General features: G+C 43.5%; 2 protein-coding genes across 2 annotated transcripts; one reads left to right on the top strand and one right to left on the bottom strand.

Moving 5' to 3' along the window:
* Positions 1–11,054: 11,054 nt before the first annotated feature.
* On the bottom strand, positions 11,055–22,418 carry CLRN2 (clarin 2; the record flags this gene model as incomplete). Its single annotated transcript, XM_079708340.1, has 3 exons — positions 11,055–11,320; positions 13,590–13,769; positions 22,166–22,418. 3 exons carry the CDS (start codon positions 22,416–22,418, stop codon positions 11,055–11,057), a joined length of 699 nt encoding a protein of 232 aa, XP_079564466.1.
* A 2,073-nt stretch (positions 22,419–24,491) lies between these two features.
* QDPR (quinoid dihydropteridine reductase) lies at positions 24,492–41,809 on the top strand (the record flags this gene model as incomplete). The annotated part of the gene is made up of 7 exons (XM_079709710.1): positions 24,492–24,590; positions 26,852–26,944; positions 30,431–30,527; positions 33,262–33,402; positions 37,408–37,516; positions 38,546–38,629; positions 41,130–41,809. 7 exons carry the CDS (start codon positions 24,492–24,494, stop codon positions 41,233–41,235), a joined length of 729 nt encoding a protein of 242 aa, XP_079565836.1. The 3' UTR covers positions 41,236–41,809.
* Between the last annotated feature and the right edge of the window lie 19,139 nt (positions 41,810–60,948).

Here is a 60,948-nt window from a genome sequence, read left to right as displayed (position 1 = left end):
TGCCTCCATGAGCTAAGAGTAAAGAAGATTAATCCTTTTCTCTTATTCTCATATCTATCAGGTCTGAGATCTTCCTTCAGTAACCCCATAACTTTATCTTCTTGGAGAATAATCTTCCTTTGTAATATAAGTGACAGTCCTGTGAGATGCTGTAAGGTGCATTTTGTTTGTTTGTTTGTTTTTACTGTGAGGGTCTTTAGTGAATAAGAACTCTCATTTCTTTGTTCAACAGTTTGTTCATCTTTATACACTTCCAGAGACAAACTGTTCTGAGTAGTTTCAAATAAACTTTTTTCTTTAAAGTGTCATAGATTTAAATGTATTATTAGAGTTGTCAACGTGTCAGCTGTATGCCTTTCACAATTGTTCTTATTGCAAAATGATTTTTTTGAAAAGTAGTTTAATTCCAATTTGGTTTCCACAAGTTGGGCTAATTAAATTTAAGTTCTTAACCATTCAGATGCTCTCTATTTTCCATGGCATCACCCACATGTGGACTCTAAAGTGTCAACTGGGGAACTCAGAACAAACATGCACACACACACACACACAGACACACACACACACTCAGGGATCCACTGTCCTATTCTTTTCCCTTTCCAACAATAAATTCTGATTTAGTTTTTAAAAGCTCACTAGGTAATTTTGACTATCAGCTAGCTTTGGAAACTATTGAGATGGTTTCTTGTGTATCTATCTCTCTATCTCTCTCTATCTATCCATCCAATATCCTCCTTTCCTTATTCTAAAAAAGATTTAAGGTACTGTCTTAATTAATATAGTCACATAGGAAAGTAACCATTTAAGAAAATAGATAAAAAGATCAATAATAGTTTAATCTTTATCTACTTTCTCATAGTTTTATGTTTTCCAAATTTTCTTGCCATGTATTATTATAGGGATAATAACTTTAAAAAAGACTGAATTTTTTATGGATTAAAAAATTGATCCAGTTACTTATCAGGGTTGCCCTGCTTGTGTACTATTTTATGCTTAGTGAGTTGTCAGTTAACCAAGTATTTTAATTTTTAGGACTGTCTGTTCCCCAAAGGACTAGAAAGGAAAACTTACAGATTCCTGGTAAGGTAGAAGACCTCTGAAGTTCTAACATTTTCTGTTCTTTAGGGTTGTGCAACACCCCTGGAGGAAGGATGCATATTATCCTCAGCCAGCAATGTTATATAAAACATTGGAATTTGAAATTGTAATCTAGCATATTAGAATCTGTGTTGGAAGAACCATTTAAGGCTCCCTGCCCAACCAGTAGTAACACCCCAAGGGCACAATTTACTTATTTCAGTGGATTGCTTCCCTCTAGTGGTGAAAGGTGTTCATACCACTTCAATTTTAGTGTTAAAGTTTTTAGTCTCACATAGTTTATAAATTATTTTACATCATGGATTTCTTTGATGACAATGATTGCAATCTATGCTTTAGTGATAATATCACATAATATCTATGCTAAAACCATTAGCTCATGATTTTAACAACCAAAGCAACAACATCTAAGAAGTCGTAGCCTGTTTGCTAATTTCTTTCTGACTCACTAATTGTTTCAAATGAAACAACTTATCTCTGATTTATAATACTCTTACTATTAAGAAATCTTACATAAATGCATGTAATTGCTCTAAGTCAGCCCTTATAACTAGACAGCATTATAAGTCAGTATGATTAAGTTTCTAGAAACACAAATTGCCATCATGTGGTTATAGCCTTTGGTGACAAACAGAACAAAACAAAAGAAGGATTGTGACAGTTTACTACCAGATCCAGGATTTGATAAACAATTCATGCCTAGAAAACACTTTGTCATTTTGAGACAAATTGCTCTTAAGAAACTCAATGAACTTAGTGAGGTTTCTAAATCATCCTTTGATGTCCTTTTCTTTTTTTTTTTTTTTTTTAACATCTTTATTGGAGTATAATTGCTTTACAGTAGTGTGTGTTAGTTTCTGCTTTATAACAAAGTGAATCAGTTATACATGTACATATGTTCCCATATCTCTTCCCTCTTGCGTCTCCCTCCCACCCTCCCTATCCCACCCCTCTAGGTGGTCACAAAGCACCGAGCTGATCTCCCTGTGCTATGTGGCTGATTCCCACTGGCTATCTATTTTACACTTGGTAGTGTATATATGTCCCTGCCACTCTCTCACTTTGTGCCAGCTTACCCTGCCCCCTCCCTGTGTCCTCAAGTCCATTCTCTACATCTGCGTCTTGATTCCTGTCTTGCCCCTAGGTTCTTCAGAACCTTTTTCTTTTTTTTTTAGATTCCATATATATGTGTTAGCATATGGTGATGTCTTTTTCATCTGAACTCTCAACAACTCTTCAACGTAGAAGGGAAGGTATTATTATCCTACCTTATTTTTTTTAATGGTTGAGGAAACTGAGGCTCAGAGAGCACACAACAAAACAGTCTCAGAAATGGGACAAGAATAAGAACCATGGTTGTCCCACTCTTTGTGAGATGCTTCAGACTCAGCATTCAGTGTTCAGCTGTGCATTTTTATTTGGACATGCTCTCAGATGTAACTCAGCCTGAGCAGCTCCTTCTCCAGGATCTCTGTCACACTGAGTGACCTTGCCTCCACTAATCTCATCAAACGAGAAGTCTGGCAGGCCTCCTGGCCTTCTTCCTCTTCCGTCCCCACTTGCGATCAACAAGTCTTGCTGAGTTTCGTGACCCTTGTCCACAACCTGTTTTACCTTCATGTTACTGTCCTAGAGCTGCCATAGTGAAGTTCCACAGACTGGGTGGCTTAGACACCAGAAATCTATTTCTTGCAGTTCTAGAGGCTGGAAGTCTGAGATTGAGGTGTCAGCAGGGTTGGTTTCTTCTCCTTGGCTTGTGGACGGCCATCTTCTCACTGTTTCTCCACGTGGTCTTCCCTCCATAGGTGTTTGCGTCCTAGTCTCCTCCTCTTTTTTCTTTTCTTTCTTTTTGTGGTACGCGGGCCTCTCACTGTTGTGGCCTCTCCCGTTGCGGAGCACAGGCTCCGGACGTGCAGGCTCAGCGGCCATGGCTCACGGGCCCAGCCACTCCGTGGCATGTGGGATCCTCCCGGACCGGGGCACGAACCCCTGTCCCCTGCATCAGCAGGTGGACTCTCAACCACTGAGCCACCAGGGAAGCCCTAATCTCCTCTTCTTAAAAGGACATCAGGCATATTGGATTAGGGACCACCCTAATGACCTCATTTTAACTTAATTACCTCCTTAAAGACCCATCTCCACGTATGGTCACATACTGAGGGTCAGGACTGCACCATAAGAAATTGGGGGAGGGGTGCAACTCAGCCCCTGACGACGCTGTTACAGCTCTGGACTGGCTGAGGGATGCCTCCCTTCATCCCTGCACTATGCAACATATTCCCACCTGGATCCTCTGCCCCAATTCACTGTCCACAGGGATCAATCCAATATACGGGTCTGATCGTGCAAGTTCCCCTGCTTCTAATCCGTCAACCGAGCCCCATTCTTTCACAGGACAAGAGAAGACCTCTTGGACCTGGCCCTGCCTTTCTCACCTGCCTCTTTTCTCTCCACACCTCTTGTCTCACACTCGACCTCCACTGATGCTAAAATGCTTCGTGACCAGGCCATGCTGCTTCATGCCTCAACGCCTTGGCTTATATTTATGCCCTCACCCTAAGACGTTTTTCTTCACCTGCCTGCCTCTTCCTCATTCTTCAAAATGGACAGAAAATGGGAGCCTCTTCTGGTTCCTTCAGGCCGATTAAAGCTCTGGCCCCCAGAGCAACCTGTGGGCGTGAGTGCACCTTGGTGCATTATGAGTGACTGAATAGGGGACGATCAATATCACTGATTGTTGGATCAGTTTGTTAAGGAAATGATGACCCAGGTCTGACACTGGGAACTCACTGCCCCAAAGAGCTGTCCCCCTCACTTCTGGAGGTGACAGCTGCTCTGGATCAGGTGGCTTGTATGAGTCCCTGGGCAAGTGAGGCTTCTTCATGGTTTCACCTAGATGCCTCCGTTTCTTCCCATTTATGGCTGGCTACATATGTATTTCTATTTTATATACATTTTAACTTAGACTCATACCTGTGAGGTTGGTACTCATTTGTGGCGATATTAATTTATATTTCCTTTTCCCCAACCCTTTCTCTTTGCCCTTTCGAGCCGATCGCGAGCCCCAGATCTCCTGGCTTCAGGGGAGGATCGTGACAACATGGAACACAGGAGGGTTATCAGGGTGAATTTCCAGTCCGGGGGTTTTCCAGGCTGTGAATCATGTCCAAGCATTCAGTCAGAGAAATGGCTCTGCCTTCACATTTTAACCAACTCCTACCTCATTGTAGTAGCTCCTTTAACCCCGTATAACCTTTAAAATAATATCATGTAAGCACTTCCATACCAGCAACTTTATCGGAAATGTTACCTCCTCTCCGGCATGTGATTACTATTAATGATTTTATTTACAAACCCCACTACCACCCGCGTGAAGCTGTGTCAGGAACCAACTTTGTCCATCCCCCAGCCTCGTGCTGTAATTAAATGGAATATTTGTGTTTCGTGTTCCTGGTGTGTAAACTGCCCAGACAATGTCCTATTCATCTTTGTGTCCTCAGGACCCAGCGCTGGACACAGAGTAATGTTCCCCAAATATCTACTGCAAATAAAGTTAACATAACCAGAACTATGGGAGAACAGGGGTGTCCAAGTAAATATTTCCAAGGAATTTTAGTGAGAAGCTTTTGGTAAAGGAGATGGGGAGTGGAGGTGAAGGTACAAATCGAACAAGGTTAGTTAGGAATTGATCATCATTGATGCTGGGTAATGGGACTGCATTATAGTAGTCTCTCTGCTTTTGAATATATTTGAAATTTTCCCTAAAAAAAAAAAAAACCAGAAAAAAAAAACCACCCAAGAAAGACTTGTTTGTTTATAAATAAGCATGAGAAAGAAAGCTGTGTTATAGACAGTGTTGGAAATTTGTCTAAAACAGGCACAGGGACCTCTCTGAGTGGCTGTGTCCCTCTCCAGCATTGTATCCTGAAATTGCTTTTCACTTTTGTGATTCTCTGTGTCTTGCCTAGCCTCCTTCTACCCACTTACGATCTCCAAATATATACCTGGCATAATATATAACTTTTGAAATTCAGGTAGGTGATATAGGTAAACACTCCACTCCCAGCAAGAATTTTCTACATTGTAGTGCCTATCTATTAGTAATGATTAATAATACAATATTTTGTTCTTTTATTTTATATTAAACATTATATTTTCAGGAATATTGTTAGAACAAGAAACACTGAATTTGAGAAACACTGCTGTGATAGGTGGAAAAATGCCCCCCAAAAGATGTCCTGGATTATCTGGGTGGGCCCAATGGAATCACAAAGATCCTTTTGAGAGGGAGACAGGAGGGTCGCAGTTATCAGAATCATCACCATATGACTGAAGCAGAGGGTGGAGAGATGAGATTGCTGGGAAAGGGCCAGGAGCCAAGGAATGCAGGCAGCCTCTAGAAGCTGGAAAAGCAAGGAAACAAATTCTCCCTTAGAGCCTCCAGAAGGAACAAAGACTTGCCCACAGATTTATTTACCCCAGTGGCACATTTTGGACTTCTGACCTCCAAAACTCTTAAGATAATAAATTCTTGTTGTTTTTAACTATCAAGTTTGTGTAATTTGCTACAGTCAGAAGAGGAAATGTATCCAATTGTCATTAGGATTATGTTGTAGACTTTTGTTAAAGCAACCATTAGCCCTGTTCATTTATCACCTACTGCAAAGTGACCTTATGATTTAGAAAATGAATTTTGTTTAGAATGGAAGACCTAGTATTTTTTATTACATGCTTTTGGAAGTACAAAAAATTGTTTAATTAAATTTTCATAGTGTTTCATATTTTTCTCAAAAGAGAAAGAAGCATATTGTAATATGTCTACTCTGATTCGATATGGAAGGGGTCTGATTTGATATGGAAGGGTTCTTGCTATCCCAAGAATTAATATCCCTATATTAATTGTATATTTTATTGGTATATTTTTATTAATGAAAATGTGATGTAAATTGGGAGATTGGGATTGACATATATGCACTAATATGTATAAAATAGATACCTAGTAAGAACCTGCTGTATAGCACAGGGAACTCCACTTCTCTGTACAGTAGAAACTAATACAACATTGTAAAACAACTATATCCCAATGTGATGTGGACTGTTTGTATCCCCCCAAAACTTAACCCCTAATGTGATGGTATTAAGGGGTGAGGCCTATAAGAGGCTAGGTCATGAGGGTGGCATCCTCATGAATGGGATTAGTGCCCTTAGAAAAGAGACATGAGAGCTTGCTCTAGCTCTCTGCTCTCTGCCTTGTGAGGATACCATGAGAAGGTGGCTGTCTACAAGCCAGGAAGAGGGTCTTCACCAGACATGGGATCTGCTGGCACATTGATTACAGATTTCTAATATCCAGAACTGTGAGAAATAAATTCCTGTTGTTTAAGCCACTCAGTCTATGGTGATTTGTTAGAGCTGCCTAAATGGGCTGAGACATCACATATTACTCAGATTTCACAGAGTGAACATAGAGTAGGACTTCATCTCATGGATAACTAATTACTTCTCTGAATTACAGTTTAAGTTTCCTTGGCTTTGGTCCCTACAGTTAGTGTTAGTAATAATCTGACAATGTATGCATATGATAGTTACCTTTAAGGGACATATGGAAATTAATCATCATTATCACAGGCTGATAAACAATGTCATAAAATAATATTATGATTAACAGTTTGATTTTACATGGACTGGGATGAGGCACGGTGAGCCCACCAGACACCTTGGTGAGCATGAGGAAAGGCACCCTCTCTGGGTGGAAGCACCTGGAGGGTTCAGGCCATGAGAAGCCAGGGGAGGATGAGCTAGATTTGAGTTGTTATCCATCCCTTGGGTGAGGTGCAACCTGCACAGCCATCTGCCAGAGCCCTGGGAAGGCGCCTTAGAAGTCCTGCAAGAAGCACAATCCTGTAGTGGGAAAATGGTGACCTTGACATTACATAGATGGGAGCTGACTCCTTTCTCCATTGCTTATTAGTAATGTGGCCTGAGCAAGTTACTTATGTTCTCTGAACCTAAAACAGCCCATCTGTAAGATACAGACAGTAATATGTATCTTGAATAATTGTGTTCAAAATTAGGGACAAGGTATGTCAAATGCCTGACTCACACTAGATGGTGGTCATTATCATGCAGTATAAGTTTCTCATTTAAAAAATGAGGAAATAGAAACCTCGAAAGGGCCAGGCTCACCTAAGGCATATTAAGAGGTTTTCCGTGTTTGACCTGCAGCCATTGTTGAGACTCCGTGAAGCATTAAGTGAGTTTGGTGAATTTTTTTTCTAAGTGTGGGAAAAATATAACCATCTCAATGGGCTCTGAGTCTGAGTTTTTACTTTATACCAATTATATACTTACAGCTCTTTCTGGTGATTTTAAAAAACAAAGACTTAATTTTTGTGTGTGTGTTTATTCTTTTTTATTTCTTTATTTTACTTCTTATTTATTAAAATGTTCAAACATGAAGAAAAATAGAATAATATAATGAACATCCATCATCTGAGTTTAACAATTGTTAAGATTTTGCAGAGACTTAATTTTTTGAATAAAATTTATTTCATATTTAGACTAAGCCACATTAGCAGCAATGAACCTCTCAAGTCTGCAATTTTGGGGGAAATAAGAGCCTATAAATCACATTAGTTACTTTGTGGGAGTGAATGGAGAGGTGTCTCCAGGACCCCCGGGGCAGGATGCTATGTTGACACCAGGTGAGGCTCCTAGGCTGCCAAAGCAGGTGGGCAGCTCTGCAGTGAAGCCTGGGTGTGGATCAGAGGACAGGTGAGCTGGAGGGAGGACTTCGTGGTCACTCGGGGGTCTGCAGCTGGTAGGATCCAAGATGAGGACAAGTCTTCCAGGCAGTGATCGGGCTCTGACCAGTTGAAAGAACATTTCATAAATTATTCCACCCTCAGGCTGCCCTGGGAAGGCTGGCAGGGCAAGCAGCAGCCAGGGGGACAGAAGCCTAATGAGCCCAGCCAGTGCACCCTCCCCCCAAGAACCATCAGGATACCAGGGGATGCTTCCCAGAGATCGGGAGTATATGTGTGCCTACCTTCCTCTCCCATAACCCCAGGACCTTCAGGAGAGAGGCAGGGGCAGAGAGCTTATCTGAGGAGCCAGCCATTTTATCCCAGAGAAGGTCAGCATTATCCCTAAGTATAAACAATCAGATCGGGTTAAATTTAAACTGAATCAGGCATTTATTATTAGTTTTTCTTTATTCATAAAATGACCAGATTAACTATAGTCAAAATAAATGAGCTACAATTTCTCCATATCTTTGAGTATCATGCGAGTGCATTGTGACCCAGATATGTATTCTCCCTCCTTCCTTCATCCGTTCACGCCTAAGAAAACTCACGAAATTCCATATAGGAATCTCTTCTACAGTATCCCTGAGAGATGACTTTCAGACGGAACCTGATTATCTCCAGCAAGGTGAAGGTTGCTACCTGATGGATCAGGATTTGAAATTTTTAAGGTGTTACAGACGCTTCTGAAACATTTTGTAAAGCTATAGACTCTGTCACTGGAAAAATACACACTCATACAAAAGCTTGCACTTTGACACCATGGAACATATGCAGTTTGATCAAGGTTACCACCTTGATAAGGTAATTCCATTATTAGAAGCAAAACCAGTTCACTCTGCCGCCACACCACCTGATGGCCTGCACAGATCTGAGGCAGTGATCAGGATGAGGGCTACGGCTGGGCTGCGATAACATTTTTAGTAGCTCACATGCTGTCTCAGTATGAATCCCCTCTTCCCCCCCAGCTGCTCGGAGAATGAAATCTCTGCAGAGCAGGAATTTTTGTCTGTTCATTCACTGCTCGACTTCCAGAAGTTTCAATACTTGTTGAATGAATGAATAAATGTACTAAGACCCTCAGATGTTTATCATATAAACTGTTGCCAGAGTCTTGTGTTTATATTATTGATTTTAAAGAAAAACTGTCAGCAGGACTTTATCTTAAACTTGATAGAACGTTGACCTTTCCACTTGTTTTCAAGACAGCACTGCACTGTGTCGTTACCTTTTGGACCCATCTCCTATCATGTTAACTCTCCCTTTCAGCCATGTGCCATCTGCATATTTGATGAGTGACATCAGTCTGCTAAGTAAGACTGCAGCTGTGTCTGGGGTGGGGATAGAGGGCTGCAAGGGGCAGAAGAACACAGCAGGGAAGCAGAAGCAGTTAGAACAGAAGAGATTCCATGGAAACTTTCTGAAACTCAGTGTTAAGCAAAGTAGAGTGAGTCCGAATCAAGTGTCATTTTAGATGAAGCTAATCTGGGGGGATTAGATAACTTTTACTTGGCATGAAGACAGGAGAGCTGGGAAAGGATTCACCCCAGCTGACATGGTGGGAAAATGAATTAAGAGAGTTGTGGACTTGCATGAGTGAGGGTTCTCCAAAGAAATAGAACAAATAGGAATGTGTGTGTGTCTCTGTGTGTGTGTTTGTGTGTGTGTCTGTGTGTATGAGAGAGAGAGAGAGAGATTTATTATAAGGAACTGGCTCACTTGATTGTGGAGACTGGCAAATCCAAAATCTGCAGGGTAGGTGGGCAGTCTGGAGATCCAGGGAAGAGTTGCAGTTTGAGTCCAGTGGAAGTTTGCTGGCAGAATTCCCTCTCCCTTGGGGGAGGTCAGTCTTTTTCTTAAGGCCTTCAACTGATTGGATGAGACCCTCCCATACTATGGACGGCAATCTGCTTTACTGAAAATCTACTGATAAACCCCGTCCAAAAAAATACCTTCACAAAAACATCTAGTATATTGTTTGACCAATATCTGGGTACCATGGCCTAACCAAGTTGACACATAAAATTAACTGTCACAGTACCACTCAGGAAAACCTAACACAAAACATCTGGGTTTATCCAACAGCTGCATTAGAGCAATATTCTAACCCCACTGGGTATTCACATACTTCCATGCCCCCTTTGTAAATTCATACCTTGTGCTTCCTCCTCATTACTGACTTATCCTGGAATGCCCTTCTCCAGCCTTGCTTCCTTTACCACTGGAAAAACTCTCCTCATCTTTCAAAGTTCAGATCAACTGTCAACTCTGAGATACTTTCTTTAATACCGCATCCCATCCTGAAGCATTAATTCCTTCTCAGGTCCTTTCTCCATGTGCTGTTATAACACTGATCACATTGCCTTGCAGTTGCTCGTACACCAAACATCAGGTCAGCAAAGGGGTTAAAAATGTAAACTCTGGCTCCAGACTTCCCTCCATTTAATTCCTGACCTCAGCAAGTTATCCAACTGCTTTATGCCTTAGTTTCTTCATCTATGAAATGGGACTAAAGTAGTACTATGCCAACAAAGTTGTAGTGAGGACCTAATGACTTACTATATGTAAAACTTTTAGAACTGCATGTAGTAACCACTCCAAAGAATGGCAGTTATTTTCATTCTTACTGTTATTGTTGCTCTCTGATTCCTGTGTCGTGTGGAAAGACTAGGTGTTTCTGGAGGCCAGGGACATTATCATATTCCTCTTTGCATTCCTCCTAATATTGTGCGGGGTATACCAAGGGTCTATAGACATTTCTTGGAGTGTACAGTACCTTATACGTGTAGGGTGCTCCACAATATACAAAGGCTGGCAAAGTTACTGCCCATTTAAACCTCATTACAACCTTGCGAGGTCATTAATATCCCCATTTTACAGATGAAGAAACTGAGAAGTAGATAGTAAATGAATTGTCCAGTGTCACACAGGGCTGGCAAGTGGCAGAGTCTCTAACTCCAAGGTCAGTGAGAAAAAAGTTCAGGGATGCCAGAAATTTGGAAAGTTTTCTTTTCTGGCCCAGGTAACTACCCTTCCCCCTTCCACTTCCTTCTTCTTACTGAGAAAACATAGACATTCAGGACTGTGCAAGCTGGAAAAAAGAAAAAGGAGGTTTCCATTCTCCGAAGAACTGATTTCAGGAGAAGGTTATTAATACAAGATATCCTCGGCCGTGACCGTGACCTCTTCTATCTTGGTCTTAATCTCCGGGAGGGGAATCTGACTGATGGCCACCACAACCAGGTTAGTGGCGTGGGCTGAGGCGCTGGCCACGCAGATCCAGAACGACTCTTCATACTCTTCCTCCACCACCACAAAGCGGAAGAGTTTCTCCTGGAAGTTGGCGATACGTTCTGTCAGGTCGTGAAATTTTACCGCGGCCATGAAGCTGGCGATGGCCAAGACCACGACTCCGCCTGAAACCCAGAAAGGACACCCTCATGCACAGCTCTTTTCCTTGAAATTCAACCACTAGATGTGAGGTGGCTTTTCTGTGGCACAGGCAACAAGCTTGTGGTGTAAAACACGCTTAGGGCAACACAAATTTTAAAATGCTTTTAAAAGCAGCAGATAATCCACTGTGTGAGGGGCGAGAGGTGTGGGAATAAGCTTCCTATCAGATCTACTTTGAGTCTCGACCCTGCTACTTTTTCCCTTACCCAGGGCGGGGCAGGGGTGTGTGTGCACATTTGGATAAGCTCAGTCTCTAAGTATTTCAGCCTGTGTATGTAGACCTTGAGGCTTCTGAGGGAAGACACAAGAGCATCTTACTGGGCAGATTGGGGGATCAGAACGGAGGGCTAGACTGTTCTCTCCTCCTCAGTTATCCTGTTTCCAAGCTTAATGATAAGAGGAGATAAGAGAAGGAGGAAAGGAAAGGAGAGAGGAGAAAACTGGAAGGATTCCAAACTTCACGTCCTTCCCTACCTATTGCTTCAGACTTTGACCTTCTGGGTTCCCTCTGTTTCTCTTTCTCTCTCCATTTTCCTCTCTCTCTTTCTCTCTACTTTTCTCTTGCCCTGATTTTAATTAATATTTAAAAAACACATTTATTATGCCCTTTGTTTAGATTATTACTTCTTATTGAAGAAAATTTGGACGCCAGAGAAAATCACAAAGATGAAAAGACAAATTTGCTTTTTTCCTAAAAGGCAAATATAAACACTTTGAACATTTTAGTATATTTCTTTACATTTCCATCTCTTTAACAAAATTAGTATTATGGTACTCTTACTGCTTTACACTTGATTTTCTTCCCTTACTTGAATATTTTTCCATGTTGTTAAATATTCTGTTAAAGCACCACTTTAAACTGTGTATGATGTTTTATACTAGTGACACACCTAATTATTTTAAGTTTAATTAAGTGTGACCTAATTTCTGGATATCTAGGTTGCTTCTAATTTTTTGATATTATAAAGTGCTGAAGGAAACTCCTTTTAATGTACATTTTTTGTGCTCTTTTCCTGTTATTTCCTTAGCATAAATTAATGTCTGGAATTGTTTAATCAAAGGATACTCATATTTTTATGCCTTTTGAGAGTAAAGTTTTGTCAAATTGCATTTTTAAAATACTCTTGTCAATAGAGCTTGAGAGTACTGTCTCTCTGAGGAAGGGAATTGACAGAGATAAGCATTTATTTCAAAAGCAGGATTGAGCACTTTCTACATGCCAACCACTGTGAGCATTCAGGCAGAGATAAACAAGTCTACATGGGAGTGAGCCACATTTATAAGAAATTCTACAGGATGGCCACAGTCTGCAAACATAGGCAAATACATAATAAGTGATTTACTGACATTACATTCTAATGCATGATAAAACAACATTACTTGTTTCTATACTTTATGGTCATCCTGTATAAAGTAAAATGTAGTGAGGGGTTATTGCCATCAGGATACCTTGACCATTTGACCTGGGTTTTCTGAAATCAATTCTTGGGATTTTGTTACTTTCATTACAGGTGATTTTTTCAGTGCCAAACTAAATGTGAATTAATTTCTGTATATCAGATACTCTCCCAAATCAACACACACACACACACACACACACACTCACACACATCTTTTGTCTTGGTTTTTGTCTTGGAAAATAGGTCATGGTGGTCATAGATGATTAAAGAAAGGACAAAAGGCTTAGACTCAGTTATACCTGGGTTGGAATCCTGCCTCTGTTACTCATCATTGTGTGACTTTGGGTGCATCTTTTAATTTCTCTGAGCTTCAGGTTCTTCACCTGTAAATATGGGTCTAATAATACCGCCTCATAGAGAGGTTGTGAGGTTTACACGAAATAAGGCACGTAAGCCCCCCAGGTCCCTTCTCTTCTGTCCTTTGTGACGTTCCTTCAGAATCACAGCAGCAGTCCCACATCCTCACTCATCCCACGGTCCCCTCTTCTTCACCCACAGCTCTCTGTCTTCTCTCTTCTCTCATCCCAACCTCTCTTCGCTGCTCTAAGTCCTCAGCCACTCATGCACGCTAATACTTCAGTTCTTTATGATGACAGAGATTCTTCAACTTTTAGTAAAAAGGATATTCATGCCTATCAAGGAAGTAACAGACCCAGGGAAGTAAAGGCTGAGGTGGGGCATTTTAATTCCTTCATGCCTTCTGCCCATCTACTTGGAACTCAGCCTCCTGATGGCATGGACAGGAATCTCTCTCCCCAGGGGCCTTCCTTACCTGCGAGAACGTTCCATAGACAGATGCCCCCAGGGCCGTTGACTGCCCGGTACGGAACCTGGATCATGTTGAGAATGGCAAAGCCCATGCTGACCAGAGCCAGCGCCAAGGCCAGGAAGAGGAGCAACAGAATTGTCACGTGGAGGCCTGCATTGAGCTCCTTCACCAGGTGTGGGAAAACTGGGGAGAGAAGACACAGCCAAGATGTCAGCCTCAGAGCTTGGCTCAAGTTCGTACGTCCCAGGCTTGCTTACCATGAAGGCTTTAGCAAAGGGGAGTGAGGGCAAGGCAGCAAGTGCTGGGTTATCAAAAAGCAGGAGACTTCCTGAGATGAATTCATGGCCCCCAGATTTACCACTTATCAGTTGGCCAACAATCTTCTCTTCCTTGGGGTGGATGCAAAATCAGAATGTGCCCCAGCTGGGCATTTAAGTTGCATCGGCCTCGCAGCTCTGGGATCTGGTGTGAGTTAATCCGTACAAGCTCCAGATGGTGTTGCTTTAGCAAAGGAGGCTGGCAAGAGAATCAGTCAAAGAAGCCTGATCGATCACAAAGCTTTCATCTGGGTCAGAGAGTAGCCTTCATTAAATCAGAAAGGTAGAAGTGGTCTCACGTATATCATGAAGAGTATAGAAGGGTGCAGCAAAGTGAAGCCTAGATCTGGCATCCAAAGTTCCAGGTTCAAATCCCAGATTTGCTGATTTGCCACAATTATAAAATATTTAGGATCATCTAAACCCTATTTCTCCTACCCATCTTACAATATTGAGGGGGTCAAGTGAAGGGCATAGGAATAATCATAGTGCCCACTTTGTGGGCACCAAAGCAAAGCTAGGAGCATCATTTTGGATTCCCCATAATGATTCAGTAAGATAGACATTAATTCCCTGTGTATGATGGGCATGTAATTCTCATGTTGTACTTTATTAGAATATTAATTTGCCATATTAATGTGGCAGGATAATTTAGTGAAATATTAATTTGGATTTGTTTTCTCTATATTTCTCTCTATGTGAAGATTAAATGATATATCATAATAGAGTGTCTAAATATTGTCTAGGAAAGAGTCCGTTCTCAAAAATGGCAACTGTGGTTGTTGTTGTTATTTTACCCTCTGACTTGGGAAGAGTCATGTGACTTCTCAAGCCTCAGTTTCCTCATCAGTATAATGGGGATAGTAATAGTTGCATAGGAGTTGAGTGTAATCAACATTTACTGAGCACAGTCAGGGGCCAAGCCCTTTACGTCTGTTATCTCATCCAATCCTTGTGACAAGGATATGAAGATTGTATTAAATGCCCTTACCCAAAGGCTTGGAGACACTATGTTCCTTGTCTTTGGGCAAGGTGATCCTGAACTCTATCTAGGACCAAAGTCCTATATATCACATGGTATATAGAGTTTAGAGTCACTGATTTCAGTTACTGTAAATGAATGGTTTAAAATGATGAAAGCTAAAAAACTCCTGGGCAAACCCCTTCCTCTGCAACTACTCCAAAGTTTCTACTGAATACCTCCTCATCAAATCTGGGTCCATCTTGTGAATTCCAACCTCCCTGCTTAATTACTTGATACAACTGACCAACCCGTCTTTGGCCCCAGTTGGGAGCCGGGACTCAAAGCTTTCCAGGTTCCATTCACTCCTTGACCCCGTCCCGCTCTGGCTCCTTTGCTGGCTCACCTGCCCATTTTTATTCATAGAAGGCTGGTGTCTTCCAAGCCTGAGAACAAGAATTTTTGTCCTTCTTCCTTTGAAGTGTCCTTTCCACTCAGAAGTGTCCAGACACTCCACAGTTATGTCTTCAGTTCTGATCTAGCTTTCTTTCCAGTTCTGTATTTCCATGTATATTTATCTCCATGTGGTTATCTCATCAGCATCAGAAATTTTACCCCAGAAAATAAACTCCTTCTTGCGGGATTTTTTTCTGTAGGACTTCTCTCTTCCATTTCCTTTCCTTACATTGAAGTGTCCTTTAGATTTTTTTTTTTTTTTTTTTTTTTTTTTTTTTTTTTTTGTGGTACACGGGCCTCTCACTGTTGTGGCCTCTCCCGTTGTGGAGCACGGGCTCCGGACGCACAGGCTCAGCAGCCATGGCTCACAGGCCCAGCCGCTCCGCAGCATGTGGGATCTTCCCAGACCGGGGCACGAACCCGTGTACCCTGCATCGGCAGGCAGACTCTCAACCACTGCGCCACCAGGGAAGCCCCTTTAGATATTTTTTTTCATTGCAAACTCGCAGCACTTTTTCATTCCAAACATGGTAGCTTATGCCTGATTACCTAATTGTTTCATAATCCTCTTTCTTGCCATGCAACCCTTAGGACACATGACCAGCATAATAATCCTCACCAAACACTTAAAATAGAAACTCATCACCTGTGTGATTGGCAAAGATCAAAAGGGTTGCTAATACACCATGTTAGTGAAGTTGTAGGGAAGGAGGCAGTTGTCAAAACTTGTAGGGATATTTATTCATACAATGTCCTTAGAGAGCAATTTGGCAACATCTATCACAGCAATTTCATTTCTAGGAAAAGCACTCCCACGTGTGCTCAAAGCTGTATATATCAGATATTCATTACAGTAGCAAAAGATTGGAGAAAAAACGAAAACATGAGTCAATAGGAGATTGATTTAATAAATTAAAGCACGATCACACAGAGCAACTTATAAAAAGAATTAATCATATCCACATAATGATATGAACCCATCTCCAGGTGTGATTTAATTAAAAAAATTGAGAAATAACCATATTATGATGATGGGGCGAGGGGATTGGGGGCATATGGAGTGATAGGGAGAGGAATGGTGAAGGAATACCCAACCCTTAGCTTCCGCAGTGGGAAATGTATTGACTATATTAAAAAAACAAATCTTTACTGGCAAAGGGCTGAATCTCATTCAGCCTCCACAATCATGGGCCACACTCCAAGGCTCTAGATCTCCCAGTTAATTGAGATCTTATTATTTTTTATATATGTCATTATTTAGAAATTAAAATCTTTCCTCATGAGTTTTCATGCATCAGTTCCTTCTATTAATAATTTCTTTAAGGGGTGACTCTACTTTTGCTCTTGTCACACAAGTGCCATCCCAGGAGACCTGTTGCCTGCTTGCCTTTCATATTTGTACCCAGTTTCCAAAAGTTTGAGACACGTCTGACTTAAGGATTACATTTAAATTTCCAGCTTGAAATCCATGACCATAAATGCATATGATCCATGGTGACAAGTGACAATAGCTACACATATTGACCACAGACTGTGTGCCAGCACATATACACTTTCTCTCTTTCACTGCTCACGGCAACCTCCTCTCAATCCTACAGATGCATAAGTTAGAGTCCTAGAAATGAGAAGTTAAATAGCTTAGTCAGGTCACCCAGCCAACAAGTGCTGGCTTCAGGATTTTGCCACAGGACCTATTGCCAGAAAATCAGATAACTTGGATAAGCAAAGATTTAAAAGTTTAATCCTAGTACAGCTGGAGGTCTAGAGGTCTTTTTTTGAATTTGAATAAATATTCTTATGGTGTACATATTAAAGCTAACTCACGTGAATCCCAGAAGTGATTAATCATCCTGCCAGCAACTCAAATTAGATTAACTATCTAATTATTAAGTAATTTGTTTGCTCTCTACTCCAGAGAAGTCCAGCAGTCCCTTTTGCCCCAGCAAGGCAAAAATTAATTTTAAAAAAGAAATAATTGATAAATTGGATTTCACTAAAATGCAAAAATTCTGCCCTGCAAAAGACAATGTCAAAAAAATAACAACACAGCCACTGCAATGGGAGAAAAGAGTTGCAAAAGACACATCTGAGAAAGGACTGTTATCTAAAATGGACAATGGTAAGAAAAGCCTGAGATTTGAAGTCAGATCCAAGTCTGGCTGTTGATGGAATGTTTGGGCGTGGGAGATGAGGGGGGAACCAGTGAATTAAAAATGATCAAGCACATACTATGTATCAAGCACCAGGTGCTTTTACAGAAATTCTTTCATTTATTGATTTCTCTGATCCCCAATTTCCTCATCAGTAAAATGGGCATAAATAAAATCTCTCCTCTAGTGCAGAGTGGGTTGAAGGAAATGAACAAAGAGGTGACAGCTTGAGACATTAATGTGTCACTGCCCAGTGCTCATTTACTGCCTTTCTCTTTCCCAGGTGCAAAGCTTCTGGAGGGCAGACACTCCTCTGTTTAGTTTATCCCTGTTTTCCTAAAAGTGCCAGGCCCATAAATACAGTATAGCTGAATATGTGAACACTGCTAAATTAGCGTTTGTCCCTTTCTTTCCCCAGCCGCTCAAACTGCTAGATTGATTTGTTTTTATTTCAGAAAGTCTGGGTATAAAAATGGATCTTAATTATGATTATGCTGTATAGTTCTCTGCTTTTCTCCATGATTGGTTTGGAAATTGACTCTCTTGGGTGATTCTAGGGGAGACCCCTATGAAGGTGCGAATTGAGGCTGTTTGTCCACGAGACCCAATCAAACTTTCCTACTCCAGTTTACAAAGCACTTTCACACCCCCCTTCTCCGCTGATCTGCACATGGGCCCTGGGAGCAGGGTTTTTTTTTTTTTTCCTTCGGAACAGCAGTGACAGTAGCAGGAAAATCCTGATTCCAACTTGGGGTTTGGGGGCTCTGATACACCCCATAGCTGCCTCACACAAGTAGGTGGTACTGGCTCTAGGAGCTGTACATGTAAAGGTAGAGAGACTCGCCTCTGAGGCTAGAGAATGTGGTAACAGACGCGGTGTCCCTGGGTGGCATTGGTCTAAAACCAGCCAAAGCCAGGGGGAACCTGGCCTCAGCTCCCGGTGCAAGTTTTCAAAAAGAATCACATCATGGTTATACACCCTCCTCTGGGACACCACCCAGGGCAGCCAGAAATAAAACTTTCCTGAGTATTATCCTGCTCAGAACTAATATTAAAAAGTCCTTTCTGATTCTTACACAGTTCTGATGTTTCAGAGAGCAGACCACGTTAGATGAACCCAGGGGGCTTTTTCCCATAGTCACCCCTCTGAGAAGGAAGAGGGAGGAGGGAAAGGAACATGTACTGACTGCCTCCAGTGGGCAAACAGGAAGTGCTCATTTGCTTAGCTTATGGCTTCCAGGGCTAGAGGTAGTTTGCATTTCTGTGAGCTGGGATGGCAGGGGTTTAATTAGCATCACAGTGGAAGGGCCCAGTCTTGTCTCGCCCTCCTTTGGCCTCCTCCTTCTGCAAAGCCTGTCTCTGCTTCAGCTGCTTCTCCAGAAACAGTGCTTGTGCTTGGTGACCTCCTTAATTATCCTAGGCCCACCACCTGCCACTCCACACCCTCTGTTATGGGTTGCATTCTGTACCCAGCCTCAAAAAATGTGTTGAAGTCCTAACCGCCATCATCTCAGGATACGACTTTATTGGGAAATAGGGTCTTTACAGAAGTAATCAAGTGGAAATGAGGTCATTAGGGTGAGCCCTATTCCAGTAAGACTAGTGTCCTTATAAAAGAGGGGAAATTTGGACACAGAGACAGTCATGCACAGAGGGAAGACCATGTGAAGAGACTTAGGGAGAATGCCATGTGTAGAGTGGAGTAATGTTGCCACAAGCCAAGGAATGTCTGGGGCTACCAGAAACTGGAAGAGGCAAGGAAAACTCCTTCTCCTAGAGGTTTCAGAGGGAGAACGGCCCTGTCAACAACCTGATTTTGGATTTCTAACCTCTAGAACTGTGAGAGAATAAATTTTTGTTATTTAAGCCACCCCGTTTGTGGTACTTTGTTATGGCAGCCCTAGGGAACTAACACACCCTCCCAAATGACCCCTCAGTCATTTCTGACAGGAGCCATCCACCTGCATCCTCCCATCCTGGAGAATTCACATCCATCGACCACCTCCCCAACATCCAGAATTTGCTGAATTCCAGGAGAACAGTAAAGACTACTAGGGTAACACGCCGCCTTGGCAAAGTTGCCAGTCACAGATTCCCGAGGGAACAACACACAGTGGAGGGTGGGAACTTTAGGGTAAGGCCGACCAGGGTTGGGGCCTGGCTCTGGCACTCATGGCTCTGTGACCTTGATCAAGTTGCTTAACCTCTCTGAGCCTTATTCTTCTATGTGGCAGGTTTGTGGAAGATTAGTATAGCATAGGTCACATGTCTGGCATCTTGTACGTGAACATTCAGTACAAATGAGTTTAAAAGTACTTTATTGATATTCATTCAACCAATGTTTTTGAATGTGTGCCAGGCACTGTTCTAGGGGCTTGGGATCATCAACGGACAAGATCCTTGCCCTAATGGCGCTATATACCAAAGGGGTGGAGACATAATAAATAATAAACATAACAGATAAATAAATGATCTAGTGCGTAAGAAGGTGGTTATGATGGTAACGTGGTATATCATGCTATATAATTACATAATTATATGGGCTATTTTTATTATGTTCCCTGAGCACTGGCTTGCTTATTAAAGTCTCTGGAGTATTGTTGCTATTGAATCTATTGCTCCCTTGTTCAAGCTTTGGAACTTCCTTCGTGAGGTTTGTTAATTTCAATTCCCTACAACTTACACACTACTATATATAAAGTAATCAACAAGGACCTACTGTACAGCACAGGGAACTTTACTCAATATTCTGTAATAACCTATATGGGAAAAGAATCTGAAAAAGAATGGATATTTGTATATGTATAACTGAATCACTTTGCTGTATACCTGAAACTAACACAACATTGGAAATGAACTATACTCCAATATAAAATAAAAATTTAAAAAACCCCTATTATCTACAATTATTTAAAAAATTGTGCCATTTCCCCCTTTTTGTGTGTGTATTTGTGGTTTTCAAACAACCTCAAACTTCAGAAAAATTGCAAGAATGGTACAAAGAAATTTTTTTTTTCCTTCTGAACCATTTGAGGGTAAATTGCTCCTCCAACCCTGAGCACTTCAGGGTCAATTTCCTCAAAAAGGACGTTGTCTTTCACAACCACGATACAACTATCAAAATCAGTAGGTTGGGCTTCCCTGGTGGCGCAGTGGTTGAGAGTCCTCCTGCCAATGAAGGGGACGCAGGTTCGTGCCCCGGTCCGGGAAGATCCTACATGCTGCGGAGCGGCTGGGACCGTGAGCCATGGCCACTGAGCCTGCGCGTCCGGAGCCTGTGCTCCGCAGCGGGAGAGGCCACAACAGTGAGAGGCCTGCGTACCGCAAAAAAAAAAAAATCAGTAGGTTAACACTGGCATATGACTGCTGTTTAATCCTGACACCCCATTCAAGTTCCACCAATTGTCCCAGTGACATCCTTTATAGTAAACTGACCCAGCTCAGAACCAAGTACTGCATACAGCTGTCATCATCCCTTTTTAGCATGTCCTATTTCTTTGTTTTATTTTTTTGTTTATTTCTTTATGTTAAGTGTGTTTTCAGCTTTTTATGTTATGTTTTTAACAGAGCTTTTCAGTATCCCTGGTCCAGTTTAATTTCTGGGTAAATATAAATATTCCCAGCGATATTTTTTCTTGCTATACATAACAAATATATATATCCTTCATGTATATAAATGATGCCAATTTGTATCGTTATATTTGTCAATGGTTCCAGCTTTCTGTCTTTATACGTTTAATAAGATACCCTGGCCAGGATTCTAAAAACTACAGTTATGAAACATAGAAATCATTTAATGAATAAATCCCTTATCCCATTGCATTTGCATTATGTTGATTAATTATGATTTTGTAGGATATTGTTCTCACCAGCAATCTAATTGTATGAATCTAAAGATGTGCAGAATATTGCCTTTTTTGTTTTGGTTTTTCCTTCCCAGAAGATCCTTCATAAGCTGGTCTTGGATTCCTGCTCTATCTGCCTGCTGAGCAGCTCTGCTGTGACACTGGATGGCCGCCCGCCTACGTCAGTACCTGCTCACGTTCATGGACAGCAGCCTTGCCCGAGGTCTCCTTGCCAGGAAACATCCGGGTTGGGCTTTGAACCCAGATAGTCTGATTCCAGAGCCCAGACGCACAGCCCTTTTGCTTTTTCACAGACTCTGAAGCTTTTATATAAATACAAGTGAAAGGTTCATTTCAGCAGGTCGTCTACACCCACAGGCCACACTGGCTGAGCATACCCAAGTCGCGTGACCTGGGTCTAAAGTTTTCCGCTGGGTGACCTCAGGCAAGTTTTGTAACCTCTCCAAGCCTCAGTGTAGTCCTCTGCAAAATGGGAATGTTAATAATTCCTTCTTTATAAATTTGTTATAAGGCTTAAAAGAGACAAACCATGTAAAGCACTTAGTAGAATGTCTGACACACGTAAGCACTCAATATTTTTAGTGATTATTCATAGAGGTAAACTACAAAGATATACAAATCCCTATTTCTAATGTTTCTATAAGCCGCCACAGGAAAAAAAGGTCTCTTCTGGGTGCTGAACAAGAGTAAGTCCTTGGCTTACTGTGGATTAAGTCATTATGCCTTAGACTGTAGTGGCACTTGAATTTCGCATTTAGACACAAGCACCCTTACGAATATTTAAATATAAATGTTCTAAAGCAGGTTTCGTGCCCCCCAGTATACTCACTCGTGAATTGGGACTGGCGGCCCCCGAGCCCACATTGCCGCACCTTACAACCGCGGAAGAGTCCGTAGTAAATGTCCCCAATGAACTGGACCAGCTCTGGATCTGTGGCATTGACAAGATCAACTCCAGTCTGACAAAGGATTTTCCCACTCAGCCAGTGGGGCACCGCCAGGGCAACAATGATCAGGATGAAGGAGGAGAAGCTGAGTAAAGATGCCAGCCCATACCATGTCTTTTTGAACCATCCAGGCATCCTGGTGGGTGCAGGTCATGCCCCAGGTGTCTGAGCAACAGCAGGGGTCCTTGACATCTTCCAGACACTCGGCAATCCCCTGCTCTAGGGTCAGCTCTCCCAAACACACTGTTTCAAGATTTCAGGTCCATTTCCTAGTGGTCCTCCCTCAGCGCCTGCCTCCGCAGCCCATGTTTACTACAACTGCATTGGAAGTCTCTACAGAGACGTCTTCACCTGACTGGAATGTAGAGGAGTGTGTTACCGAAGGAAGTAACCCTATATCCCCCACTAGACTAAGGTTTCAGCAGAGGGCTTAATTGTTCCTCGTTTCAAGTTTTTGAATAACCCTGGTGTGGACCTCTTAATGACAAGGAAGTTATTAGCAGGCATAACCAGGTAGATCTGACTATAAAGAGATGCTAACCAGTCTCAAAAAATGCATACGGTAGAAGGAAAACAAAAATGGAATGATTAGCACTTGAACATTGCCAACAATGCGCCGTATCAAATGTTGATCTCTTTGATGCATGCCCTGGCATTTCTTTCTCTAAAATGTCACTGCTGTCAGAATCCCTAGAAGTGTTATTAATACCACAAAATGACCTCTGTTCTCAAGCCTTTTAATTGAAATGTGTAAACAAGGCTTTATGATTCTTAAATTTATCACTGGGTTAATCTGCTGCGGATAAAATTGCAGCCTGAGTCAGAGTCACTTTGTGACTGTTGGGGAAACCTGGACCCCATCACTTACAGCCCCCCTTTATCTCCACCCTTCCCCCCTGCCCCCACCTGTTGTGTCACCTGAAACGGGAAAGGAAAGTGTTTTTCTAAAGTGTTAGCAAATAATAATCTCCCATCACCCTGCTGGGGTCTTTGTCTCTCCTAAGAGTGCAGACCTTTTTCTTTTGATTTACTGGCACAAGGAATGAAATATTCCACAATTTCTATCTTATACTGTGGCTTTAAAATTTTAACTTTTAGTCTATTGCTGAATGTCAACTTCACGTCATGTGAGACTGGTAACAGTCATTGTCAGTAGCTTTGGGGGCAAAGTGGGGCAGAAGTGGCACTGAAATTCCTTATTTGGTCACAGAGCTCTGGAGGGAGTTCAGGAGGTTGCCCTGTTAACCAACAGGACTTCTGGGAATCTCACTTGGAGAGCACAGAGGGGCAGAGAGACATGGTGATGGAAACAGTTTTCTTCCTGGGAGTTCACTTCTGTGGTCTCTCCGCAATGAAAATAAAGTGTCTCCACAGCTTGTGCGGTGTACAAAGGCTCTTACCGTATGCTTGCTCACCCCTGATGGTGCGGCAACCCTTTGTGGTAGGCAGGGGATGTGCTATTCCAGACATTTCTCTCCTGAGAAAACTGGATGTCAGCGTTGGGGCTGGAGATCAGGTCTTTGAAATGCAACAGCTGTCTTCATCACAATAACCTTGACATAGCAAATGTTTTTCTGGTAATGAACAACAAAATACCTATAAAAGGCTTAGGAGAGTGCTTGGCACATTAGTAAGTGACCAATAACATTCGTTATCCTTATTGTAACATGAAGCACGCTTTGAGAAGGCAGGCCATGTGTAATACCTTTGCATCCTATCTCTGCCCCAAATGATGGACCTATGTCAATTTTTGGTGTTTTAGGGGTTAAGCAGTTATCTTTCGAAAAATTCTGCGTGAATCGACAGATCTTCAACAAGCCCATGCTCCTCCAGGCTGAATGGAGGTGTGGTTAGGCAGAACCCTGTTAAAGACTTGGGTTCGAATTCCTACTCTTCTGGGCAAGTGGCTGAGACTCTCCTGTTTCAGTTTCCTAACTTGTCATAGGCTTGTTGTGCAAACTAAAATGAAATGGCACTTGGAGATCACTTCTCGCCGTGCGTGGGTGGGGCTGGGGCGGGGCAGCGGGCGGGGGATGAGGGGGCGCGGCCCTGCTTGCCGAGTGTGGCTGCGCGCTAGGCGGCGGCAGCGGGCTCGGCTCCGGGCGCGGCCGACGCGCTGTCCCTCTTGGCGGGGTAGGCGGCCGGGGCGGAGCGCCACGTTCGTGCTCAGCGCTTTCAGAGCAGCGGAAGCCGAGCCGGAGGAGCGGGATGGCGGCGGTAGCAGGCGAGACGCGCCGGGTGCTGGTGTACGGCGGCAGGGGCGCGCTGGGCTCCCGATGCGTGCAGGCGTTCCGCGCCCGCAACTGGGTAATTCGGCGGGCTGCGGGCGGGCACCGTGGTGACTGGGGCCCAGAGGGGCCTGCAGGTGCAGCGCCGGAGCGCGCTCTGGAAGGAAGCTGCGGGCCCCCGAGCACCCCCAGACATGAGTGCTTGCACATGTATGCACACGTCTACACGTCTGTTCTGTCTCCGAGTGCGTGCGTACCCCGGGGCCCGAGGTGCAGGGCCTTTGCTCTCCAAGGAGAAAGGTTCGGGGGCATGCGGCGGCTGCTCCGTCGGCCTCTTCCAGGCCCGGAAAGTCTGGCATGACTCGAGAAAGAACAGAGACGGAGGAAGAGGTAATGAGAGGGAAGGATCTGGAATCACACTGCTTGCCTGGGGTTACTAGCCCCTATGACCATGAACGGATTGCTTAACGTCAGCGAACTTGAGTTTCCCCATCCGTAAAATGGGGATAATAATAGTATTTATCCCTTAGGGGAGTTACGAAGATTAAATGAGATGAATGGCGTCGTTGCGCATAAATTGTAAATTGCTTGACTCGTGGTAAAAGCTATTTAAATCTTAGCTATTATTGATATATATACATATATATTACTGATATATACCCCTGTTCCATTTGCTTCCGTTGTATGTGATACTTTGAAGCCCCGCAAATGCCTTTTGTTTTGCAAAGATTACTTCTACTACTTTGCATAATCAGTAGCCGCTCCCCGGAAAGCAGCAAGGAAGAGACGAGGTTGTCGCCGAGCTTGTGGCAGGGTCACGGACCCTGACCCCAGCAGCCACAGGGCTCCGCGCGCACGCCCACAGTTTTTTCTCGCTGCAGCTGTTTCTTACTCAGGGACCCCACTCTGGGGAGCTTTCGAGGGTGTTTACTTAGCAGCAGCCTGAGCAAGGGTGCGCTGGGACCAGAGAGAAAGGGTGCCAGGGTTTTCTTCTTACTCACAGTCTGGTATAGGAATATGCTTTGAAGGATTCGAAATACATCACCTTCCCACCATTTACCTGTCTTGGGGTATCTTCCCAGGTCTGCAGCCGTGGATGGTGGTGACAATGGGAACATTTAAGGACTGCCAGCCAAAGGCCAAGCACTGTGCTCCTACATACTCTTAGTTTCCTTTGCTCTTTCCTGTAACTTTAATACAGGGCTCCTGTATCCACCTACATTATAGACACAAGGGCTGTGCTTCCTCCCGGTGGGGGCACTTTGGCCCTTTGACTTGGTGAATCTGCAGAGCTGATTTACCTGTGACTCTCCTGTCTTTCTCTGCCTTCCTTCCTGGGGGCTCTGGGAGGGCGGGGATAGAACCTTTTCTTTGTCTCAGTATCCCGCATGGCTGTGACACAGAAGTAGTGAGTGTTTTGAAAGGATGCTGTGTTCTTCAAAGCTTGTGATGGAGATGCTTATCTCTGGGACCTTCAGACTCCCAGACCTTGGAGCTTTCTGAGTAAGAACCATGTGTCACCTGTGCCAGCAGCTGTAGAATCTTACATTTCATTTACTTCTCACACTAACACCATTCATTGTTGACAACCCCCATTTTACAGGTGAGGAACCTCTGCAGAGTGGGTGAACGAGAAAGCCGCTATAGGGCAGAACCAGGATTCAAAGCCTGATCTGATTTCTGAACCCACAGTCATCCCTTTATGCTCTGGGACAATGGTCGGAAAACTCCAATTTGCCGTGGGTTGAATCCTGCCTGGCACCTTTCTTCATAGAGCCCAAGAGCTAGAAATAGTTCCCCATTTTTAAATGGTTGAAAAGAAATCAAAAGAAGAGTAGTATTTTGTGACATGTGAACATTATATGAAATTCATAATTCAGTGTCTGAAGTTTAATTGGCACACAAGCCACGCTCATTCATTGATTCATTTACTGTTGTCTATGGCTGCTCTCCAGCTATAATAGCAGAGTTGAGTAGTTGCACCAGATGTTGTATGGCCAGCAAAGCCTAAAATATTTACTCTCTGGCTCTTTACAGAAAAGATTTGCAGACCCCTGGTTTAGGGGGTCTCTGCACGATCAAGGTTTGGCTTTCAGAGGTGAGAGTGGAAGAGGAAGAGGTGTTTGGGAGCAGAATGGGCTAGCCTGGGGCTCAGTAAGGGGTACACTGGCTGAAGCCAGATCAGATGCCCTTCAAAGAGTGTGAGAGGTCGGTTGCTAGATCCTTTCTCTAGGGGGTTTTCATGTAAGCCTCTTATGTGCCTCCACTCCGCGAGTTCCTGGGCATGGATCTTTAACAACTGACTGTCTCTTGACCGAAGCTGTTTTCTCCTTGATCCAGTGGGTCGCCAGCATCGATGTCGTGGAGAATGAAGAGGCCAGTGCCAGCGTCCTGGTTAAAATGACAGACTCGTTTACGGAGCAGGCTGACCAGGTAAGTCTAGAGAAGGCCCTACCGTGCATGTGGTAGGGGAATGCTGGGGATAGGGTTCCACCGGCTGTGTGCTCTTCCTTTTTTTCAGGTATTATTTCTCTAATTATGAAAGCCATTTGTGCTCATGGAGGGAAATTTGGAAAAAATGAAAAAAACCACAAAGATAAATAGCCCATAATTCATGTCTAGTTAGCTCAGTAGTTAGATCACATTTTGGCCCATTTTCTTGTCTTATAAACTATGCATACTATATGTTACTAGTTTTACAAGTTGAGATAAATTCGTATTTTATATGTTATGGTCAGCTTTTTTTTTTAAACTTAAACTTTAACTTAGATACTTATTCAGATCAGTTAATAATACCTGTGTTGACATGTAATTTTTCTTTGTGTGGATTGGTCACAGTTTGTTTAGGTTGCACTTAATTATACATTTAAGTTTTTTGCAAGGTTTTCTTTTTTCACCATTATCAAGAATACTGTGGTGAACTTCGTCGTCTCTATCTGATTATTTATTTAGCATACATTCTAAAAAGTGGACTCCCCCCGTTCAAAGCAAGAATACTAACAAAGCAGATTGTTTCTAATTATAAAATTATAAGCTTACTGTAAAATAGGAAGTCAAACAAAACTATACAAATATATAGGTAAATTGTGAAATACCCCTCTTTCTCTCTGTGATAGTGTCACCTCCCCCCACCCAGACGGAAGCACTGTTAACAATTTGATGGATATCTTGGTGTATATATCTGAGATGCTCTTAAGCGGTTCTGCCTTTCTGAAAGAGCTGTTCCCACCAGCTGCATGAGGATGTGCTTTATATCATTCTCATGCCACCCCTCAGCTATTTCTTATAACAAATTAAAAAAATTTTTAAAGTAGTGCATATATGATGTAGAAAATACAGTAAAGCAAAAAGAAGAAGGAAATCATTTCTGTTCTCACGGTGCAGTTAATATTTTGTTATATTTTCTGACAGTCCATTTCTCCAAACATATACATGTATAAATCTAAAAATTTTTTAAAAACCCTGGGACTTCCCTGGCAGTCCAGTGGTTAAGACTCTGCTCTTCCACTGCAGGGGGCCTGGGTTCGATCCCTGGTTGGGGAACTAAGATCCTGCATGCTGTACAGTGTGGCAACCCCCCCCAAAAAAGCCCCAATAAATTATGACTATACTGTAACTGCTCATTTGCTCTTCCTAAAGCATCAGTTTGGCATAGTTTAGAATATAGGAACCCAGCTGACTTATTCCAAAATGTAGATTTTTGTTGTCCTTACTTTTTATAATGTGCTCCCAGTGTTTCCTATATTTAAGGATATTATTGTCTTTAATGGACCTAATAGTAAAACTTGATGTGGCTTCGCTGTGTGTTAGATACCATACTAAGTGCCGTATTTGCATTTGCATTAACTCAATCTCTGTAAAACAGTTTCTCATTTTATCTTCCTTTTAGAAATGAGGAGTCTGAGGCATAGAAGTCCCTGGTGTTTGCTCAAAGTCAAAGCTAGTAGGTGGCAGAGCTAGGATTTGAACCTGGGCAGTGGGGGTTTGATGTCTGTGCTCCTAACTGTACCTTAAGTTGGTTCTCAGCAAAATAGCTTCATGTGAATAAAGTAATGAAAACTAAAACCAAATGCTAGGAAGGCATCTGGGCTTGGATAGCAGCAGCTCCTCCAGATGTGGTTCTCTGTAATCAGCATCTCTCCTGCTCCTTTAATTGCAGGTTTCTGATGTCTGTATCCCTTTTTGAATGTGAAGTTGTCCGCATCTGGGTCTTGACTATACAGTGCATCTTTACGATGAAGATTGGGAAATGCCTTCGTTATTATAAGCTTAGCTTTTAAAATCTTTAACCCCTCCTGTAGGAGACTTTCTCATCTCCCAGTCACTCAGTTAAGAATTTCTGGACAAAAACATGACATCCAGTTTTTGTTTCTAAAGCTCCAGAAGAGGAAGTTCAATCCTAATACACGTAAAATTGGCCCCCTGGATTTGGAAATTCACCATGACAGTGATAAGATGAAGAAGTGAGAGAAGTACTAAATCTTTAGAAGACTATTGGGCAGAAAGCAGAATTTAAGGGGAAGGAGTTTTAAAATGCCTCGTTAAAATTTTATTATAAAAATAAAAGACAGAGGTTGTAAGAAAACAAATCAAGCAGGTGCATTGTTGGTACGGGCTCCATGCTTCCCTAAAAAGTAGAGAGCACAGGTTGTGTGCCTGTACAGAGGTCAGGGGAAATGATCCAATTTCCTGTAGCTGGGATCTGGGCTGTTGGACAGGGTGTGGCTTAGAAATCAGGGAGGGGCAGCCGGGGAACCAGGCTAACAGGAGAAAGGTCAACAAAAGCTAAATCAGGATTAGGTGAGATACTTGCCAAGGGATATTCAGGAATCTTCTTAAAATGAAAGCTTTAGGTATAGAATGTACGGAGAGGAAAGATTGGTTTCCATTGCCAAAGCAGTCTCTTTGGAAGAGTAATTTTTTTTTTTTTTGGCTGGGCCTCATGGTTTGCAGGATCTTAGTTCCAGGGGTTGAACCCGTGCCCTGTGTAGTGAAAGTGCGGAGTCCTAACCACTGGACCGCCAGGGAAGTCCCTTGAAAAAGTAATTTAAGGCTCAGAAATAGTTAGGGAAAGCAGTCAGAGACTGAAATGTTACTGCTGGGAGAATTACACCATTTACACTTAACACCATTGTGTTAAGTCTTAAGAAGATTGATCTTAACAAAGCTATTGAGAGGCTGTGGTCCTTTCAGCCATTCCAGAAAAATATGGTATAGTGGTGAGCATAGATACCTTCTAGAAAAATATGGAAAAGGGTCATGGGTAATGACCAGGATTGTCTGTCTTGTCAGACTTTTGTTTTAATAAATTGTAACAAAAGGACATGTATATGTTTTCAACACTTTAAACATTTTAATCAGACAGAAATAGAGAATTAAAATGACCCCCATGTACTCATTATTTACCAACATTTTGCCGTTGACTATTTTTTATTGCTTTTTTAAAAAAATAATTTCTCTTTGGCTTTTTTTTTTTCTTGGAGTTGCAGTTAATGGGATACTTGTATTCCAGGAGAGTGGAATTGATTATTTCAGATTATGATTCTGTGATTTGCAAAGAAAGTCGGCAAAGAAGTATACCAGAAGGCTAGCTGTAGGCAGTGAAGCCCTAGGTGATTTTTAAAAAAACTTTTCCTACTTTATTTATTGTTTTATTCCAGGGATGCATATGTCTCCACCCTTTAGATGTTCAGAAGAAGACTAGGTTGCTTTATAAAAATCACACTGAAATGTAGTTGAGCTTCACTATCCAAATGTCCATTATAAATTGGTCCTGCATCTTATTTTCAAAGTATTAATTGCCAGGTACTGTGAACCGACTTAAAAAGAAGTGAAAAATAAATGGAGGTGACTGTAAAGATGTCAGCCTGTTGAGGTTTACCTGACTGTTTGTGCATCTTCCCAACCCTTTTATTTCAGGTGACCGCTGAAGTTGGAAAGCTCTTGGGTGCAGAGAAGGTGGACGCGATCCTTTGTGTGGCTGGAGGATGGGCTGGGGGCAATGCCAAGTCCAAGTGTGAGTCCTTTTCTGAGTTAGTCATTTTGCTCTTCTCTTTGTCCAGGTGCGTGGGGATGGGTCTATACTATGTGTCAGGTCAGGTGTTTTCCTGTATGTCTCCCAGAAGCTTTACCATAGCTGTGAGGTAGGGATCAACACCCCATTTTACAGATAAAGAAAAAACTTCCCATAGAAGGGGGTTAGGGCAGAGGGACCTTGAGATTGACATTTAAAAAGGAGACAAAATGAAATTAGCATTGTTTCAACCCCAGTCTTTCAGGGCTTATTACTGGGAGTTGGGGGATGTGAATGGAATGGAGAGATCATTCTGAAGATCAAAAGGACTCAAAACTGAGCTTTTGTTAAAGCTGAGTATATTTTCCATTTTTTATTATGAACATTTTCAGATATACAGAAAAGTTGAAAGAACAGTTCAACGCACACCCTTATGTCCTCCGTCTAGATTCAATACTTGTTAACGTTTGCTATACTTGCATTCTCTTGCTTTCTTACATGTGTGTCCTCTGTGTGTGTATTTTTTTGTTGTTGTTGATCATTTGAAAGTAATTTGACACTTCACTATATTTCAACATGCGCCTCCAAAGATGAAGCTGTTCTCCCACGTTATCGTAATACCATTCTCATACCTAAGAAAATTAACAGTGATTCTATAAGATTAATAGTATCAGCTCATGTTCTGATTACCTCAGTTTATTCCATATCTTTCATAGTTGTTTTCTCTAAATTTGTTCCAGTCAGGGTTTATGTACTGCATTTTTTTTTTTTTTTTTTTTTTTTTTTTATTAATTAATTTATTTTTGCTGTGTTGGGTCTTCGTTTCTGTGGGAGGGCTTTCTCTAGTTGTGGCAAGTGGGGGCCCCTCTTCATCGCAGTGCGCAGGCCTCTCACTATCGCGGCCTCTCTTGTTGCGGAGCACAGGCTCCAGACGCGCAGGCTCAGTAGTTGTGGCTCACGGGCCTAGTTGCTCCGCGGCATGTGGGATCATCCCAGACCAGGGCTCGAACCCGTGTCCCCTGCATTAGCAGGCAGATTCTCAACCACTGCGCCACCAGGGAAGCCCTATGTACTGCATTTTATTGTTGTTTTTAGTCTCTTAATCTAGAATTTTTTTTTTTTTTTTTTTCCTGTGACAGACTTGGCAGGTCCAGGGCAGGTTTTTTTTTTTGGCAGTATGCAGGCCTCTCACTGTTGTGGCCTCTCCCATTGCTGAGCACAGGCTCTGGACGCGCAGGCTCTGGACGTGCAGGCTCAGCGGCCATGGCTCACGGGCCCAGCCGCTCCACGGCATGTGGGATCTTCCCAGACCGGGGCACGAACCTGCGTACCCTGCATTGGCAGGCGGACTCTCAACCACTACGCCACCAGGGAAGCCCCCAGGGCAGTTTTCATATAGACTGTCACCCACACTGAATTTGTCAAACTGTTTCTTTAAGGTATCATTTACCTTGTTCCTCTGTCCTTGGTATTTCCTGTGAACTGGAAGGTAGGTGTAGAGGCTTGCTTAGATTCAGGTTAAATATTTTGAGGTGAGAGTGCTTCCTGAGTGATGTGGACTTCACACTGCATCACTTAGGGAGCTTACCATGTCACATGGCCTTCTCCATCCAGAGTGATGCCAAATTTCATGCTTGGTTAAGGTGGCAAGCTGATAGATTTCCATCATAAAGGTTCATTTTTCTGTTTGCAATTATAAGTGACCTATGGGATGGTACTTTGGCATCGTGTATGAATATCCTGTTCCCAAACACCTTGAGAACCCCAAATTCCCAAAACCTAATGGTTATAAGCATCCATTGGTAATCTCTACCTGAGTCAGTCATCCCATTGGGGATTGGAGAATGGTAGTTTTCTAATTCTATCATTCCTTCTACATTTATCAGCCAAAGCCATTTAAAAAGGACTTGATTTTCTGTGAACCACACTTAAATGTGAAATTGGTATTTTGTGTGGTGATCAGGTTGGCAAAACACCCTGATGGCCTTTTGTGTATTTTGGTAACAAGAAGTGATAAATGTGGGTCCATCCATTTTTTTTTGTAGTTCTTTTTTAGCAGGGAAATGCAGTACCTTGGTTGTCACCTACTGAAGACCCCTCTTCCTATATCAGGAGGGCTCTCTTTCTGTGTCATGGGTGCAGCTTCACTGGGTTCTGTGTGTCTTGTGAGGGAGGAAGGGGACAACTGTTCAGCTGGTGATGTGACACTCCTTACCACTTATTCCTCTTCACGTCTCTGGAAGGCCAGAGGGTTAAAACAACTGCAAAATGGTTGTTATTTCAGCTTTCTTTTAAAGAGTCTTTAAAGCTGGCATTAAACTTTCAGCCATAAAAAAATGTAGCTCCATAAAAGCCCTCTTTATGTCCAAATGGTAATAGTCCCTGAGATTTTTATTACAGATAAAACCTGACTTAGATATATAGGTTCTAATTATAGATCTAATGCCCTTTATAAAGTAGGACAATGTTTGAATTAAAGCCAGTCCTACATATTTGTCAACAGTCCTCATTTATTGGCTGACGTTTACCAGTTTACAGGTGAGGAAGTTGAGACTCAGGTGATCATGTGGCCTGGATTCGAACCCGTGTCTCTGACCGCAAGCCCTGTGCTGTTTGTATTAGATCTTGTAGACACGGAGTGGCCGCGAGGGCTTCCTGGAGTGTTGGGCGCCATGATTCGAGCTCACCTGTCATTTTCTTCCCTGAGAATGCTCACCTCATGTGTTTCTTTGCTCAGCTCTCTTTAAAAACTGTGACCTGATGTGGAAGCAGAGCATGTGGACGTCGACCATCTCCAGCCACCTGGCCACCAAGCACCTCAAAGAAGGAGGCCTCCTGACCTTGGCAGGGGCCAAGGCCGCCCTGGATGGGACTCCGGGTGAGCCTCCATTTCCCTGTCTGTGAAATGGAAATGCTAACACTTGCTTGCTGGGGTTGCTGGACACTTCCGTGACATGAGGACTATTAAAGCCCTTTACCCTCTCAGGTGCTTTACAGTTTGATGGATTTTGCTTCCTTTTAGGCCCAGATTTTTTTAGGGGAAAAACTCCTGATCTTTTCATTTGCATTGTCCTCATGTTCGCAGTGGTGAAGGACCGCTGTAATCTGGCAGCCTCTCATCTTGTTTATTTATCTGTGATGCACCCAGGGAATGAATGGTGTTGCAGTAACTATCAGCTAGGTAATAGTCACATTGTGTTCATGTGTCCCAAGGATAGTGTGAGCTGTAGAGCGAGAGACGCTGAGGTAGATTCTTCACCCTAGCTGTGTGACCTAGAACAAATCATTTGTTCTCTTTGACGATATTTCTGCTGTAGTTTCCTTAATTGTAATATAGTGACAGTAATATCTACCTTGAAGAGTAGTTATAAGGTGTTAGAGGTATTAATATGTCCAAAGTGCCTGGCGCATGGTAAGTCTTATTATATATTCACATTTAATCCTGGGGTAGAGATCATTATTATCTTTTTCATTTTACAGATAAGGAAACTAAAACTTAGAGAGGGTAAGTAATTTGTCTGGGTTATGCAAAAAATAAGTTGCAAACGTACATTGAATTGAAACCCTGATCATTTTTAAATTCTGTGCTTTTTTTGTTACATCATGCAGATCCAAGTTCCCTTTGCATTTTGTACTCCCTGTGTTAGCTTGCTAGGGTTGCCATAACAAAGTACCACAGACTGGGTGGCATAAGTATTTTCTCACAGTTCTGGAGGCTAGAAGTTCAAGATCAAGATGTCAGTAAGGTTGCTTTCTTCTGAGGCCTCTCTCCTTGGCTTGTGGATGGCTGTCTTTTCCCTGTGTCTTTGTATTGTCCTCCCTCTGTGTCTGTGTCCAAATTTCCTCTTCTTAGAAGTATACCAGTCCTATTGGATTAGGACCCACCCTAATGACCTCATTTTAACTTAACTCCTATCTCCAAATACAGTCACATTCTGAGGTATGGGGGTTAGGACTTCAATATCTGAATTTGGCTGGGGGGCACAATTCAACCCATCACTCTCTCTTTGGGATCGGGCTAAAAGAATTTAAGCAGGGGGTCAGGGAGTTAGCACAGGGAGGCAGAAACTGTCTTATCTCTACTACCTACATTGAACTCTTATTTAAAAAAAGGGGGGAGGTTTTTTGGGATCTCTTTAGTAAGTGGTGGAAACCTTGAGCACCTTTTTTCGATTTTAATGTAACTAACTTAACTGTGAGGCTGTTACAAATTAGTAATTTCTTGCCACTCATTTTCTTATCATGTTTCTCAGAGCATGTGATCTTACAAGTCCATGGCTATTGCAATGATTAAAGCTATGCATATGTTAGATGCTAGTTGGGTTAAGATCTGATTTTTATTAAAGGTGACATAGAGCAGAGGTACTAGAAAGTAAATAGAGAAATGAGTAATAGTTTGACATTGAAAAAAAACTCTAGGACTGAAAGACTAATTTTTCTGAAGGACAAAACAGTCTACTACTTGCCTTTGGTTTGTAAATATCATTCTTTGTTTATAGTTTCAGATACTGATTAAGACTATGGGATCTGGAACTACACGGGTTGGTTTTGTATTGTGGTTTTGCCATTTAGTTGCTGTGTGATATTTGGCAAGTTACTTAACCTCTCTGAACCTCAGTTTTGTCATCTGTAAAATGAAGGTAAATAGTAATACCTCCTTTATATGGTAGTTGTGACTTGTAAACATCTTAGTGGATGTAAATGGTTTAGAAAAGGTGTTAGAGTCAGTAGTAAATGTGAACTATTATTATTATTTACTCCAGGCTTACTTTTTCTCACTTACTCTTGCTTCAGATATTAATAAATTTGTTCATCTTTCAGCTCGTTAGTTAGATGTTGTTAAACTTTTTTGAGTCATGAAATCTTTTAACTGATTCGGACCCCAGAAAAATCTGGGGAACTCTGTGAAAGCAGGTGATGAACAGGCTTAAGAGTCCCTCAAACCCAAGAAGAGTTGTTCAAAAATAGAAAGTTTTTCACTTGGAAAGATACTGAGAAAACCCTCACCCTCCTATTTCCAAGGTTGTATTTGTAGACTGTCCACTGGAGCATAAACTGTATCGAAGTGATGGTGATCACTTTTGTTTACCATTTAAGGATCTGTTTTATGTTTGGAAATCAGCCCTCAGGGACGACACTGATCATTTTGAAATTGGAAAGACAGTTTTTATCTTCTTAATGAAATACATTTTTTTCCATATCTTGCCAATGATGCCCTTACCCGCATTGTGTAGAATTCTGTGGAATTAAACCATTAGGGCTGCTGGCTGCTGGCTGCTTGTTTCTTTCCCTGCTTTCATGCTGTTTGAGTGGAATGAAGAGAGAGTCCTAGGAGTTTGCTGGGGACAGGGGCTGAACGAATGAGATTCATGCACTGGTTTATTTTAATTACTGTTAGATCTTCCTGCCATTGTTGGCCTCCTGCCCCTAATTAAACAGAGAAGCCAGGTTTGGTGAAATATTCTTCTTGTACTTCTAAATAACTTTTTGAAACCTTGACCCTCTTTTTCAATTTGAGGTTACTGTGGAAGTGGTTCAGTGATTGGTTTCTTGGCTGGGCTGTGAGCCCCACCTCCCCCTGGACCTCTGATGCCTCCTCAGTTGTTATTCTTTAAACAGCATGCCTGCTGGGGTTTTTAAGGGCACTGCTGACCTTTGGAAGTAGTGGTTTTCCGAAGGTGGAGGGGTGTTGACAGCAATTAACCATTCTTCCTTACTGTGATAGCTGCATTTAGTGCACCTACAGCTGGGTGCTGTGGGGAACTTTGGAGAGGAGAGAGGCCTCACTTGCCATGTGTCTGAGGGTTCAGATGGAACCCTGTCCTAATAAGCTATTGTATTCAATATATAGACTGGATAAACAGCAAGGTCCTACTGTGAAGCACAGAGAACCATATTCAACATCCTGTAATAAACCATAGTGGAAGAGAATATTAAAAAAAGAATGTATATAGATGTATAACTGAATTACTTGGCTGCACAGCAGAAATTAACACAACATTGTAAATCAACTGTACTTCAATAAAAGACAGCATGCCTTACTTCTGTCAGCAAGCATTTGCTGACTGGTGGGAGGAAAGGAAGGCTAATAGGTAGCTTGTATGCCCATATGTCACAATTGCTCAAATGGTATACTTTATTTTTTTATGTTTTGGCTGTGCTGCGTGGCTTGTGGGATCTTAGTTTCTGGACCAGTGATCGAACTTGTGCCTCATGCAGTGGTAGCGTGGAGTCCTAACCCTGGACCGCTAAGGAATTTCCCCAGATGGTATACTTTAAACAAGGAGTTGGACTCCAGGCCATAGCACTTCTATTAATTTGATGGGAAACACTTATGGAAGTCCTACCCTGTCCTGAGCCTAGAATTAAGTACTTTATCCCCATTTTACAGATGGGATAACTGAGGATTAGAAAGGTTTTGAGAACCGGCCTGGATTTCTTTAGTGGTAAGTGGAAGAGCTGGGCTTTGAACCTGCGCAGCCTGACTCTAAAGCCTGCGCTTCAAATGACTGCTCGGTTTTGCTGACCCATGGGGCACCCAGGGTGGGTGTGTGCAGGCTGCTCACAAGCTATACAAGGGTTCAGAACTCTTGCTTGGCTTTTAACCTCTCCATGGCCTCGATGCGAGTCTGTGTGTGAGCCTGGGCATATTACTCACCCTGTCCGAGCCTCTGTTTCCTTAGCAATAAAAATAGGATTAACCTCATGGCTTCTGTGATAAATGTTAAGTACCAGGCAAATAGAAGGTTATGTCCCTTCCACTTTCTCTCCATGGACGTCCCTGGTTCTCTTTTCCCGTCCTCCTCTGGACCCTGGCGTGGTGTTCTTTGAACATACCAGTGGCGGCCAGTGGTCACTGAAATGCTTTCTCCTTATTTCCCAGGGATGATTGGCTATGGCATGGCCAAGGGTGCGGTTCACCAGCTTTGCCAGAGCCTGGCCGGGAAGGACAGTGGCATGCCGTCGGGCTCTGCTGCCATCGCCGTGCTCCCGTAAGTGCTGGGGAGTCTCCCCCACATCTGCCCCACGGCTGAGAGTTCACATGTGTCCTCGAGTCACTCTACACCAGGGGCGCATGTGTGCCATCACCTTGGCTTCTGAAATTCACCAGAGGCCCTGAAGATACCTGTTTAGGTTTTGGATTATCCTGGCCTTTCCAGAATGGTTGCTTGGCTAATGGGATGGGTCTCTCTTGCCTCTTTCTTGTTTTCTTTCCTTCCCTCTCTCTGTCCCTCCCTCCATCCTTGTTAAAAAATAGTTTACACATTTAATTTTATTATTTGTAGTTCTGTCTTTCAAGTCATTATAAGGTCGGTGTGGAAGAGAGACTGTATTAGGTTTGTGGGATGGGGGAGGGGGAGCTTGGGGAAGAATATGGGAAACTACGGGGAGACGTTTCTGGAGGGATTCCAGGACCAAATGGCTTGTCTCTTAGCTGTGCTCCTATAAAGAGGATGTCTGTCTGCTAGGGGACTGGGCTGTCCACGTATTCATTTGTGGGCTTCTGTGATTCTGTGACTTGGTCTCACGGCTGTTTTAAATGATTTCCGAGGCCTGAAGGTTCTTGGGAAAGTCATACATATCTGAATTCTGTTTTCCCTTGCTGAAAATTGGAAGATTTCATGGAAAACAGCCACAAAATGAAGGATGAGGCTGTCTTTTCCCCATATTTAAAGGAATATTGTGATTACACTTACAAAAACCTGAGAAATGAGTCTGCCGCATTTTAGGGAGTGAATGGAGACATAAACAGCAGAACAGTTTACTTTAGTAAAGACAGTGTTTTAGAAAAAAGGCAAAACGTGGCCCTTTCATTTTGTTCCTGTCTGCCTGAAGGGTGAGCTCTGAAGCGCTTGGCTGAGTCAGGCTGGGATGTGATCTCTGTAACCGTGGATGGCTTCCCGGCCTCTCTCTGATTATCTTCGTGTGATCTCTCCATGTACTTTCCTGGCCAAGGAGGGCCGGGCAGCTGTTGTTCTGAGGGGGAGGCACACGTGACACGCTTATCTCTGTGCTCGCAGGGTTACCCTGGACACACCGATGAACAGGAAATCAATGCCTGAGGCCGACTTCAGCTCCTGGACGCCCTTGGAATTCCTAGTCGAGTGAGTATCACAATCATTTCGGTGACTCAGCAGCTTCCATTCTCTGCCTCTTGAGGGAGAAAGGACAGGCCCGTGTTATCTTGGCTTATCAGCTTGGAGGGGGTTCGTGAGGGCCTGACCTCCGAGGGCACCTTGCACCTCATTGTCAATATCAGGGGGTGGAGGGGTTGATGGTGCCGACCTGAATCCTGACTCCTCCACCCACCAGCTGGCCAATCTGAGCATGTTGTTTAACTGCTCTAGGCCTCAGTTTCCGCGCCTGTATAATGGGGGTCGGTGATAATCGTTAGGAGAGTAAGACGTGGAAGTGTGTGCCAAGGTCTGAGCACTGTGTGTGACCCATAGCAGGGCTGGGTAAGCCTGGAGCCTGTAAACCGTGTTCTGTCTGTTAAAGAGGAGTAGCTGCATGGAGTCTGCCGCTGATCTAGGTGGAACATCTGGGCCCACATGCCTGAATTAGTGCCAGGCCACAAACCCACAGGAAGCATCCTTTGTCCCCGAAATCACATTCAGCCCTTTGTGAGTATGGGTGGCACTGCAAGGTCACAGAGAGAGTGAGCTCTTTTGTGTTTGCCTAGATCTCAGTTTCCCGCACTCCTCTATTTAAGGGGGTGTTAAGCATGTGTTCACTCCGCACCCACTCGGGCCAGGGGCTCTGCTGGGCCCGGGGACGATGAGGAATAAGATGCATGCCCTGCCTTCATGGAGTGGGGATGGACTCACCCAGCAGAGCCAGTGTCTGAGCCGCTTTGACGGCTATTTGCACAGGATGTTTCTAAAGCTTGGGCTGAGAAGAAGCTTGCTTCTGGCCTGAGGTTACATCTTATTTAAATGGAATTGGGAGGTATTTGGGACTTCTGTGTTTGGAACAAGCACTTACATAGCACTTACATGCCAGGCACTGTTTAAGCACTTCATAACCATGATCTTATTAAATGCTCATAGCAGGTCTGTGAGGGAGGTGCCGTCGTCTTTATTTAAGGTTTGGGGGCTCGGAGGCATGGGGAGTGTGGACCTAAGGAACTTGCCCTAGGTCACACAGCAAAGCCTGGATCTGACCCGGGCAGTGTGGCTGCAGAGCCCTCGGTCTTAACCACTGCCCCAACAGTTACTCCTGTCTTTGCCGGTATCATGCTTAACGCTAGATCTGCAAAAGAAAAAAAAATTTGAAGTTGTGGAAGGAACAACTCTTGAATGGTGTTTGCATTTGAGTTTCTTTTTAAAGGCCACTACTGCCAGCAATTCTTGACAGAGACATTGACCCAGGACCCTAGATGGAACATCTGGGGCCATGTGTGTAATTCAGTGCTGGGCCACAACTGACAGAGGGTGGACTGGGACAGCCATGCCTTGCCCCAGAAATCATGCTCACCCATTTGTGGTATTTGAAAACTCACGTGACAAGTTGACATAAAGTTGGCTTTGCAATGTCTGTGAGCATGTTACCTTCTTGGCTGTCCATGGTTAGAATGGCGTTCTCTCCCACCCACTCCAGACGGCTGACGAGGAGGAGGGGCGACGTAAGACCATTTATTAACCTGCCTAAGTAACACATACGCCTCTGCACATCCAGCTGTGACTGGTCTCCTTCAGAGCTGTCGCCTGAGCCCTGCCCCCAGAGACGGCTCAGGACACATGACAGTACTTCAGGTTGTTGGAGCAGCGCTTGGGTTTTTGAGCCTGCGTGACTTCCCTTCATGTGTTCAACCCCCAGAGGGGGAACTCGAATGACAGGACACCTGAACATCAGCTGTGGTCCAACAGGTTGCTTATCGGCGTTAAAGATCCCGGGAGGTCCTGAGAGTTCTCCGGCGAAGGAAGGGCCAAGGCCCCACCTGGGGTTTGTTGGAGGGGATGGTGTACTCAGCACCAAGAGTAAATATTTTAAAAACGATCAGCTACTTGTTAAACTTTGTGAATTCCTTGTGCCCTTTTTCATTCCTCTCTTCTTAGACGAGGTCTCCCATCTTCCCCAGGCATGGTTGGTTGCCCCTCCCCACACAGAGTTGGTTATTAAATGCCCCATTCCAACACCGAACGCGTTTTATTGTAATAGTCTGTTCTTTCATCTTTTTCCATTGCTTGGCACAGCTGTGGGTGCTCCACAAATATTTGTTAAAAAAAAATAAAAAATTTTTTCTCTTCTTAAATTCTGGGAAGTGATATAAACTAAGTGTCAAGTATTGTGCCCATGTCTGTCTCTTAGAATGAACTAATTGAAATCTTTTTTTACTCACATAAAATGTACCACCGTGTTATAAAGGATTCCAACAATGCAGAAAAATAGCAAAATAAAAACCTTGCCAAATCTAACCACTCAGGAATTAGGAGTAAAGTTCTGAAATGATCAGGGACCTAAGTGTGTGTCCATGAGACCTTAGAGGCTTTTTTACAGCTGCTGCTGTGCCCTCACCCCCCACCCGCCCAACCAGTAATGTGACTCTAAGCATGTGTCCAGATTTTTCCTTTTAAAATGTAAAGCTTCTCTTCTTTGTTCTAGAACCTTCCATGACTGGATCACAGAGAAAAACCGACCAAGCTCAGGAAGCCTAATCCAGGTGGTAACCACAAAGGGAAGGACGGAGCTTACCCCAGCGTATTTTTAAGCTACGTTTCATTGCCTGTGAGGTGCCTGTCAGAAAAGTCATTAATCTATTAGCGTGGCCACATCCGGCCTTGCATTTTCTGTAGTCCTGTTCGTGGTACGAGACAGTGAGTCCTATCTTTCTCTCATCTAATGTGCATTTGTTCTCCTAGGACAGTGTAATAGGTTTATGTGAAATAAAAACATGTGGAGCCCACAGATAGATAGCACTGTCAGTCTGTGTTAACCATGGAATTTAGGAGGTCTCAGGATGGCCCCCTCCACTTCAGCGTCATGTTGAATTGATTTTGAGGCTCTGTTTCTGTGTCCCTGCCAGTGGCTGTGTCAACCTGACTAGTTCAGAGATTTGTTGGGTCAGGGACATTTGGACCCTGAGTTATTTTTGAATGTTATGTTTATGTCACAGCCGTAGTTTTTGTAGCCTTGAATTAAACTGCCATAAAACTCCTTCTGTAGTGTAAGCAAAATCCTGTGGACTCTGTTAAGGTACCTTTTTCCTGTGCATTTGCCAAGTGTGCAAGAGAACTACTTGTGATTGTTGGGAGTTTATCTTCTTAATAAATGGACTTCATTTACTGTGTTGTCTTCTTTAATCAAAACGTATCTTATAAGCAGTCATAGATGAAGGTACTAGAATCACAGGCTGCTAGTGGTCTTTCCTGACGTTCTCGAAAAGTGGGGTGGATTCAAATCCTGAAGTAAGTGTTCTCAGCACAGTGACAGAGGCACGTTTCCTTCTTGTGCGTATCAGAAACTGAAGCTGGGGGGATGGCCCTGTGCATTTAGAAGCAGTGCCCCACGTGAATGATACCGGCCATTCTGATTGAGAATTAGTGGTCTAGTGTACCCCATCATTTTACAGATGAGGAAACTGAGACCCAGAGCAATGACTTTCCATCCTTATGGCCAGTAAGTGGTAGAACTAAGCCCAGAACCCAGTCACCAGATGGCTGCTATTCATAAAGGCTTTTACCATGTGTTTTCTTTTTCAATTCTTAAAATTTTTTTATTGAGGTAAAATTCACATAACATAAAATTAACCATTTTAAAGTGAAAAAATTTGGTGGCGTTTAGTCTATTCACAATGTTCTGTAAATATGTTCATCACCCCAAAATCCAGCCCCATACCCACTAAGCAGTCACTCCTCATTCCCCCTGTCTCCAGCCCCTGGCAGCCACCAATCTGTTCTCTGTCTGTGAGTTTACCTGTTCTGGATATTTCATGTAAATACTATCATGCACTCTCTGGCCTTTTGCATCTGGCTTCTTTCACTTAGCATGTTTTCAAGGTTCATCTACTTTGGAGCAGCTATTAGCACTTCATTCCTTTTTGTGGCTGAATAATATTCCATTGTTTGTATATACTACACTCCATTCATCCATTCACCTGTTGATAGACATTTGGGTTGTTTCCGCTTTTTGGCTGCTGTGAATAGTATTGCCATGCATATTCCTGTACAGGTATTTGAGTACCTCTTTTCAGTTCTTTTGGATATATACCCACGTGTGGGGTTGCTCAGTCATCTGGTAATTCTGTGTGTAACTATATATATATATATATATGTATATATATATATATATATATATATATATTTTTTTTTTTTTTGCGGTACAATGACCTCTCACTGCTGTGGCCTCTCCCTTTGCAGAGCACAGGCTCTGGACGCACAGCCTAAGCGGCCATGGCTCACAGGCCCAGCCGCTCCACGGCATGTGGGATCTTCCCTGACCGGGGCACGAACCTGTATCCCCTGCATTGGCAGGCGGACTCTCAACCACTGTGCCACCAGGGAAGCCCCGTGTGTGTAACTATTTGAGGAGTCTTTTTTGATTCTTGACACTGCATTTCAAGGAGATATTATCCAACTTTTATAGGAAAGAAGATGTGAGCTCAGAAAGATAGGACTCGTTTCTTCAAAGTCACCCAATGGTATGGTCTGAATGTTTTGTGTCCCCTCCAAAATTCATACATTCATATCTTGAAATCCTAATGCCCAATGTGATGGTGTTAGGAGGTGGGGCCATTGGGAGCTGAGCCCTTATGTATAGGATTAGTGCCCTTTTAAAAGCAGATCCAGCAAGATCCCTAGCCCTGTAGCCAAGTGAGGACACAATAAGAAGTCTGTGACCTGGAAGAGGGCTCTCACCCAACCCTGCTGGCACCTTGATCTCAGACTTACAGGCTCCAGAACTGTGAGAAATCAACTTCTTTTTTTATCAGCCATCCAGTCTTTGGTATTTTGTTATAGCATCCCAAGTGGCCCAAGACCCCCAGCCAGAGAGCAGTACAGCTGGAAGCCACAGCACCTTACATGCCCAGTCTTCCATCTCATCCTCCCCAAAATACCTGAGATAGATGGTTGCCATTTTCAGATGAAGAAACAGTCCCATAAGTTAAGTGACTTGCTGAGGATACAATTAATTTCAGGAGACGTTTTCATTCCATTTAGAAACCAGAGCTTATCATTGATTATTTAGATGTGTTTCTTTTCCTTTCCTTAGGCCTTACAATCTGGTGACATGCCAAGAGAATGTAGTTGGATCGGGTGTGAGGAAGGTGGGATGTTTTTCCTCTTATGCTTTAGCCAGTCATTCAACAAGTAAGTTTTGAGTGCCAGCTATGTAATAGGTGCTAATGTATGACACGTAGTGAATGGAGTAGGCAAAGCTTTCTGTCTGCCCTCAATAGAGTTTCACTGAGGGCAGACACAATAAACAATGAAATATAGCCTGAATATAAGTTAGAGTAGGTGAAAAAGGTGTGAACTGTGAGGAAAAGAGAGCAAGGTAAGGGGGTTAAGGAATGTTGAGGAGGTGAGGTTGCAATTTCAGACAGTGTAGAGTTATGGACTGAATGTTTGTGTCCCCCCTGCAGATCCCTATGTTGAAACCCTAAGCCCCATTGTGGCTGAAGGTGGAGCCTCTAAAGAAGTAAGTAAGGTTGATTGAGGTGACAAGGGTGGGGCCCAGATCTCATACAGTTAGTGTCCTTATAAGAAGAGACACCAGAGACTGTTTTCTCTCTGTCTGTCTCTCAGTGCACACACCAAGGAAAGGCCACGTGAAGATACAGTGAGAAGGTGGCCATCTGCAAGCCAGGAGAGTCCTTATAAGAACAAATCACCTGGCGCCTTGGTCTTGGACTTCTGACCTCTAGAAAATTAAGTTCAGTCCTTTGGGCCACCCAGTCTGTGGTATTTTGTTATGGCAGCCAGAGCTGACTAAGACAGTGAGGGAGGACCTCATTTGAAGAGATGACATTTGAGCAAATCTTAAAGGAGGTGCAAAAGTTAGCTCCTTGGATATCTGAAGTATGAGTGTTTTAGACAAAAGCCCCACCGCATGAGTGTGCCAGGTATGGCTGAGGAGCTTAAGGAGAACTTGGGGACTGGAGTGGAGTGAGTAGGGTCAATAAAGGAGCCGTTGTAGATGAGACCAGAGACATGATCGTGTGGTGCAGAGGTTCCCAAACTTCCTAGGTCCGTGGTGCCATTAGTGTCTTAGCAATTTTTCATGGTGCCCCTACATCAAAGGAAGTACCTAACAGTGGCTTTATAAATAGTTAGATCCTAACAATCTAATAGCCACAGTGGGACAGATATTGCTATGTTAACCTAGGAGATGGAAACTATCCTGTGGTGACCCTGTGAATTCCCTGGGGTGCCTGGTGCACAGTTTGAAAATGGAAAATGTAAGGTGGTGTGCATTTTAAGGACTTTGGCTTTGACTTTTGGCAGCCGTTGTGGGGATTTTGAGCAAAGGCGTGACATGATATATTTTAAAAGATTGCTCCAGCTGTTATGTTGAAGATAATCCTGAGACTGTTGTGATGATCCAGGCAAGAAATGATGGTGGCTAGGGTGGTAGCAGTGGAGGTGGTGAGAGGAAAGTGTATTCTGAAGGTAGAGTCAACAGGATTTCCTGGCGGACAGAATGTGAGGGTGAGAGATAAGAGTCAGAGATGACTCCCAAGGTTTTTGACATGAGCAGAAGGAAGAATTGAGTTTTTTGCCAAATGTGATGGAGAAGGCTGTGGATAGAGCAAGTTTTGCTGGGAATATCAGGAATGTAGTTTTGGACTTACAGGTTTGCTTTTTCCTATCCCGGTGGTGATGTCGAATTGTATTTTGAGTCTGGAGTTCAAGAGAGAGAACTGGGATGGAGATGAAAACTTGGGGTCATGAGCATACAGTTGACATTTAAAGCTAGGAGACTAGCTGAGATCACTAAGGGAGTGTGTCAATGGCATCTAGGAGGTGGAAACCACACAGTGATGTAAGCAGGGCAAGTTTAACATGAAGAATTATTGAATAACAAGAGATTAACTATAAAGGACTAAAGAGAACCCCAAAGAATACCTTTTGGCTGGGGGAGAGTACTCAAGGAAGGACACATTTGGAAGACAGACCCCTCCCCAAGGCTGGGATCTGAACCTCACTGGAGCCAGGATGGTTGTGGCTCCGTGGATGGCAGAGAACTTCGCTGGGTTTCCTGGGCCAGTGTTGCTCTACAGTCACTGGGGAAGCAGGAAACACCCTGTCAAGGTGCAGGTAGACCGAGGCTAGAAGCACTCCCACTGGGGTGCCTTTGAGACTTCCTGGGGATCCTGCCCGTGGGGTGCTGCCGAAACTCAAGGCAAAGCTGTCCCTGGGAGTGCTGCTTCATGTCTCCCACATGCACGTGGTATCCATGTGGCAGGAGCAGAAAGGAAACACGCCAGAACCAGGAGGAGAAGCCCCTTCTTCTTGCAGGGTTTCCAACACTCTCTGTTGGCAAAACTTTGCGTGATGTCAACTGTGCAGGAAGGGTCTACCACCATTACTGCAGAGCAGCCCATGCAGGTGACCTTGGAGCAGTGTGGCAAAACACTGGCTGTTATGGACTGAATGTTTGTGTCCTTCCAAAACTCCTATGTTGAAAGTCTACCCTCCCAATGTGATGATGTTAGGAGGTGGGGCCTTGGGGAGATAATTAGGATGAGACGAGATCATTGGGTGAAACCCTCATGAATGGGATCAGTGCCCTTATGAGAGTCACGGGACAGCTTGCTTCCCTCTACTCTGCTCTCTGCCACGGGAGGACACAATGAGAAGTCAGCATGCTGCAGCTGAGAAGTGGGTCCTAACCAGGACCCCTGATCCAGACATGCTGACCCCCTGATCTCAGGCTTCCAGCTTCCAGAACTGTGAGACATACATTTCTGTTTTATAAGCTACCCAATCCATGGTAGTTTGTTATAGCAGCCTGAACTAAGACACTAGCAAAACATTAAATGTGTGCAGAGAAGATGACCATGGACTGAGCTCTCTAAGATTGGGAAGAAGAGGAAAAATCAACAAAGGACACTGGAAGGAGCAACCAGTAAGGCAGAATGTGCAGTCCTGGGAGTAAAGTGAAGAAAGTGTACCGAGAAAGAAGGAATGAACAGCAATGCCAAATGCTGCTGAGAAGTGAAGGAAGATAAAGGCTAGAAACTGACCATTGGACTTAGCTGTGGGGAGTTCACGGATGGTGCTGACAAGCACTTTCAGTAGATCAGTGGGGGTCAAAGATTGAGCTTAAGAGAGCAGGGGAGGGCTTCCCTGATGGCTCAGTGGTTGAGAGTCCACCTGCTGATACAGGGGACATGGGTTCGTGCCCCAGTCCGGAAAGATCCCACATGCCGCGGAGCGGCTGGGCCCGTGAGCCATGGCCGCTGAGCCTGCGCATCCAGAGCCTGTGCTCCGCAGCGGTAGAGGCCACAACGGTGAGAGGCCCACATACTGCAAAAACAAAAACAAACAAAAAAAGAGAGCAGGGGAGAAGAGGAATGGGTGTACAGACGACTTTAACTCAGTTAAAGGAGTTAACTTTGTTAGAATCTTCTAAACTTTATCCTTGAACAGAATCTAAAAAAGTCTACCAGGCTTTTGGGTCTGCTTTGTTCTCATAGATTTACTTTATTGCTGAAGCCCTTTCTCGGGGAGCTGATCTGAGGCATGTAATTTGCAGCCTGGTTTATGGCATTTTCTGATTGCCTTCACCTGAGTTCACCTGAAGCACCCTTGTCCCAGGTGCTCATTTCCTGCCACACTCCAGAGGTCGGCCTCTGCTGCCTCCGCAGATGGGCTCTCACCAGCTCGGAGTTCAGCCTGTGCATTCCTGGTTCCTCTTCCTCATGGATTCTTAAGGGGTCCACATCCAGGGGCAGTTTTTGCAGGGACACATCTTTTCCTCTCTTGAGGTCCTTGCCACAGGAGGAGGATGAGGGATTTATCCGACTGGAGAGACTGGGCATGAAGAGTGACTGGCTGGCCATATGGACCAGGGGCCAGGCCACCACATGGACTGTGGGCAGTGTAGGTCTCCCACTCCCCTGCCCTCTCTCTCGCCTTTCTGTCTCCTTTTGCCTGTTCCCAAAGGTTAGGAACTTAGAGGAGAGGAGGGATGAAGGTTAGATTCCCCTGAACTCCTAAAGCATTATTTTCTATTTTGCATCGCCCCATCCTCAGTGTTCAGTAAATGTTGAATGAGTGGACGAAAGGCAGGCTTGGAGAAGTTAACCAATCAGTGTGCTCCTAGTACGTGATGCAAGTAAGTGATGGAGCCAGGTGTCCACAGGTCCCCACCCCTTGTTGCTTGTATGATACCCTAGCCAGAGACATAAGACTGTCATTTCCCTTCCCACAGCCAGTTCTTTTTTTTTTTTTTTTTTTTTTTTGCGGTATGTGGGCCTCTCACTGTTGTGGCCTCTCCCGCTGCGGAGCACAGGCTCCGGACGTGCAGGCTCAGCGGCCATGGCTCACGGGCCCAGCCGCTCCACGGCATGTGGGATCTTCCCGGACCGGGGCACGAACCCGTGTCCCCTGCATCGGCAGGTGGACTCTCAACCACTGCACCACCAGGGAAGCCCCACAGCCAGTTTTTAAACGATCTTATTTTTTCCATCTGCTATTTTGTCCACCTTTCATCTCCCTTGTTGCTTCTCCCAGGCTGATGGACTGAAGTGCACCTTGTTTGCATACCTGGCTCTGCCACATGGTAGTGGAAGGACCATGAGCAATGGGCCAGAACTGGTCTCTTTTCTCAGCCCCGTTCCTTGCCCTTCTCTTTCCTGCTCTGTATTGCAGGGACCTGCCTTTCCCAGGCTCCCTTGCCAACTGTCTTCCTATAGGTTTTGGCAGTGGGGTCCCTTGTGGAAGACTGAAGTGGGGGAGAGGGGAGAAACCACAGTATCTCCATGTCCCCTCCTGCCTCTGGTGGCATCTCTGGGGGCAGTGGCATCTTGGGCCATGGCAGTATCACTTCCACAGCCCCAGCTCCCACTGGCCAGCCCCTCCCCTGTGGCTTCCTGCAGACCTGCCCACTGGGCTCTTCTTTTTGGCTCTCAGCCTTTGGGGAAGCAGTGGCTTGCCACTGTTGCTAATCTTTGGGTCACCTCACCATCCCATATTTGGATTCTGGATTTTTCCACCTCCCATATGGCTTATTTCCTTTATTAAATCCCCCCCTGTTTGAGTAGTTTCTGTTTGCTGGCTGGTCCTCATCTGTGAAATGGGAATGATCATATCTGCCTTATGGAGTAGCTGTGGGGATGCAGTGAAATAGTACATGATTATTTATTCTTATTATCATACTTCACTTCAGGGCCTATTTTAGGAAAGAGTATGTTTTGACTTCTGCATTTTTACTTTGCCTCAAAGTCATTGGTCCTCAAGTTCACTTCTCACTCCAGGGAGGTGGTGGCAGTATCACCACTCACCCTTCCGGACACTCCTGAGGGGCTGGATCAGTGCAGCCGAATAACCTGGGACTGGAGAGAGACCCTCCCAGTGTGACCATGTTCGTTCTGTGGCAGGTCAGCTCAGCCAGGGACCTGAGGAGAGCACTGCTGCTACTCTAAGCCTGTTCAAGTCACAGCTGTTTACAACCCTAGAAAATGGAAAGGCTGAAGTACTGTGTCTAAGGAAAATGCAAAGACAGACACTTCATCCAAAGTGCAGCTGAGAGCCTCTCTTGGGGCTTGGAAAGAGGGCTGGGAAGGTTCTGCTTCTGGGTCTCTGTTGGTGGAAAAAAATCGGGGTTGAGTCCAATTTTTTCCCCATAGATCAATTCTATTGTGACACTCTATCACTTAGATTAAAATAAATACCATTTGGGACATTCTAGGGGGAAGAAGCTCCACGGAGGCTAAGGGAAGCACATTAGCTAGAGAATCCTACTCAGCCAGAGGCTTCTGTTGTCTTGGGGTCCAGACCAGCCTGTGTGCAGGGGATTATGGGTAGAAACCTGCTGTGTTTCTAGAATGTTCTTAGCATTGAGAGACTGTGTCCTGAGGAATACTCCCAAGTTAAGCAAGTCCCTTTCTGGCCTCTGCCTCGGTTTCCTAGAGATACATTTGTTCCATTTTCAGGGAGAATTTCTTACTAACATTTTTGCAAATTATGTTATCTCTGGATAAAGTAATTTGGACTAGAAGTCTGACTGAGAGAAAAATTAAATGTCCCACTTCACTGGTTATTTAAGAAATGCAAACTGAAACAATGAGATGGCAGTCGTACTAGGTAAATGCAGGGGAGCAAATTTGCCATGGAAACATGTATATCTTTGGCATGAGGATTGTTTTAGGATGATTATCTTTAAGAAGAAGAAGATTCAGGAATTCCTTCTTTTGACCTCTCCCTTAGCTGCCTAAAGAATTTAGATAAAAGGACTGTTCCCAGAATAGAGCTACCACCAGAGATATCTGCAAAGAATATGGGCCGGGTGTGGTGGGAGAGAGATCAGAGTCTACTCTGTGTCCCTTGTCTCTGCAGGGCCTAGCAAACATTTGTTTATCAAACATTTTCTTTTTCATCTTCATGTGAATTGTCTTTCTCCCCTTTGAAGTCCCCAACCACTACCCTCAATGTTCTCTTTTGTCTTTAGCTAAAGATGGTATTTAAGGTGAGGACTTCGGCCATTTTGGTGAGTTACTACTATTTTCCTGGGTCTCTCCCATGCATACATGTTATTAAACTTCTATTTGATTTTCTCCTTTTAATATGTCTCATGTCAATTTAATTCTTAGACCAGCCAGAAGAACCTAGAAGGGTAGAGGAAAATTTCTTCCCCCCATCCCCTGACACAGACTAGCAACTATTTTTAAAGCACATGCTGACATGTGTTTTTGAACCCTGTTGGTGGGAGGGCCACATAGAACTGTTTAGGAGAGTAACTTGATACTCTATCAATACTCTTAAAACTTTTCACCATTTGATCTAGTAATCCCATATTTTAGATTCTATGAAATATTCAGAAACAAGACAGAATGGTAAACAGCAAGGTGCTACTGTATAACACAGGGAACTATATTCAATATCCTGTAATAAACCATTATGGAAACGAATGTGAAAAAGGATGTATATATTGATATATATGAATTGCTTTGCTGTACAGCAGAAATGGACACAACATCATAAATCAGCTATACTTCAATAAAATAAAAAAAGAAACAAGGACAAGAAATATAACAAATATATTAATTCCTGCATCATTAATTACTGCAATCTTTGAAACAACTCAAAAGACCAGCAATAAATTATTGTTAAGTAATCACTGTAGCTAACATTTATTGAGCACTTTCTATGCTGTAGGTACAGCTTTATGAGGATTAACAAATTCTCACAATTCTATTGAAGAAACTCCTATTTTTAAGTCCATTTTACAGTTGAGAAGAATGAGGCATAGAGAGAAGTTACTCACCCAAGTTTACACAGTTATGAGGTAGTGAGAGCCAGGATCTGAACAGGCATTTTGACTCAACGTTTGTGTTCTCAGCCACTACACTACAGCAGCCTGCAAATAAGCCATATGATTAGCACAATTTAGTTATGCCAATAACAAATATAATACCATTATCAAAGACCACATTTTCAAACAATTCTTATTGATATGAGACAATCCTCAAGGAATGTGAAAATTATCTGTTGTGGAGAAATAGATTTTTCGTTAATAAAAACTTCATGCAGAATGCTTTTTTTTTTAAAAAAACATATTTATTTCCATGGGTAGAAGCAGACCCAATATTCTGAAGCTCCTTTCGCAACATCACTTTTTTGTAGTGTTTGTTCTGAATTCACAGTTTTCCTGTCTGATCTTCTAAAGCAGACTTCTTGGAAGGCAGATGGAGGGGCTTGCAGTTTAGGAGGCCAATAGCTGTTTAGCAGCAGAGAGGCAAACAAGTTCTGAATCAGCATTTCAGCCCGTGGTGACGCTGGGCTTTTAGCTGCTTGTGACTTCGAGTGTAGAAAAGGGAAACACTCAGATGAGAGGAGTTTTTGAAATGTCCACTTGGTGGAGCTGTCAGCTTAGGTGGAAGTGTGATTGGCTTGCTTACCTGCAAGTAATTTTCAGTGCTATTTCAATGACTCTTGGAAATTGATGCCCCAGACAACTCCTAGCTCCTTCAAACCCAGATTCTACAATTATAACTAAACAACTTGCAACAAGAAGATGCATAAGTTCTGGGGATCTGATGCACAGCATAAGGATTATAGTCGATATTGCTATATTATATACTTCAGAGTTCTAAAAGAGTAGATCTTAAATGTTCTCACCACGGAAGATAAATGATAATTCTGTGATGTGATAGAGATATTATTGAAAGCTATGGTGGTTATCATATTACAGTATATAAGTGTATCAATCAACATGGTGTACACCTTTAACTTACACAATGTTATATGTCAGTTATATTTCAATAAAAACAAAATCCAAAACCCTAAAACAGTATTATGTGTGATTATTGCCTGTTGCACCCATAGGACCGTAAGCTTCATGGGGGCACTGAATGTCAGGGCTCCCAGAGATACTGCCTTAGTCCTCTTCTTCCTCTAACTTTAGTTAGTTGTCAAAAGGACCATCTAGGGAGCTTATTAAAAATGGATTCCTGGGACCCTCCCCAGATCTGAATCATAGTTGTAGGGTAGAGTCATGTATTAGTTGTCTGCTACTGCATAACGAATAGTGGCTTAAAAGAACAGTACTTATTATCTCCCACAGTTTCTGTGGGTCTGGAATTTGAAAGGGGCTAATTTGGGGATTCTGGCTCAGGGTCTCCCATGAAGTTGCTGTCAGATATCATCTGGGACTACGTTTATCTGGAGGCTTGATTGGGGCTGGAGTATCCACTTCCGAAAGTGCTGGGAAGTTGGTTCCAGGAATGGTACAGGACAGGAAGGATGTGCTGGACTAGTTCAGATATATTCAGCCATGCGTGCTGTCTGGGAATGGCAGAGTTTTAAATGCTAGTTCTTTTGTTGGGTGCATCCCTGCTGGAGTCCTCTGACCAGCAACCCTGAATATAGTTTGTTCCTTGAGCAGGTGTAACCCTCGGCTGCTAACCTGCCATGGTTCCCTTCTGTGCTGGGCCACTTTGTCTTTCCAGGCCATTCTCCTGGGCGGTGTTCTTTTTTTTTTTTTTTTTTTTTTATTAATTAATTTATTTTTGCAGTGTTGCGTCTTCATTTCTTTGCGAGGGCTTTCTCTAGTTGTGGCAAGCGGGGGCCACTCTTCATCGCGGTGCGCAGGCCTCTCACTACCGCGGCCTCTCTTGTTGCAGAGCACAGGCTCCAGACGCGCAGGCTCAGTAGTTGTGGCTCACGGGCCTAGTTGCTCCACGGCATGTGGGATCCTCCCAGACCAGGGCTCGAACCTGTGTCCCCTGCATTAGCAGGCAGATTCTCAACCACTGTGCCACCAGGGAAGCCCTTGGGCGGTGTTCTTTACAAGATGCCTCGAGGTTGGCTCCTTCTTACATGGCCCACATCTGGCCTGTGGGAAAACATAAGCCTTTGCCTCCTTTCACTTACAGAGAAAGGAAGGGAAGTGCCATAGCTCTCCAGTAGTTCTCACCCAAGACGTTGTCTTCCCCTCTGCAATCTCTCCTCTGTCACAGACTGGAGGTGGGTGTCAAGGACTCTGGTAATGACTTCCCAGGCTCTCGATGGACCCTGCATAAATGATCTAATGCTGTGTCTGGGCATGTGGGGACCTAGTACCTATCATGTTCTCACCTGTGGGCATCAACAGAAAAACTGACACAACAGGTCCCTTTCAACATCCTGTTCCATCTCTCCATACTCCAGCGCTAAAGCTTCCTAGGGGCTGCTTCACCCTTTCCACTTGGGTGTCCCAGAGGTAACATGAACATGATATGTCCAAGCTTAGTATCCATCCCTGTCTTAGTCCATTCTGGCTGCCTTGGTTGGCAGAGGCTGGATCATGAAGGATCTTTGTTTAGTGAATTTTGTCTTGCAGGCATTGGGGAACCTCTGAAAGCTTAAACATTTTTTTCCATTGTGAGGCTTTCCGCTTCCTTGCATTTTAGAAAATCCAAGCAGTGTGAAGAATGTCCACAAGGGGGCAGGCGTTGGCAATAGATGGGAATATTGGTGCGGAAAACCAGCGTGTGAAACTGGTTCAATTTTCTGTTCCTTGTGGGGCCTCTGCTCAGCTCTCTGAGTAGGTCTAAGATGGATACGTAACCTCAAGCACTGGAGACTAGCTGCTGTGCATCCTGACTTTTTTCTCTCTCCCTGCCTTCCTCTTTTCTTCTCACCCTTTCTCCCTTCCTCTCACCGTTTCTCCCCTGCATCCTCTTGTGTACTTTCTTCACTGAAGTGGAAAGTCAGGTTTAAAAAAGTAGTAGATACTTCCTAAACATGACCAAGCTTGCAACGTCTTAAAAGCCCAATCTCGGGGCTTCCCTGGTGGCGCAGTGGTTGAGAGTCCGCCTGCCGATGCAGGGGACGCGGGTTCGTGCCCCGGTCCGAGAAGATCCCACATGCCGCGGAGCGGCTGGGCCCATGAGCCATAGCCGCTGAGCCTGCGCGTCCGGAGCCTGTGCTCCGCAACGTAAGAGGTCACAACAATGAGAGGCCCCAACAGTGAGAGGCCCGCGTACCGCAAAAAAAAAAAAAAAAAAAAAAAAAATGGTGCTGGACCAAAAAAATTAATCTAGACACAGGCCTTACATCCTTCAGGAAATTCACTTAAAATATAGGATCATTTCCCCATTTCACAGGCTTAAATGTAAAATGCAAAACTATAAACTCCTAGAAGATACCATAGAAGAAAACCTAAATGACCTTGGTTACAGTGATGCTTTTTTAGATACACCACCAAACACATGATCCATGAAAGAAATAATTGATAAGCTGGACTTCATTAAAATTAAGAAGTTCTGCTCTGTGAAAGGAAATGTAATAGAGGCGGAGCGGGCACGCAGCTGTTATCGCGAGACCTTGAGCCTCGCGGGCGGAAGTACGGCTGTGCAGACAGTCAGTGTGGTTCTCGCGGCAGAGAGTGCGGGAAGAGGCGGATTGCAGCTTTCTTCCCCCGGGCCCTCTGGGCCCTCTGGCCTTGGGGCCGGCGGGTGAGTTGGGGGGTCCGGGGACAGCCTGAGGGCTGTGTCCTATAGAGCTCCAGAGCCCTCACCACGGCCGCCCTCTGGCCGGGCCCAGGCCTTGAAGCAGCAATGACCCTTCTCCCCCCATCCCCACCTCGTCGACCTAATGGTGGTGGCAGTCACCATGGGTCACAGTCCACAGAGGCCTCAGCAGCTGGAGTATATGGACACTGCCATTAAGGTAACATTTTCAACCAGCTTCCGTCTCTCCGTTCAATTTTCAAAATTTGGTACAGCTGAGATCAGTTGTCTGCTCCCAGGAGGTGGCCAGAGGTCAGGGTTAAAGGTGTAAGGACACTGCACAGCATTACTTCAGGTCCACCCCTGTGGTTAGGGCTTTTCTCAAAGAAGGGCCGCTGGGAGCTGGGAATTCACCTGCTGGGTATTTGCTCCTATTGATCCTACACAGGTGATTCTCTCCAGCTTAAATGAGAAGCCTAAGGACCGTTAGATCCTGGGTGCCTGGCTCCCTCAGTGATGATGGCTGGGCAGGGTCTGGGGACCTGGCCCTGAGGGCGCCGACAGCTGACATCTGCCTCTTTAGCCAGGCCTGGGCCCGGGCAGGAGGATCCAGACTGGGTGCTGGACAAATGCTCTTGGGCCGGGTACCCGGCCCGTGCAGTGACCCTCTCCTCTTAGCCAGGGCCTGGACCTCAGAGGGGAAAAGTTGAGCCTTGGGACCTTGCCCCTTCTTTTTTTTTTTTTTTTTAAATCTTTATTGGAGTATAATTGCTTTACAATGGTGTGTTAGTTTCTGCTTTATAACAGAGTGAATCAGTTATACATATACATCTGTTCCCATATCCCTTCCCTCTTGCGTCTCCCTCCCACCCTCCCTATCCCACCCCTCCAGGCGGTCACAAACCACCGAGCTGATCTCCCTGTGCTCTGCGGCTGCTTCCCACCAGCTATCTGTTTTACGTTCGGTAGTGTATATATGTCCATGCCACTCTCTCACTTTGTCACAGCTTACCCTTCCCCCTCCCCATATCCTCAAGTCCATTCTCTAGTAGGTCTGTGTCTTTATTCCTGTCTTACCCCTAGGTTCTTCATGACATTTTTTTTTTCTCTTAGATTCCATATATATATGTGTTAGCTTGTCAGAACAGAGAATAACCTTTGTTTTGGAGGAGGTTTATGTGAACTCTGTGACCTGACTGTGACCTGACCTCAGAAAAAGGATGTGACACCAAGAGGTTTGCAACAACTAACCATGCCCCTCCCTCATCTTTCCTATAAAAGGGCTTTGCTGGAAGCTTTCGAGGAGTGCAGGGTTTTTAAGGCATGAGCCACCCGTCTCCTTTCATGGGCCTACAATAACCCTTTCTCTTTTCCCAGCTCTGACGTTTTGGTATTGTTTGGCCTCACTGTGCTTCAGGCACATGGACTTGTGTTCGAATACAAAAATATCAAGTGAATTAGAAGAAAAGCCACAGACTGGGAGAAAATATTTACAAAAAACACATCTGATAAAGGACTGTTAGCCAGTATACCAAGAACCCTTAAAAAACAACAATAAGATAATAACCCAATTAAAAAATGGACCAAAGACTTCAACAGATGCCTCATCAAAGAGGATATACAGCTGGCAAATAAGCATATGCAAAGATGTTCCATATCATATGTCATTAGGGAAATGCAAGTTAAAACAATGAGATTTCACCACACACCTATTAGAATGGCCAAAATCTGAAACAACGACACCATATGCCGGTGAGAATGCAGTGTGGTACAGACACTTTAGAAGACAGTTTGGCAGTCTCTCACACAACTAAACATACTCTCAGGTACGATGCAGGAATCACCCTCCTTGGTCTTTACCCAAAGGAGTTGAAAACTTACGTCTACACAAAACCCTGCACATGAATGTTTAGAGCAATTTTAATCATACTCGCCAAACCGTGGAAGCAACCAAGATGTCCTTCAGTAGGTGAATGAATAAATGAACTGTGGTCCATCCAGACAATGGGATAGTACTCAGTGCTAAAAAGAAGTGCACTGTCAAGCCATGACAAGACATGAAGGAAACTTAAATGCATATTATTAAATGAAAGAAGTCAATCTGAGAGGGCTACAGACTGTATGATTCCAATTATATCACATTTGGGATAAGGCAAAACTATGGAGGTAATAAAATGATCAGTGTTGGTGGCGGGGGTAGGTAGGAGAAGAGATGAATGGGCAGAGCGTAGAGGATTTTGAGGGGAGTGAAAATACTCTGTATGATATCATACTGATGGGTACATGTCATTACACATTTGTCCAAACCCATAGCACCCTTAGATAAACTATGGATTTTGAGTGATTATGATGTGTCAATGTAAGTTCATCCTCTGTAAAAAAAAAAGCTACTACTCTGGGGACTGATCTTGCTAACGGGGAGGCTATGCATGTGTGTGGGCTGGGAGTTTATGACAAATCTCTGTACCGTCCTTTCAATTTTTAGGTAAACCTAACCCTGCTCTTGAAAAGATAGTCTTGAAAAAATACATTACCTAAAGTCAGTTCCTATTGAAGCCATCACCATACCTGTCATCTAGGTTTTCTCCTATGCTAGGAGTTTTAAAGTTGCATTTTGCATTGAGGTCTGTGATCCATTTTGAGCTAATTTTTGTGAAGGGTGTAATTTGTTTCCTTGCCTTTTCTAGATTCTAATGTTGCCTTTCTTGGCTTGAGGTCCCTTCCTTGCATCACTCCAACTTCTGCTTCTGTTGTCACATCTCCTTTTTCTGACTTTGACCTTCTCGTCTCCCTCTTATAAGGCGCCTTGTAATTACCTCGGGCCCACCCAGATAATATAGGATAATTTCTTCATTTCAGGATTCTTCATTTAATTACATCTGCAAAATCCCTTTTGCCATGTAAGGGAACACATTCATAGGTTCTGAGATTAGGACATGAATACCTTTTGGGGACCATTATTCTGTCATAGAATAGAGATGGTATAAATATGTGGTGAAATCACGAAGGTCTTCTTTGAATGACTGAAGTTTGGGAAATACAGTCTCACATTCCAGCTGCTTCCTTGGAGAACATTTACAGCCATGACACCAGCTTCCTTAGGGATTTGTGTATTTGAAGGGTCAGGTAGAGGAAAGCTTTGCTATCTGAGGGCATAATTGCCTGTTTTTTTTTTTTTAAATTATTTTACTGAAGTATAGTTGATTTACAATGTTGTGTTAATTTCTTCTGTACAGCAAAGTGATTCAGTTATACATATATATATATATACATATATATATATACATACATTCTTTTTCATATTCTTTCCATTATGGCTTATCACAGGATGTTGAATATAGTTCCCTGTGCTATACAGTAGGACCTTGTTGTTTATGTATAATTGCCTGTTAATGAGGGCAGGTCGTGCCATGGGAAAGCCCTTCTGAGAGCAGGTAGACGTGGAGTTTAATTTGGAAGTGGGTGCTGGAAAAAGCTGACTTGTTCTATGTAAAAGCATGAGAAGAATTACTGGGAAGGGTGATGCACAGCCTTGTACAGGTGGTGTGAGGCTGAGGTACATTTAAAGAACAGGATGTTGATATTTAAACTAGAGTTGTTTCATTCTTGCCTTGTCACTCCTTTGTTTGGTCTCATGCTTGGGGTGGGATAAAAATGCTTTATACGTGTGTGAACCTGAGCTTGAAAAATGTTATTGGCTCCCACTGGCCAACATTTTATCCCTGGCCCATCCTCTTCCCAATTAAGGGAAAGACTGACTTACACATCCAGGTCTTGAGGGACAGATTGTGAACAGAACAGGTGTCAGGACAGTGTTATAGTTTGGACCAAGTAGAGGACCCGAGAGAATAAAGCCTTTGCAAATATCTCAGGGGAAGTTTTGGTCTTCCTTGTGCATTATCTCAGTTAATCCCCACTAGACACTCTGAGACCCAGAGACGTTATGCAATGGACTTAATGGACCAGCTGGGTCTTTAGTCATGTCTGTGTTGGGTTGAAGGCCAGTTCTCAAATTGGTTGTCATGGGCAAACATGCCTGGTTATAGCATTTTAGAGATAGGATGGTCTTGATGCTAGAGCTCAGGCCTCACCTGAAACTCATTGTTGCATCAATTATATTGTCCAGTATCAAATTTAATGAGTATGCTCTGAAAATTTATAATGTATGGATAACTATGCCTGTAAGTGGGGTATGGGGCATTGTAATGGATATGCACCTGCACTTTTTCCCAAAGCGTGTTCCTAAGATCACCATTGTCTCATGGTGGTAATAGGTCTTCATGACAAAAAGTGTTCCTACTTAGCCATAAAAAAGAATGAAATTTTGCCGTTTGCAGCAACATGGATGGATCTGGAGGGCATCATGCTAAGTGAAATGTCAGTCAGAGAAAGACAAATACTGTATGGTCACTTATAGGTAGAGTCTAAAAAAATACAACAAACTCCTGAATGTAACAAAAAAGAAACAGATTCACAGATAATAGATAACAAACTAGTGGTTATTGGCTAGGAGAGGGAAGGGAGGGAGGGGCGAATAAGGGGTAGGGGATTAGGAGGTATAAGCTATTATATATAAAATAAGCCACAAGAATATATTGTATAACACAGGGAATATAGCAATATTTTACAATAACTATAAATGAAATATAACCTTTAAAAATTGTGAATCAATATATTGTACACCTGTAACTTATATAATATTGTACCTCAACTATACTTCAATAAAAAAGAGATGGTAAAGATATTTTTAAAGTTTCCACAAATAAGGAAAATACTGAGAATCAATTTATCTAGCCATCCATCCATCCATTTTTTGCCTATCTCTCATTTATCTGTCTATGTATTCCTTATAGAACTTCTTAGAACCTCTAATATATCAATGGGAATCTCCAAGAGGGAGATATAGCATGCAGCATTTCCTTGGGGATCAATATCTAGAGAGAATGAGTGCCTGACACAGAGCAGGTGCTCTATGAATGTGTGTGGCATGAATAAACCAATGGGTGAATGTTACAGATGATGTAAGGAGTTCCAGGAGGGGGAAGAGAACGTCTCTGATCAATATGTAGCTCAAGACTATGGTAATGATTGAATCCCGAAGTATTTATGAAACATTTACTATGCCAATAGCTACCATTTACTAAGCACCTACTGTGTGCCAGGCATGATGCTAGATGCTTTCTTATATTATCTTTTTAGTTAAAATGGGATCAACAGATATAATCAGTCATTTGGGAGGGCTTCTGTAGTGTCTGCGGATAGAAGTAAGCTTTTTTTTTTTTTTTGCAGTATGTGGGCCTCTCACTGTTGTGGTCTCTCCCGTTGCGGAGCACAGGCTCCGGATGCACAGGCTCACGGGCCCAGCCGCTCCGCAGCATGTGGGATCTTCCTGGACCGGGATACGAACCCGTGTCCCCTGCATCGGCAGGCGGACTCTCAACCACTGCGCCACCAGTGAAGCCCCCCCCCATAGAAGTAAGCTTTACAAGGCAATTGTCGTAGCCCCACAAAGACTTAACATAACCTGCGATCATAATAGGAAGGACTGAAGACCAGGTGACCCTTCAAGCCACTTGAAATACTAGCACTTAATAGCAGAATGTTATGCATAATTAGACAGGACTAGTGTGCAGCTCTTTTAAAAATGCAGCATTTACACTGAATGTCAATATTTCCTTTGGTCAGGGAACCACCAGTGTACGTACATTGTTAAGTGAAAGCAAGCAGCCAAGTTAAATTCTAATTAAATGTTACCATTGTTATTTGAAAAATAACAGGTTAGTGTTGGTGTCAAATTGACTTTTATCAGCGGATGGAATTAGAGCATTTTGTCATTTTAGGGTTGTCAAATACATGTGAATAATGTTGCCCAAGAAGGCTTCCTTGACTTTAGTTAAGGTTGAAACAAAGAGAATTAATTTGGTGAGGATGTAAATGAGAGTGTAATTAGCACAAGAAAAGGATTATGTTGTATCTGGTTTTCTTTGAGCCTCTGCAGATGCTTTGTTATCGGGCTGGATGTTTTCCTGTGCTGTGAATTCCAAATGTAGCTCGTGTTCGTGCGTGGTTGGCAGTGCAGTGGACAACCTTCCCGTGTACAACTTCCCTAAACTGGCTGTCTGAGCAGGGAAATGAGAAACCTTTCCCCAGGGGCAGAAGGATAAAATATGAAAGAGAATTTGAGTTTTAAGAGAACAGGTACTTATCAAGAGGACAAACTAATCAAGAGTCGTTTTAGGATGGGAAATGAATACGAGGCAGAGTTTCATGTCTACAAAGCTGGCAGGGAGTTGGCATGATGCCAGCACTGGGCATCAGAGATCT

Source organism: Hyperoodon ampullatus (assembly GCF_949752795.1).
Source record: "Hyperoodon ampullatus genome assembly, chromosome: 1".
Lineage (NCBI taxonomy): Eukaryota > Metazoa > Chordata > Mammalia > Artiodactyla > Ziphiidae > Hyperoodon > Hyperoodon ampullatus.
Note: the sequence above shows the minus strand (reverse complement) of the source record. Positions and strands in the feature narration are given on the sequence as shown.